Source organism: Amphibalanus amphitrite, unplaced genomic scaffold (assembly GCF_019059575.1).
Source record: "Amphibalanus amphitrite isolate SeventyFive unplaced genomic scaffold, NRLGWU_Aamphi_draft 002160F_arrow, whole genome shotgun sequence".
NCBI lineage: Eukaryota > Metazoa > Arthropoda > Thecostraca > Balanomorpha > Balanidae > Amphibalanus > Amphibalanus amphitrite.
Genome location: NW_024883653.1, coordinates 1 through 59,585, shown reverse-complemented (window position 1 = coordinate 59,585; position 59,585 = coordinate 1). Strand labels below are relative to the sequence as shown.

Genomic DNA, 59,585 nt, shown 5'->3' with positions numbered 1-59,585 from the left:
CAGTCTCTGCAAGTCTTTTCTTATCAGGACGAGCTCGTCGAACGATCTTTGCAGTCACTTTCTATGCGGTGCTCGTACAAAGACTGCACCTGACGTGGTGGATTCAGGTTCTATGGGTTACCATGGATTACTTATATGGATTGGAAACTCCGCCGATTTTCGCGACATCGGGTACTGCGCATGCGCAGATCGACGTACAGGAATCTCGCCAGTGCCACAATGGCGGCGGACGGCAGTTCTTGGTGCGGCGCGATTAATTGCAAAAACTCGAAGAAAAAAAACCCTGATCTGTCTTTTCACCGAATCCCAAGTGATCCTGAAAGGTTACTGTACATATAGGAAGTGTTTTTTTAATGGAAGTTCGATCTAGCATATGAGTAAAAGCCTATGCATCACTGGCGTCGTTGGAGGTTTGGGCCAGTACATATCTATAGTCAGGAGATATAAGCCTTTTTTCCAGTGGACCACTTCAAGAGGTTTATTATTTGTCAATCATTAGCTATTATGCTTAGCCAATATGGCAGGACCTTGGACACTTGTCTGCCAGCATTTTTGTCAACGACAACCCCAGGCCAGCTCAGCTGACCCGCCCTGGAGGAGGTCAATCAATGCATCCCCCATCCATTAGTTTTTCCTTGCTAAGGTCATATTACCACCCTGACTGCTGATTAACCTTGTTTTAATGGGACTACAGTCATTGAATGACTGCTTCCCTACTTCTGCCGTGCAAAGGGAAAAGAGCATAAGTGCGGGCTTCCACACACAGGAAAGAGGATGCAAGTGCATGCATTCACATTTTGTGTCGGTTCATTTTTTCTGTGCCCAGCAGCTTGCGCTTAAGTTTTTTTTTTTTGCTTTGCACGACAGACTTGTTTGTTGTTTTAACATGTGCACAGGCACCATCTCATTGGTATTCAACAATGCGTTAGGATCATTCCATGCATGGAGGTCAAGGTGGAACTAGGTCACTGGGAAATAGTTAAAATGTGTCATTAAGGCTTCTACCATATTGATGCTACACCTCCCCCCCCCCTCCCCGCCAAGGCAATGGGTGGTAAACATGAGAAGAGAAGATATCATGAAGAACTCAACAGACTATCTTCATGTCAACATCGGCCAACTGGGCTCTTTGAGGAGTGAGTATCAGATAGATGAGAAATTGGCGTTCTTTATCGTTGATCTGCCTAACCTAATGTTCTTCTGGTCTTAGATTAGGCGGCATGCGCGCGATCCGACCAATCGATGTCGATACGAGTGTTTGGAATTCAGATGAGTGAGGATTGGATTACTATACCGTGTCCGCGCGATCACAATCGATGTTTATTTGAGTGTTTTGAATCACCTGTGATTTCGAAATGAATATCATGATGCCATGCGTCACATGTGTTTGTGGATTACACGTAAATACAGAATGACATGCAATGAGTGGAACGATGTTTGAACTAACAGAACTATGGGAGCAGAACTATGGGATTGTGAACTATGGGACTCACGGGTTGTGAGTCACAACAGCTCGCCGTCACAACTTGTGACGGCGAGCTGCGACGGCCTCCTGGTGACCGTCCGAGTGTGTGAAAAGCGGCGCCTGGGGACGCCTGCACAACCCCGGTGCACTGTCACCGCGGGGAGACAAGCTACTAAAGACCGGTTGGTAAGTGGTATTGGACGTGCGGTGAGTATATGTTACATATTTCCATCGAAATAGTTACCGGGTCACCGTCGATCAGCGTATTCCTGCGGGCGAGCCAGCCGCCGGCCGAGCACATTCCTGTATGTCGATATCCTCGCCGCTAGATGGCAGGCGCGCACCAATGTCGCGGCTGGTAATGGCGCACGCGGGGAGTTTCCAATCCATATATAGTTATCCATGGGTTTACCTTTGTCTCGCTGTTAATTTCATCTAATACAGTCGTGATTTGGTAGGATCGTCTGGACCTAAGCAGGAGACTGGTTTGTTAAGTCCACCGAAATCCCCATCACAAAAAAAAACTGATCAGGTTTTTCCATACTCTTCCATAATCCGCTCTGTAGTTCGGAAAGTGACCGCTAGAGGCGCCACTGCCGCCCCAAACAAACCTTCCCTCACTTTCTCCCGGTGCACTAAGGTCGATAATGGCGTATATCTGGGCGGCGGATGGTCTCTATGGTAGCCGGATGCTGCTGGCTCGATGCGTACCGACTGAGACGGTGGACCGGGGAACACGTTTGTATGGGGGGATACGTCACCCCCCCCCCCACCCCCTCCGGTGACCCGGATCGGCCGGTGGTCAGTGAGAGTGATGTGGCAATGGGCGCTCGCACGCGGTTCCGGAACTAGAGCTGTCGTCACCCTCCCCTCCCCCTCCCCCTCCCCGCGACCTTATCCCCCACTGACACAGCAGCTGTCTACAGAGGGACGGACACGGGGGATTTGAGCAGGTGGGAAGAGGGTTACTTAGATATGGGGATGGGTGGTAAAGGGGAGAGAGGGAGGGAGAGAGAGAGGATGGTAGAGAAAGAGAGGAAAGGGAGCCACATATCTTTTCTCCCTTCTCTCTCTCTCTCTCTCTCTCTCTCTCTCTCTCTCTCTCTCTCTCTCTCTCTCTCTCTCTCTCTCTCTCTCTCTCTCTCTCTCTCTCTCTCTCTCTCTCTCTCGTCTCTCTCGTTGCGCCATCCGTCGCGACCGCGACACGCTGTGACGTCATCATACCCGCAGTGACGTCACTACCGGATCCGCCGCCGGCCTGGAGCGTGTGCCGAGTACCTTTTGAATGGCATACGGTGGCCGGCGGCTGGGACTGTTGTCACTTTGATCGATTCAGGGACACAGCTGTGTATGAGTCAACTCACATTCAACATGAGTGAGGTTATTAACCCGCGCGGCAGAGGTACCCAGTATCTCTGGTCTGATCCGGCCGGATAAATTCACCAGGAAAGTGCGCATTTACCTGCCGTTTGGAAGTGCTGCTGCAAGAATAATAGCATTCGTGTCACTACACCCTAGCAGTCTATAGCTCTGTATTGCTATGTGATATGCATAAATGAGCAAATGTAAGCTATGAGCGCCATATGCTACCATAATTGTCTTCGTATGAATAAAAACACCCTAAAATACAATAGAATGAAAACTTTGTGCCGCCTTTGAGCGCCCGGTTGTAGCTAAGTCCCGCCACACGATTGCCGCCGTTTTCCTTATGCATTTAAATGCACACAAACAAATCTCAGAATTGAGAAAAGTCGGATTGTACACAAACAACGTATCCCAGAATGTCATATGAAAACTTTGGTCACAGATAACAGTAGTACAGTAGATCTACAGATAACAGTAGTACCTACTACTGTTATCTGTGCTTTGCTATAAAAAGTCGTTCAAAAGATGATTGCTTCAGCCAGCCAGAATTTGTTAGAATCGGAGAATAGACAACATATTGTAATTGCACTGTATTTGTAAATAAAAGCTTCCCTGCCTTCCTATGCTAATATGCAAGGTGACTAAATTACAAAATACTACTCCGCCTGGGATGGCAAAGATATTACATTAAACAACCTAGACATTCTCTCTCTCTCTCTCTCTCTCTCTCTCTCTCTCTCTCTCTCTCTCTCTCTCTCTCTCTCTCTCTCTCTCTCTCTCTCTCTCTCTCTCTCTCTCTCTCTCTCTCTCTCTCTCTCTCTCTCTCTCTCTCTCTCTCTCTCTCTCTCTCTCTGGCTCTCTCTCTCTCTCTCTCTCTCTCTCTCTCTCTCTCCACCCCCTCCCTCCCTCGTTCCCTCACATCCGATCTTACAATCTGTCGTCTCACCGCCGCCGTCAGATGTGAGCTATTTTGGCGGCATGCCAGTGACGTCACCGCCCCCAATGACGTCACGCAGTAGCCGGACGCTCGCTATGAATGGCGTCCTTGACTCGCTACCCAGTCATCTTTCGTCTGCGGATAATGGTGGGAGCTGGGAAGGCCAACCACAGCCGTGGTCAAGATGGAGGATAATATTGGAATTCGCCCCGTGGCGTAGATATCCGTAGATATTGGCCGTAGATTTAGACGTAGGTACCTATTTGTGTAAATGAGAGTCATGGTTTGACTTTATGGGTGATTGATGACTTATTTGGCGTCCTTGGAAACCCTTGATGTGCTTCTGTTTACACATTTAGAAACTTTACACATTTACACATTTAGAAACTTAAAAAGTTTGACAAAGCCGAACGCTTTTGTACGACTTTACTTTTTCATAATGTTTGCCAAAGTCGAGGGGACAAAATCATTCAGTTGACGTGCATCTTAGCTTAAATCAACGATTCCTGCCTTTCTAGGTACAGTGGAGGGATGGTGTAGGTACCTACTCAATGTCGTATATTTCTAGTTTCTACACCAGCACTATGCGTTCAGAGAACGCTACACCGTACCTCAGGCACCACTGCCCCCAGCTAAACTTTATCGCGGTGCAGTGAGATGCGATCTGTGCCTGGCCTCCGGCGGTCACTGACCTCGGCATTCCGTCAATGGCGGGTGCAGAAGGGAGGTTTTGAAGCGCGTAATTCCAGAAGGAAAGAAAACACGTTTTCTCACGAGGAGACAGGCTATTTTTTACGTTTTCAAATATTTTAATTTAGCTTGTCATTTTAGCAACAGGTAGCTATCCTATGCACTTTTAATCTCACAATAGGTATATTAAACAAGCAGCTGTGATGGTCAGTCCTGCCAACATCATCGCCTGGATCCGCCCGTGCCGTATATCCAGAGCTACACCCTCTGCTTATAATTAGTATTAGATTACTGCAGACAGTAGAGATCGTATCTTTAATGCCATGGTAGTGCAAGGTGGTTGGTGTGGATAGGGCTCTGGAGTTCACAGCCATCCTAAAATTCTTAGCCACCATCGCAAGTTCGTTCTCAAGAGCATCAGGAAGACCCATGGCTAGTCTGTTTTGAATATGTCTAAAACTCGCCTCAGTACTTCTTTTGCTATATTTTTTTGCGGCGCATAAAGTATCATTGCTCACATCAAAACAGTTGACAGTGTAAATTGTAGAACCTTCATACTTTAAATTCAATTCCTCTCAGCTCCATATTCTTAGAAACTAGCACCCGCTACAATGAACTAAGGAATGTTTAGCATGGACTGTAGACATGCAGTTGCTAATAATTTTATCACGCGACACTCTTCCTGTCATCCGTTTGATCGTTATCCGACATGATCTTCGCACGGTACTGTACGAAGTTGTCGAGAATTCAACAACAATGTAAACAAGGCACCAGCTGCCAGGCTATTTATATTTTTATCATGGGACAGAAACTACGGAGACAAAATAAATTTAAGATTACCTACAAAATTTTATCTATTTTATATTTATCACGAATTATGTAACAATGACTTCCACGAAAGATTAGTTTCGTGGGCAACTCTGCACGACTATCAGCCATCAACGTCATGGCTGGTAGTCGTGCTTAAAAGATTTTCTGCACAGTTGTTCAGAAAAATTCGTTCGTTGAATTCATGTGTAATGCTATTAGTGGGTCTTGTAAAACTGAGGTTTACGGTAAAATACTGTGGATTGCAGGTGCGAGGCGTGACTACTGACCTTGGAATATTTGTGACGTCAATGACTGAGCAGTTTGTAATCCTGATTTACCTTTGTTAGTGATGCACAAGGAACACACAAAGCGAAACCTAACGAAAGTTTTTCATAATCATAACTACATACGGAGCATAATGTGTTGGGAAGTCAAAGCAGTGCTTATGTGAAAAGTGCCCCGCTGCATTTACCTGAAACTAAGCTGAAACTAGACCTGAAACCTTACCTGAAACTACCTGAAACTAGAAATGTTGAGCAGAAAGGAACCCTTGCCTATCACAGTTAATGCCTCATACCCATAAACATCTGCGCCTTTACCTCAACATCCATTTATTTCATGTCAGGGTCCGATCAGTTACTGCAGATATCATCATTTCCGGGACGGTCGTTTTCATATGGATATTTTACCTACCCATCAAACTACACCCGGCACAATATATTTGGATAGCAACAGTCGCACAAACATGGAGGTTTTCTGTCTACCCCCCGTCATGTTCCGCATTTCAATGCTCTGACGTTTTCAATATTTGTAAACTGCTGTCTGACGAAACTGTATTATTTGAGTCGTGCCGCTCCGCGCTTCGTCGAAACCGAAGTTCCGGTTTCCAATGTATTTACATGTACAATGCGAGTATACCATAGCTGTTCTCAGTATTACAGATCCTGATGGTAATTGTGCACAGTGGCGGATCCAGGATTTTCACTGGGGAGGGGCTGCAGGTCATAATTGGGCGCCACGCCCCGGATGGGCGCCATAGTCGCATCGTATTGGCGCTGAAATATTGGCGCCCAGTGGCCCTGACAAGAGGCGCCCAGGATCAGTATGTACAGTGACACCACACGATTGGAAATATCGGTGCGGAGCGTACTGAAACGACGTTATTCGACTGATTTTTGCATCCTAGTCCTAGTATGCGGCACTCCGATGAGTTGCGAATTGAAAACTGGCGCCACTGCGCCGAAGGCGCAGTGGCGCCAGTTTTCCTTGGGTGGGGGCTGCCAGCCCCCGCAGCCCCCCCCCCCTGGATCCGCCACTGATTGTGCATGGAATCGGAACTGCATTTCGTCATTTAGATCCAGTAGATCCACCCATTTTGAAGGTTTTATGAGCACATGATGTTGCTCGCATACACATTACACATGTGTGGTCATTACACATGTGTGACAGAGGCGGTGGCATAACAAACATGGCTTTTGACAAACCCCTCTTTGTGTACCCTAACTTTTTTACGGATCACGAATTTTTATGCACACATACTTGCACATGACTCGAGATGCTCGAATCAAACAGGTGTGCACGAAGAACGCGCGCATCAGCGTGTGCAAGCAGACACTGTTCTTGTCGTCTTAAACCATTGATGAGCGTACAGAATGCATACCTGAATGATGCCGAGCGTGCAAGAGTGTGTTTTTATCTTTGTTTTGAGGTCACAGTGCTTCCTCTCTCGAGACTTTTCTCATCCCAGTGTTTTTCCCTTTTACTGGATTTTTGCATACTTGTCTTGTCTATGCGTATTGCTTTGGAAAAAATTAATGTTCATCAAGCTCATTGTTGTCTCCTTCCATCATTCATATCCAGTGCGCCTTCACTATCCGCTGTGCTCCTGTTGCCAATTTTTAAAGTCTATGACATGTGACGTCACCTGTTCTGTCTGTGTTCCAGTGTGTACCCAGCGGCCCATACGGGGCAACTCACCGCCGACACATATATTAAAGTCCATGACATGTGACGTCACCTATTTTGTCTGTGTTTCAGTGTGTACCCAGCGGCCCATACGGGGCAACTCACCGCCAACACATATATTAAAGTCCCTGATGTATGACGTCACCTGTTCTGTCTGTGTTCCAGTGTGTACCCAGCGGCCCATACGGGGCAACTCACCGCCAACACATATGTTAAAGTCCCTGACATGTGACGTCACCTGTTCTGTCTGTGTTCCAGTGTGTACCCAGCGGCCCATACGGGGCAACTCACCGCCGACACATATGTTAAAGTCCCTGATGTGTGACGTCACCTGTTCTGTCTGTGTTTCAGTGTGTACCCAGCGGCCCATACGGGGCAACTCACCTCCAACACTATGGATGGAGCGAAACTGGAAGGTGCCAGCCGATGAAAGGGTGAGTACTGAGTAGGACTTCGCTGCTCAGCGGTATTTGTTTTGTTGTATCTTTGTTTCGGAATAGCTCATTGTTTGTTTATTGGGAGTTCAGGGTACGTTTATTGGGAGTTGGGAGTGATGAACACAAAGAGACCAGTCCAGTTCCTCTCTTCTTTGTCTTGCGATGCTTGTCGCTCTGTATCTATAAACTTGTGTATACAATTTGTGCCCCGTGACACATGCGCTCGCATTAGAAAACCAAAACTCCACATGTCGACTGGCACGTAACATGTCAGCAGCGTCCACCGCTCAGTGCAGTTTCTATGTCACAGCGCACCGTTTTTACAGTAAACAGTCCAGTGTGCAGTTTGTAAACAGAGCCTACAGCCGAGCCGCTGTGGGTTCAGATTTCAGACGGCCCCTATCGGCCATGCGCTACGCAGTGGGCGAGTGTTGGCGGCGGTGGTGAACTGAAGTTAGTGGTGGAATTGATCCAGGCAAGTACCTACTGCGGGATCGAGCCTGAAGAGAGAGCGGTCGGCACTGATGGAACTATTGTGATACTGAGGCGTTTGGCAGCAATCAGTCTGAAGCAAAAGCCAAAGCAGCTGGTCTGAGTGCCTAAAGATCATTGTTGTTATCTTGGAGAACCAGTGACGTCATCAGCAGTTGTGATCCACCAGTGACGTCATCACTTAACTTTCACACCGCCTCTCTGAAGACCCTGCCGCTGCGTCTGCAGCTACCCACCGTGCACAATGCAGCCGCATCGTCTGTCGCTACTTCTACCTCTACTGCTGGATGTGGTAGCTGTGCACCCAACTCTGTCCCGCTACGAACCCACGTGGGAGTCCCTGGACTCGCGTCCCCTACCCAGCTGGTATGATGAAGCTAAAGTGGGAATCTTCCTCCATTGGGGAGTGTTCTCTGTTCCCGCATTCGGCGGGGCCTGGTTCTGGAACTTCTGGCGTCAAGACAAGAAGCCAGAGTACGTGGAGTTTATGAGGAAGAACTACCGCAAGGGGTTCACCTATGCGGACTTTGCGCCGCACTTCCGAGCGGAGATGTTTGATCCAGAGCACTGGGCGGAGATCTTCCAAAAGTCCGGAGCCAGGTATGTGGTGCTGACGGCCAAACATCACGAGGGGTTCACTCTCTGGCCGAGCAAGCGGTCGTGGAACTGGAATGCCATGGATGTCGGTCCAAAGCGGGATCTCGTGGGCGATCTGGCGAAGGCCATTAGGAAGAGCACAGACATGCGGTTCGGGGTGTATCACTCCTTGTACGAGTGGTTCAACCCGCTGTATCGGAACGACCGAGCCGCCAATCGGAGTGACTTTGTCACCGGCAAGACGATCCCGGAACTCCACGAGTTAGTGGAGGCGTATCATCCGGACGTGATCTGGTCGGACGGAGACTGGGACGACAAGCCTGAATACTGGACCTCCAAAGAGTTCCTGGCGTGGCTCTACAACGACTCGCCGGTGCGGGAGACAGTGGTCACCAACGACCGCTGGGGGAAGGGGACCACCTGCCGCCACGGTGGCTTCCTCACCTGTAGCGATCGCTTCAACCCGGGGCGACTCGTCTCGCGCAAGTGGGAGAACGCCTTCACCCTGGATCGCAACAAGTGGGCGTATCGTCGTCAGATGCAGCTTAAGGACATCCTAAGCATCGAAGAACTCCTCGCAGAGTTGGTCTCAACGGTCAGCTGTGGAGGTAACGCGCTCATCAACATCGGCCCAACTGCGGACGGACGCATCATTCCAACATTCGAAGAGCGCTTGACTCAGCTGGGCGAGTGGCTGAGCATCAACGGAGAAGCGGTCTATGAGTCACGACCGTGGAAGGCTCAGAACGACTCTCTCCGAGGTGACGTTTGGTACACTCAGCGTCAGGAGGACGTGTTCGCGATCACACTCTCTTGGCCGGAGAATGGGAGTCTCATGCTAGGCTCAGCGCCGAAGGAAGCGACTAGCTGTGAACTGCTTGGGTATGGCGCAGTGAAATGCGCCGAGGGCCGTGTTGAATTTCCTGGTCTGGTACAGGTCCGCGGTCGCTGGGCATGGGTGGTGAGGTTCGCTGGCGTGAAAAAGGCCGGTAAAGGGGTGACGGAGAAGATCGGCGAAGTCCTGCCAAACATCGGTAACGAGTTACTCTGAAATGACAACAAGGAGGGTCTATGAAGGTTATTAACGTTATTTTAGACGCGTAAAGCGAAGGTGATACTACTTGGGGAAAGGTATGGGAGAATATTCTTTAATATGTGGGCACCGAGGGAGAAAGCCGAAGAAGTTCGGTGTGTGTTACGTCATCGAATATGTATTGAATATCATAACTGTGTTACCATTGTTTTCCGCAGCAGCATAATCTATGACGCTGAAACTAGCTGTATGTATGCCTACCGATAAAACATGTGAATAAACACATATTACTGAGTAGGTAATGGTTTGTTTGAAAAAAAATGTATGAACTTACTATGCCCATAGTTCACTATTTTATCATTGTCTATCGAATTCCAGAATGCATGAAGAAATCAAAAGGTGTTGTCCAGCATCTAGCATCACAGTTACCCAAGGCAATCCCAAGGCCATCTGTTATACACATGTCGTATAATATCTAAACAAAAGTACATCCATGTCTTGTTCGCTGCAACAAAACCCATTGCAAATCAACAGTACCTTCAATAAAAAGGAAACATCGCACTGTTTTCACGATCACCACCGGAAGCAGCATTATATATCAATTTGATCTGACCAGCAGCGCCGAATAAAAGATCTCGTTATAATCGTATGAAGACCTGTCATGATTTTAATATGTACTTAGCCACAGATACCCGTGAAACATTGTGAGATCTTGATAAAATCCTGCAACGGTTCTCAGCGCCATCTAGTGACGACCTCTCCAACTCTATGTTTCAGATTAACTCGCTCATTGTCCGAGCCACGGCCAAGGACAAAGACAACGACACAGTTACATTTGGCATACGGGCCTCCGAATACCAGGACGGTTCACACCTGTTCTACATCAACAACCGGACGGGCGTCGTCTACCTGGCAGCCAACCTCAGTGACAAGGTACAGTCCACAGCAGAAGTAATGTGTGGTTTCAGTCATGGGTATGTTCTGCTTCTGAAGCTTAGGAACGATTAGCCAGACTACAATGAAACTTCGAATGTAGCTTATATGTATCGTCACCCTTGCAGCTGCAACTTTAGCTATTGACATCTTCTTTTCGATCACTCCGCATTAAACAATCGCCAGTCAAAGCCAACCGTTGAGATTGGTAAAACCCTACATTACTTTAGCGGTGGGCTGTACGTAGAGATGGAGATCCCGGGTCTTAGTGAGTTTCCACTCCCCGACTTGATATGTCCTCGAGACACCTAACAACCAGCATTTCCACGTTTTGCTAGTCATTTGATCCGTGGGAGTTTATCTACCACCTGAATAGACCCTAGCGCGACTAGATGTAGTTGTAGTAGACAGTGCTGAGAGTCCTAAGTGTCCAGCTGCGTTTCCGACACATCCTCTTGTTAGGTAGACGGTCAGTACCTACTGCCTCTACTTGTCATCGGACGTGCGGCAACAACTTCAACACCGTGACTTCACACTGTAGACTCTAGAGTCTAGAGCCACTTGATTGTGCATATAGCCTGTAGAAGCCTGAGTGTCTGATTTCCAACATCTTCTCCCCTCAGGTGGACAACCAGTACTACCTCTACGTCACAGCGTCCGACAGCCACGGCGCTCAGGTCTCCAACGAGGTCTGGGTGGAGATCCTTCCCCCAGCCGGAGATAGAGACGAGTTCGAGCCTCTACCCACGAGGAACACGCGGCCCCAGCTGCCGCCCAACCTCAACCAGCCGCGGCCCGGGGGTGGCGTCATACCCGTCCTGCCACCAGAGTTCGCCAGGTGAGGGGACTGAATGGGCTGAGGAAATACTGTGGAGCGGGGGGCGGGGTCATACCTGTACTGCCACCAGGTGAGGGGGCTGAATGGGCTGAGGAAATACTGTGGAGCGGGGGGCGGGGTCATACCCGTACTGCCACCAGAGTTCGCCAGGTGAGGGGCTGAATGGGCTGAGGAAATGCTGTGGAGCCGTGGTAGGCGGGTGGATTTAGTCAGCGTAACTGCAATGGATGGAGAAATAGCCACTGAAGAGTGAAGAGGACTAGCCCCAGATAAGCAAAAGCGTGGATTTGGTGTCGATGCATCAACAAGAAAAACACATATACCTATTATTAAAGCAAATAACCAAGGAGTCCGTCTTCACTTATAAATAATATTTTACGCCTTTAGTTAGAATACGTGTAACCATTGACATAGAACCTTGCCTTTGCACACCGTACTTACCTGAATTCTGATTGGTGGATTGTGTGACCTTGAATTCTGTAGCTGAATTCTGATTGGTGGATTTTGTGACCTTGACAGGCCGCCACCGAGGGAGCCGCCAATCAGAACCACGGAGCAGCTGCAGGTCACCACCGGTAAGTAGCAAGTACAACGGGGGTGTCGGCGGTTATTCATTGCTCTAGATATATCTCACTTTATGATAAAACCAATTCACTTTTTCTTAGTCAATAGATTCAAATAAGTCAATAGTTTCAAATTACACCATACCATCGGCTGCCTTCAGCCAAGAGCACATACCTACTGTTCAGTTGATGGACCAGGTGCAATGATGATATTTCAGATTGACTTGTATAGGTTTGGAACCTAAATGGTTCGTGTTCGTTCACTGAGGCACAATGTATTGATTAGCGATTTAGCTGAGAAAGCAATCATTAGATCTGTCTCGCTTTGCCAATTGTTATAGTCTAGTGCAGTGCGGATCTTTCCACTCTGTCATTCTACCATTGTTCGAACTATAATATCAACCTCGCCATTTCACGCCTGCAGAGACCACGGCAGCGCCCACCGCGACTGCAGCGCCTCCAGCGGCGACCGAGGACACCAGCGACTCGGCGTTTGACGTCACGCCGCTGGTGGTGACACTGGTGGTGCTGTTGGTGCTGGTGCCGACCGTGGTGTACGGCTTCCACTTCTTCAGGAAGCGGCGCCAACAGGCCAAGAACAGGAGTCTCAAGGCCGGAAACGTAAGTATGAGGGGTGTTAGCTTGACGTGGAATAAGTATTGACTGACAGTGAGCAGACATTTCACAGTTATGCTTATTCATTTTCGCAAGGCTTTGTAGCATCCCAATTGCCGACCTCCCGTCGCTCGTTCCACTTCCATGTAACGTAACGTCACCACTCAACATTTCATTTCTATGATAACGCCACCTGTCGTCGTTCCAGTACAACTTCGCCTCCGATTGCTGTACATTTATCATAACGCCACCTCCCGACGTTCCCTTTTAATGATATCCCCGTCGTAACTTCTCTATTAGAACGCCACCTCCAATCGTTCCATTATAACGCCACCTCCCATCGTTCCATTATGACGCCACCTCCCATCGTTCCATTATAACGCCACCTCCCGTCGTTCCATTATAACGCCACCCCCCATCGTTCCATTTCCATTATAATGCCACGCCACCCTGTCGTTTTCAGTTCTCGATCGAGTTCCAGCGCCGTTCGGGCCTCTCTCAGACGTCTGATAAGGCACTGGACGAGCCCAGCAGCACCTGGAGACACTTTGACTCCAAAGGAATCGACGCCACTAAATGGGTACGTAATCGTAACTTTGACTCCAAAGGAATCGACGCCACTAAATGGGTACGTACTACGTAAAGGTCACTTTGACTCCGAGGGAATCGACGTCACCAAATGGGTACGTAACGGTAACTTTTACTCAAATTAATCGACGTCACTAAACGGTTACGTAACGGTCACTTTGACTCAAAAATGAATCATTCCCACTAAATGGGCACGTAACGGTCTCTTTGACTCACCTAAGGTAACCTGACGGAAACTTTGACCCATAGATATTGATGTCGCTTAGTGAGTAACATAATGACACTTCAGCACGACTATACCTAAAAAAGACACTTACTCGCTTCTTACAAATTGTCATGCATTTTCTGACTAGTGTTTATAGTGACCTAAAGACATAAAGAAACAATGCTTGCATTTTCAGTCTTTTTGGGATCGCTGCCTCACTGTGTCCGTTCTCGTCTATCTAACGATCACCCCTAACCGCACCTTGGGCCCTCCATTCCCACAGAATCTGGGCCACACGAACCTCTCGTTCGTATCGACCACCTCTGCGTCCGGAGATAGCGGCCCAGACAAGAAGTGGGAATTCCCGCGCCATCACCTGCGCATTCTACACCAGCTGGGCGAGGGTTGCTTCGGCCAGGTGTGGAAGGTCGAGGCCCTGGATATGACTGGTGAGTTTTGTCAGGGTTTTCTGCGGGTTTGGAGGGGCGGGTTGGTGGGGCGATTTTGTAGGGATGAGGTTTGTTGGGATGGTGATTGGAGGGACAGGGTTTGGAGGGATGAGGTTTGGAGGAACAGGGTTTAGAGGGGTGGGGTTTATTTGGATGGGGGTTCGGTTGGATAGGGATCGGAGAAACGGGATTTGGAGGGACGTTGTTTGATGGCATGGGTTTATAAGGACTGCATTGGTGAGATGATTTTGTAGGGGCGGGTTTAAATGGATTTGGTTTGGAGGGACGGGTGAGGGACGTTTTCTAGAGAACCGGGTTTAGTGTTACGTACCTCAGTAGGACGAGGTTAATGTAGTGGTATTCTCCTTCCATGTTCCCAAAAGAACTATAAACATGAGCTCTAGGAGCTCTGGCCTCTTCCCCGTACGTGACCGTCCCTCCATCGCCGTCTACATCACGTCTCGTCTATCGTCACGTGAGTTCTCACTTCTCTTCACCACCATTTCCACCACGTTCAGAAGTGGGGGCTAAGAGATAAACACCAACGCAAGCTCCCTTCAATATCCTGAAAAGAACCGCAAGCAGCGGGTGAAAACCGCTGATCGCTGTCTTTCTGTATGTCAACTCCCTTCACTACTGGCGGACCCAGCCCAGAGTTTTTTTTTTGGGGGGGGGGGAGCAAACCATAGCAATTAATTGGTTCTTTCCATGCACCGCCCTAAGTGTAATGTTGAATTTATGCCGTTTGGGAGGGGCAATTGTCCTATTTCCCTCCTCTGGATCTGCCACTGCCCTTCACCAGGCACCGTCTCCATCACATTCAGGAGTGGAGGGCTAGGGGGTAAAAGACCAACGCATGGTTCCTTCAATATCATGAACAGAACCGCAAACAGTGGGTAAAAACCGCTGATCGTTGACTATGTCAAATCCCTTCACCACCTTCTTCATCACGTTCAGGCGTGGAGGGCGTCAGCACTGTGGCGGTGAAGACGCTGAAGGAGGCGGCTGGTGAGAAGGAGCGCCGGGACCTGCTGCAGGAGATGGAGATGATGAAGCTGCTCGACCCGCACCCCAACGTCGTCACCATGCTCGGCTGCTGCACCGAAAAAGGTACGGGGAAGGTGTTGGCGGAATGTGTCCCGAATAATGTGATTGGGATGTGTGATATTGCACAGAAAAGGCTTCACTAAAGGGTTTGGTGTCATCAAGTGTGCGCCACTTCATCGGAAAAGGTACGGAGATATGCGGATAATGTGATGGCGATGGTATGTCCTGCTGCACCGAAAAAGGTACGGGGACAATGTCACTGGGTACGAGGACGAGCTACGAGGATAATGTGATTGGATAATGTGTGATACTGCACAGAAAACGGTGCAGAGAATGGTGTGGTGTGCGATGCGATAAGAATGTGTGCTGTTGCGCCGAAAAAGATATTCGGTTACTCGATCATGCTATGCTAAGGTTCCTTATTATACCTACTCTTGGTTTCGTCCCTTGACAATTAAACAGGAATAGGTAGGTATCTATGGTTCTGAGCGTGTCAGATACATGCTAACTCAGTCATCTTTGAAACAATGCCTTTTTAATTATTGCATTTAAGCTGTTTTATCGATGGCACTGAACACTTTTTTAAATGATATTGTAATGGCCGTTCCATTTGCAATGATACGCTCTATCGTTCGCCATTACCTACTCGCCCATCCTCCCTTCAAGATGAAACCAAGACGTTGACAACTTTCTCTCTCATTTTTTTTTTCATTCTCTTTCTGCCAGACCCCATTTTCCTGATTATGGAGTACGTCAGCCGCGGCAAGCTACAGACCTACCTGCGCGAGTCACGGACGCCCAATGACTACAACAATCTGCACGGGCCGTCTGCAATGCTGACGTCACGGGATCTGACCACATTCGCTCACCAGGTGGCGCGCGGAATGCACTATCTGACTGAGAAGGGGGTGAGTGAACCGTGGAGAGAGAGAGAGAGAGAGAGAGAGAGAGAGAGAGAGAGAGAGAGAGAGAGAGAGAGAGAGAGAGAGGGGGGGGGAGGGAGAGAGAGGGGGCAGGTAAGGGTCGAACTCACGGTATTTGATAGTCGTCAAGAGGCGGTCAATGTAACGAGGGAGGGCAGGGGGTTAAAAGGGACGTGCTTAATTATAAATAAGTAATGAGTTTCTTTTAAAGGGACTAGGTCACCACCTTTAGGGCACACTAAATCGCTTGCACCACCTATCTCGTGTTTTAATATGGAGAATGTAGATCGTAGCTAGCTAACTCATCTTCCCTCGCTTTCTGACACGCAATGTGAAAACCCATGATAACGAATACTGGTCTTGTTTTGCTCATTCCTAACAAATGACGTCACTGGTTTTATTTCGCCGCCAGATCATCCACCGTGATTTAGCCGCCCGTAACGTACTGGTTTCCGAGGAAAGGGTCTGCAAGGTGGCAGACTTCGGCTTCGCACGGGACATCATCGCCAGTCATGTGTACGAGAGGAAAACAGAGGGCCGCCTACCCATCAGGTGAGCAGAGACATCTATCGGGAGGATCGGTTACTACGCGGTTACACTGGATGTCTACGTGGTTATAATGGTAGCGAAACTACGCGCTTGTGTGGTTACTGGTTGTACTACATAACTGATTTAGGGTGATTACAGCACACGCGCACTGTGGTAGGTAGGTACTGTGCTGTGACGGGATGCATGGATTTACCGACTTATGTTCTATAATAAGTTCTCTGCGATTGGTGTCTGACGTCTGTTGGATTTTATTTGATCACTCATATCGAGAACAGTCAAGGTCTACTTAAGGCTCCAATGTGACCTTTCCCGGTTTTCTGTCCACTTATAAATTCACCGTATCCCTAATGACGTCACTATGCGTCCCACAGGTGGATGGCTCCGGAGAGTCTGTACGACAACATCTTCACGGCCAAGAGTGACGTGTGGAGCTTCGGCATCCTGTTGTGGGAGATCGTCACACTAGGTGAGGATCTGCTTGCTACCCTTATAGTGGTCACGTTATATGCTAGCATAATTGTTCGTAAAGACACACAACCTTCAGTTTTCTTTTGTCAGCAATCATATCGGACTCCTGCTATTAAGGCTAGTCATACGAGGTGAAGATCTGCTGGGGCCTTCGACCATGATTTGACACCGAGAACTTGACACCCAACGTCTTCTTCTATTGTAGCAGATGTATTTATAGCACTTGCTGAGTACCTGCAAGGTCTGTAGCTATAAGACCACCTCTGATAAAACCCGCCATCGTTGGCATCCTACTGTGGTGAAGACTTGCACATCAGGCAAGCACTGTTTAGGTTATCACCCTCGGTGGGGAGTTGACACATTCGACACCCACCCAGTTGTGGGGACTGTTAGCACTAGGTGGGAACCTTTGGCTCAGGCTTAGCAGCACTTTTAGAAAGGGACTGGCACTGTCGGTATCCTTTCATCCTCCTGTAGGACATTGGCATCAAAGTGAGAGCGATGCACCTGCATATAGCCTGATAGAGAGACGAGGCCCAAGACAGCATCAGAACTGGTCAGATTGCTTGACTAGAACTTCGTTCATCCAGAGGTAACATTGCTCCCGGGTTTTACATATGATACGACCTCCCCTAAGCTAAAAATAGGTTCCTTACTTGTCTGTGACAGTGCCCTCCTATAGTCCGTTAATACGACTTTCCTTTTAGGTGACCTCCCCTTCGGCGTACAAGTGGACTCGCCCGTGACCTGACCTCTGGCTCTGCCCCCAGGCTCGACCCCGTACCCGGGCATGTCCGCTCAGGAGGTGATGAAGAAGGTTCGAGAAGGATATCGCCTGGACAAGCCGGAGCACTGCCGGAGGGAGCTCTTCAACCTGATGGTGAGGACTGGAGTCGGGCCTCCATATGGGCTAGGCTAGTGCTAGTAACGTAACCTAAGACGGGGACGAAGGTGATGCTGCAGCCATTTGCGGTAGGACTAAGAATGATGAATGATCCAACAATCGTAGAGGCATGGGATGGGACAGCGTGGCGACAAAGTCGGGCAACCCATTTGTTCCAGCCTTTTGTGTCTGCTGTTTAAGATCGGGTTAACAGGGAAAAGGATTGTCCCTTTTGTCAGAACGTCAAGCATGTTGCTACGAAACTTGCATTGCACTACCAATGACTTTATGGTTGTGTTTCGCCCCGAAAAATAATAACCCGCAAGCCTGTCCCTTATCCTCCTCCTATCCCGTCGGCGTTGGCGTGATGTTGCATTCATCTCTGACTCAGTGCTGAGTCTGGTGTATCATTCTCTGGTAGTTATCTTGATCGACGCGGGACCATTGTTTGTGCCTCAGTGCTAACTAGTGATGTCAATTACAGAAAATCGGAATACCGATACCAAACCAAATACCAACCAAAACCATCAGGAAATACCGAAACCGAACCAACTTTGAAAGATGAGGGAAATACCAACTTTTTACCAATTTCTTAGCCTCCTAGTAAGGGTTCATAATACCAACAAAATACCAAACACATTAGGATTGAAATACCAAATACCAAGTTGCTATCGGTTTGGTATTGGTGTACGGGGACCCGCAGTTGCTACTGTACACGAACCCCAAGTCTAACCGTCTGTCCTGTCCAGTAACAACCGATAACATTGATATCGACTGCTGGTTCCTGTACAAGAGCAGCTGAGGTTTCCTGTGAGTGCCCTCTGACAGCTTATCGTTGTTCCCTGTGAGGGTGCTGGGACAATTTACTCAGGGTCGCTGTACAGTAGCAACTGCGGGTCCCTGTACCAAAAAGTTGGTATCCGATTGACATCTCTAATGCTGACACTTGCTTTATCCGCGCAGTACTACTGCTGGTCCGCATCTCCGGACGCCCGGCCAGGCTTTGGTGAGATCGTGGAGACGCTGGAGAAGCTGCTACTCACGGAGATGGACTACATCGAGCTGGACCGCTTCCCGGAGCACTCCTACTACAACCTCACCGGCAACCTCAGTGGCGAAAAGGTGTAGAAGACGTCAGCTTCGTGGTGACGAAGTCTCTATGATGTCAGCTGTGCCGTAGAGACAGGGACTCGTGTGGTGTGAGCTGGCATAGTGGACTCTCCCAAAGCTGGAGTTGTGAGGTATGATTCCCTTTGGCAGTGAATGGTGTGAGCTACGTCGATGGGACAGTGGACTCGTCCAAAGTTGAAGTTGTGGCCTCTCCTTTACGGGGAATGGATCCGTCCGAAGTTTGTGTGTGACCCGCAGCTCTTCAATGAGAGTGGACTCGTCGTAGATCCGTCCAAAGTTGAGTGTGAGATGTGACCTCCCCCTGACGGGGAATGGACTCGTCCGTACGTGACCGGTCAGTGAGCCGTTCCCGGCTGTGATTGGTCGAGGTCTGCTCTGCAGTGACGGAATAACGTGATTGGTGGAGTGAGGGGTTGAACTAAGCGCTCGGAGTGGATATTTTTGAACACGGGTGCTGGAAGCTGAGTTTAACGTCAGCCCCCGGGAAACTCGAAAGAATCCCCTCACGAGTGAAAAGTCCGCGATTTGCTAACCGCTTGACGAAGCTGGTGTGACGTCTATGGTTGAATGAGATAAAGAATGGCGACTAAGGTGTTGTTCTGATGTTTATTTTGATAATATGCAAGTGCTGTGCAATAGATTGACACTCACAGTCAATGTTATGTCGGATGTTCGTATTTGAGATTTTCTCGTTTTGCACAATGTGCGTATGTAATGTGTGTGAAAGATTTTTGCGAGTCTCTATCCTAGTGTTTATTACGCCTGTTTGTAATTTTATTTTCAGCGTCAATGCGATAGAAGACTGAGTGACAAGGCGTGTTTTGATGTGTAATATAGACATGAGTGTATGCTACAGAACACATCTCATGTGCTCATAAGCAGACCCACAGAGGCCTTAACGCTTGGACTGTCATTCGATGCGGATATTACAAGGTTTGGGCCGCACAGTGGGCTGGCCGCTGATAAAAACTGGTGAACTGATGTTGATGCACTGATGTTTTATGATGATTGCCGAGGTTCGCTTTGTTCAAAATAGCTTCCGATTCATTCAACTAAAGGCGATTTTCTGGTAATAAGTTTCAAATACTGTATTATATAAACCTATCAATGGGATATATAAATTCACAATATTCTCGTCCTTACAGGCTCTTGGTCTAAAAGAATACGTGTTATGTTGAATTAAATGTTTTGTCACAATTTTAGGGGCTTATCATGTTGTGGTATAGTGCTTCTGTTGTGCTGAACGTTTGAATGCATTTGTCCAACGAACAGGAGTTTAATATACGGGGATGACCGTCACCAGTGTTTATTTAAGTCCCAATGGCACACAAATAACAGACATATTTATATGAGCGAAGCTATGTCAGGTATTGAGCAGTTCGGTATCTCAGAGAGAGATCGACGTGGACCACCAGCCACCACGTACAAATTCGTATCGGTCCCTAGAGCGGTTCAATGGCGCCTTTCTCATGCAACACATTAAACTGACCATCACATAAATAAGATTTAACTTCTAAAAACATGAAAGTAACATGTGTGGAGTGTGAATGAAATTGGATGGCAAAAATGGTTAACTTAATTTGATCCAAAGTCATCAGTTAAAAACTGCTTCCGACAAGCTATGGACAACAGGAAACGCAGGCGATTATAAAAATACACCGATGTCGGATTTAAATGCACACTTAACAAAGGCGATTATAAATATAAGCCGACACCTGAGATTATCCCCGAGTCGTGTTTCCATTGACAGCACCTTATTACCAATCCAACATTAAAGCTGCTGGCTGATGACGCATTTATCTTTCAGTTAAAAACGTCACAAATATTATCTTACAATATAAAATACATATCTTATAGAAACTGGACGGATGCATTTGTCACAACCTTTCAAAAAATGTCATAAGACCTCCGTAACGGCAAAAGAGGTAATATACCCACCACTTCACTAAACATTTCCGTCACCTACCTCGGAACATATCACCAACTATGACGATCGCGCAACATTCGATCATCTGCTTTGGCTCGTAAGGCTCGGTTCATCGCTCCTCATTTAATTTTGTCGGGCCAGAAGAATACGTGTTGGTGCATCTTCACTTTGGCCTGTCTGACATCACCACTTTGGTCCGTCTGACCGTCTTCACTTTGGTCCGTCTGACATCACCACTTTGGTCCGTCTAACATCTTCACTTTGGTCCGTCTGACATCTTCACTTTGGTCCGTCTGACGTCTTCACTTTGGTCCGTCTGACATCTTCACCCTGGTTCGTCTGCCATGTTCACTTTAGCCCGTCCGACAAGGCCGTTGAACGTTCACTTTAAGTGAGTACTGAGTAGGAGGATGTCATTGGGCGTACTCATCTGACAATCAATTCAGTGAGTGAGCCATAAGCCTTTGTTGTATTGCGGCGGAACGCATAATGCTCAATTTGAACGACCAGTCTGTGGCTAACACATTGTTTTGGCGACACACCGAGGCATTGATGCCTCGTGTTCACCTAGCTCTGAGTACCGTGGGCGGTAGCAGAGTGCCGTAGCAGAAGTTTCGCTCTGCCAAAGGACATGCCACAGACGTCACATCGGAACCTCTTCTCCTTCCTGCGCGTGCGTTGGTGGTGAGCAATGTCCCGCCTCGTTCTAAACACCCTTCCACAGTCGCCACACTTGAGGGAAACGGGTGTCAGCGACTTGCCCGCACACTGATGATCTTTAATATTGGTAAATACCTCCCCGCATTTCGCGCAGCGAGCTCCCGTTTCACTCTCGTTGCAGTGATGACGAGTCAGCTGAGACTGCCTGGAGAACACTATCCCACATTGTCCACACTTGTATGGGTTGTTCTCACCGTGTACTCGTCGCCGATGGCGTGTCAGATGACCCCTTCTTGAGAACGGAATGCCACAATCGTCACACTTGCAGGGCTTCTCCCCAGTGTGTGTGCGCAGGTGGAACGTAAGCGCGCTCTTGTCTGCAAACGCCTTGCCGCAGGCGTCACACTTGTGCGGCTTTTCGCCTGTATGTAGGCGACAATGAATACGTAGTGCGCTGCGCTTCGTAAACGCTTTATCGCAGACGTCGCACTTGTGCAGGTTTACGCCAGCGTGCAGATAGCGATGTCGACGAAACGCGCTGCTATCTGCAAACGCCTTCCCGCAGACGTCACACACGAACGGACGTTCCCCGGTGTGTGTGCAGAGGTGGCAAGCAAGCCTGTCCTTACGAAGGAACACGATGCCACACACGCCGCACCTGAACGACTTTCTGCCGACGCGAAGTCGGCGGTGCTCGGTGCGCTCAGCCAGAGTCGAAAACGCCACACCGCAGAAGTCACACGGTTCGGGTTTCAGATCACTGTGACTCTGGAGGTGCTTCACGAGGCACGCTGCCCGCGAGAAGTTCTCACCGCAATGATCACACGTGTGCGGCTTCTGCTTGGTGTGAACCAGCTGGTGACGTTTCAGAAAGCATTCCTGCTCAAAGAGCTGGCCACATTCTTCACAAGCGTAGGATTTCTCCCATATGTGGATATGGTAATGGCGTTTTAGATTGGTTTCCAGTGTAAACATCTTGCCACAGACGTCGCATCCATAGCCTGTTTTGCTATCACTATCAAGGAGAGAAGAGTTCTGAACATCCACAGTAGGATTGTCACTGCCGTTCGCAGCCTTTCTTTGGCGAGCTCTGTGGCATTTCAAAGGGCCCGACATGACGTTTTCTTGCTGTGGCCCGCCACTGATTGGTACTGTGCTGTTACCGCCGAGGCCTGTGAACGAGAAGCGCATCAATGTCGGCAAGTGTGATTATCAATCTCGGCAACATTCACAGGTGACTTGTGAATCAGACATTTATGTCGGAGTCGGCGAGGATGTTTGCCGCTAGCCTTAGCAACGTTGAGCCTAAACTTGGGCTTCCATCAGGAAGGGTCCATACCCGCATGGGACGGCTCCACACAGTGTCTCTGAAAACCCATTACGGCGCCTCTGAGGGCCTCACACCGGCGCTTCTGGGGGTTCAGCACCGCCAACCTGAGAGCCTAATACCAATTCTTTTAAGGCCTAGATCGGCGGCGGCTCTGAGGGCCCCAAACTGGCGCCTCTGTGGATCCCTTCCCGCAAGCGCACCTGACGGTCACCTACCTGCAACTCTGAGGGCCCGACACCGGTGACTCTGAGGGCTCCCAGCGGCGCCTGAGAGTACTCTCTTCTCCATCTTTGGGATGCCGGCATACGTGCACTCTGACCGCGGTTCAGCTTTCATATCAGCTGAGCTTCGATGCTTCCTGACAGGACTGGGGATCGCCACGAGTCGCACGACACCGTACCACCCCGAAGGCAACTCACAATGTGAGCGGCTTAACGGCACCATCTGGCGTGCCGGTCAACTCGCTATGGAGAGCAGGAAGTTGAGCAGAGGACAATGGGACGCCGTCCTGCCTGCCCACACGAAAGGATGTTCTCTTTCCAAGGGCGGTCTGCGACGGGGACTTTGCTACCGTCCTGGCTCCTCAATCCCGGGCAGGTTTTCTTGAAGAAATAGTCCGCGGAAAGCTCGACCTGCCAGTCGAGCCAGTCGAACTCCTGGAGGCGAACCCGCACTACGCTTTCGTGCGCTATCCCGGCGGCAAGGTCGACACGGTCTCTGTGCGAGATCTCGCCCCCGGCGGTTGTGCACAGCAACAAGGAAACAAGAAGGGAAAGGAAGCGGACGAGCCGATGTCCCCCGGCATCCGTTCGGAGCCCTCGGGCACGCCGCCTTCGGCCGTGCAGTCCCCGGGATTGCCACTTCGCGTGCCGCGTAACCCGGTGCCCCCAAGTGCGCCGCCATCGCAAGAGTCAGAAGCGGGCCAGGGGCCCTCAAGCGCGCCGCCATTGAGCAAGTCAGAACCGGCGACCGAAGTGCGTCGGTCTAACCGGGCAAGAAAGCCAGTGGTGCGCCTTGACATATGAGAGCATGTAGTATGTACTGAGGCGCTCATTGAAGTCAGAAGTGTGCCTTAGCTTATGAAAACGTGTACAAAGACGCCTGTTGTGTACAACTGTTCGTTGCATAGCTGCTCGATTTCCACCTACTCTGTCTTTTGTTCGTTACATGGCTACTCGATTTCTGCCTGCTCATGTCTTTTCACAGCGGAAGAAAATGTGATGAACCGCCCATTACTGTCGAATGGGGTGCTCTCACTAATATTCGTTGTTTCTGTCTCGTCCTCAGGTACATACTCATATCAGTCCAATTTAGTTGAATAAAACCATTGTATTCATACTATAGCTTTTGGTACAACAACATTCTTCCATTATTTGACATCCTAAATCAAGATATGATACTTACATGTCACCAAAACTACAAAAAGTCACACAATAACTTGATAAAACCCACCCTTCTCACCTCGCGTCACGTAATGTACTCCGAAGAAATTATGCGAATGTGGCGATTGTGAAATAAATAACGTGGTTGCGCCGTTGCCATTTGCAAAAAAGAAAAATGTAAGCATGTTCAATTTGATGAAAAATGACGTCATAATACCAAACAAAAAAGGGGAAAAGTTGGGTGGGGACCGGGGTTTTTGGGTGGGCGGAGCGAAACAATACGACGGAAATAAAAAGTCAGAACCTAACCAAGCCTTACCTAACCTGACCTAGGTACTGATTTTTACCTACCGACCTACTATTGCCTGTAATCTCTCCTAATGCATTGCCTTCGGAACTGCGCTACTTTGCAAAGAGAAATTTCATGACGTCACTTTCCTCACAGTTGAATAGCATTGTTAAAACGTATTCACTCAACCTTGGAGTGCAGTGCGTGGCGGGTGCGTATTTACAAATTGCAACCGAGCTCCGCCGTGGGGTAAGGTGGGCAGGGGTTTTCGCACTACGGCTGCGGTTGAACTACCGTCTGTGGTAGAAACTTCAGGATGATGGCGCGTTTCATACGAAATCTGGCGCAATGTTTGCTTGCTTCTGGACTTGTGTCCATATATGGCCTTGCTTGTGTCATTGCTGTGAATTCTTGAAGTGGGAGTGCTTCAAGAACAATTTGTGGATTATTTGAGTTTCTTTATATAAACATAGAATAATATTATGAAACGTTGTGTGGAAACTGCAAACACTGATATGATCAATTACTTAGTTTGGGAAAATTGATACACATTTTGTAGAGGTTTGTAACAAACCTCAAGCCTATCATGATCTGAAGCTGTTGTAACAAATCAAAATTGCTTTGATGTTACATAGTACATTGTTGAAAAGACTGGAGCATGGTTCAAGATGATGTGTAAAAATTCAAGATTTGTGCGAAAGCTTATGACTGAAGAGTGAAAACAGTTCTATATGATGGCTCAATCAAACGTGGAAACGGACGACAACAGTAGAGTTTCAACATTCCAGCATGTGAGAATAACTTCAGAAATTCATTGTTCTTGTAGTATTGCATTCTTCTTATGTACAGTTATAGGTTTTGTTAGGGTATTTCAAATTCAATGTGTCAGTTGAGATATAGATGAATTGCGGACAAAATTTAGAATCATCATGCTGTCAGATAGGTACTTGTTCGGTAAAAAGGTATGTGATGAATGCCATGAGAAGGTTTTTATGATTTAATATATGGTCATTGTTGTACCTACAAAAATGCAAGCTTACTAGCACCTAGTTTCTGAATCAAATTGAAACTGAAAGTGTTTGCCATGAATGTAAATATGCACCTGCAAACTATGTCAATAAATTTGTGTAATGTTGACCAGAGAGCTTTATCATCTGGACATTTATGTTGCTTCTTACATTAGGCGTTAAGCATAGTAATTACGGATGAACTTTGTGCCAATATCTTCAATGCACAATGTACGTACTTATGTAGCATGTCTACAACCCTCACTGATCCTGCTACAGCTATAGGCATTTGGCACCAGCAAGACCAAGGGCATGAACTTCACAGTTGTACAACCTTTTGTCATGCACCACCAGACCAGTCCACCAGTCACTTTTTTATTTACAAAACAATGCACAGAGGGCCTACACAAAAACAACATGATTAGTGTGCACTATGCACAGCATTGTACCCTGATTATTAGAATATTTTGATCACTCCAGTCAACAACCAGGAGACAATTATTGAATATCACATTTATCATACATCACTTGTCAAACAAGAGCAAAATAACACACATTTTGACAAGCAATCATGGTAGTATTCCAATAAGTTGGACAGTCACCTCCCTGGGCGTCATTTTTCCAGGAAGGTACCTCTGCAGGTGTTGTGGTAGGCTAGGTTGAATTGTAAGGTGGTTAGGACCAGGTCAGACCATAAGGCCTGGTCAGGTTGATTTTAATCTTTCATTCTAATTTGACATAGATACCTATTACCTATGTTTTTGCTCCAGCCTGAATTTCATTAGGTGAAGAGTTAATTTTGCTTTGTTTTTTATCTGTCTTGTTTTGTGTTTTTGTCCCTTATGTTTTGCCCCATAGGCAAGGGTGGAGCTTTTCCAGGGAAGGTGGTGGAGCAAAAGCCGTCAAACGTGCGATGCCCGGTTGCTAAGTTAGGTAATGTGCAACACTGAATCATTTTTTTTTAATTACAGAACTAACATTATGAATTACACAGACATTTCAAAGCTCCTCAATGCGAACAAGATTGGTTTGCTGAGCAATGAAGTTCTACAAATCAGCAAAAGTTGGAGGGGCAGAACGCTAATTTTTTTCTCTGACAGCTTCGTAACATGTTACGAAGGCACCAAAACTACTTCAGTACAGGGTGTAACGAAATTGTCCGGACATCCATTTTTTTCGCCATATCTGTTTGCACAGTTTCCTAATCCTTTCTTAGGTTAGAAGTGGGAATATTGGATGAATACGTGCCTCTGCTATCGGTTTTCAACTCAGCAGTTACCTGACCTTGTCATGTGACTTGCTCTGAGTAGGAGTCGATTCACAGACGGGTTCACATGGTAGTTTTCGTCTAAGGCAGTTGCGAGAAAGGGATAAAATCTCTCCGTTCGTGGTAAAATTGCATGGCGGCATCCACGGCGTCATGAGCCAGAAGCTGGTCTGCCAGCAGCTGGACATCAGCAGCAGCCAATTGCACATCTGCCTGAGGCGTAATAAGCTGGGACTTCGGTGGCAGACTCAGCTCGGTCGCGACCACAAAAGCCGCCCTTTTTCAAGTGGTGAGGAGAGTCATCAAGATAGCGGCAAGGAAATGGCACCAATCAATCTGCATATTGACTCGAATTCTTACCACGTCAGATAATAAGAGGTCCCATATCATGGTTCACCGCTACCCGCCCTTTAACTTGGTTCTAGTGCCCTTCAAACTGGAAAAGACAACGAAACTGACACTGACGGGAAAACAACCAGTTCACCATCTTTCGCCTCACTTCAGAATTCAGATCGCGTCCACCGGTCGAAGAAAGATAACGGTGAGGTGGTCTGGTTGGATGGGTAGCCTAAGCTGTTTGAGCTGTTGGTATTATAGAACCGTCAAATCGGCCATGTATGGGCGGCCAGCCGCTCGAACTTGCTGGCCTTCGCCACCGTCCAACATCCGGGTAATATCCAGATCTGAAGCATGTTCAGGTGCTTAGCAATGCTCCAATAGGACATAGTGTCACAGAATACCGCCATCAACGTCAAGTATTACCGGAGCAACATACTGGCCAATGAATGATTGGAGGCGCTCAACCAGACGGCATAGGAGGGCACGGTTTTTGAACGCGCACTGATGCCTGATTTAAGCCACGCTGTCTTCATGCGGGGCGGCGGCGGGCGCGCTACTTAAAAGTCCCTAAAAGAACGGGAAGTGATGCCGATAGAACCTTCAATCATTCTGGGCTAACGCTTATGACTTGGAAAAAGTCGCGATCCCAATTTAATTGAAAACCTGTGGGCTCTTGTTCAGCAGGAGGTGTATGAAGAGCCACCCGCCATAAGCACCGCTCAACCGCAGGCACAGGTTTAGACGGCGTTGGTCCACATCAAAGCCAGTGTGCTGCAGAATCCATTGGCTGAAATGCTCCAGAACATTCGCCACTGTGTTTTTATGAAAGGTGGCTACTGGCTACGTGCTCAGTTAAAATAAAAAGTACCAGATTGTTTTGCTTTTTAATTACAGCGGGAAGAAAGGTGTCCCGATAATTTCGTTACATCCCCTGTAATGTTCAAATGGTTGCTAAATTCGAAATCAGCTCCAAAAACTAGCCTAGAAACATGTAAAACTCGAAAAAGTGAACCGAGGTCATCAAAGGTCATTGAGCTGACCTGACCTTCAGGTGACCTTGACACCCACCCTAATGCATGGGACCAGCATCATATCACATGTTTCAACGCTTGAAACCACGTGAAGACAGCAACCGCGCGGCTAATGCGAGCCGACATACGCCGAATCGCGATTCGGGCCAAGCATGGTCTCGAGAAATCAGTTGGTGACATACCAGGGAAATAAGCTAAAATTAGAGCGCTCTATTTATTGCTCCTGCCCCATGTTGAAGAGATACCCCTAAAAGCGTGATCTTTTATCGGCCCTTACGCAGCAAGGCAGTACTTCTCAGCCCGGTGGATGGTATCAATAGAAAGAGAATGCGTCAAAGATTAACATGAATTAATTAAAATAACATTAAAATGTTAATTAAGCGTGGAAATTAGTCCCAAACATAAGCTAATTATTGCTCCTACCTCGGCGACGGCGCTCCCCGCAGTCAGCGGAGAAGCTAAAATAAAAGCCACCATCCTCCTCCGTAAGTCAATTTTAGAGCGGCCGAGGAGGCCGAGTGGACCGGTACGGGGCCACCAAACTGAGATAAGACGTGGCTAGCAATTGCAAACCGCCATAGACATCAATATCTTAAGACGTACAGTATGGGATGATTACTCTGAAGCCGGAGTGAAAGCATGAGTAGATTGCAAGAAACGAAATGCATAGATTGGTTGAGTTATGTACAATTGGCACAGCTCAATAGATGAAGCCATTTCTATGATATTGACATTTGACATAACCCTTCCTCTCCTCACCTATGACCTAAGTGCATTGGCAGTTACCGGCATAGTTTTTGAGCACGAGTGTAATTCGCCATCGGACCGCAATGCATGTTGCTAAATGCTAGGCTGCTGCAATGACAACGAACATACGAATACTACCTTCATTTGTAGACGTTTATTTTTTAGGCGTTCTTTGACGTACAAGGGGGCATGCCTGTCGACAACTTGAGTTTCTCCGAATTTCAAAAACTCCCAGAATTTCAATTCCTTATGCACTGTTGTAGGTACAGCTATGTTCACAAGTTTTCGTTTCCTCCTGTTCTAAAAAGGATGATATTTGTCGATTTCGTGCGTCGCTGATAGGAGGGTGCGTTTAATAATTAGGCCCAACGCTTTCTGCATCCGCGAGTACCTTCAAAAGGGAACAGTTTCCATTTATTACACTATGGACATGTGACAAAATGACCACTGGAAAACGCATGAAACGGAGCTCATATTCCTAAAAATGTCTACAATCACTTCTTTTCTGACACTATTAGCAAATACCATCCCAAGTTAGGTGGTTGACAGACAGCCAATGGAGATCTGGGGAGACTGAGTGATGCCAATTCACCACTTAACTGGTCATGAGGGCCGAGGGGAGAGAAACATGCAACATGCACAACTGACAATTTGACAAGTGACAAAACACTACCACTATTGCGCAGTGCACAACAAATTACAGCAGCCAGCCCAAAAAATGCTTTTGGTGGCTAATTGCAAAACAAGTCACTTATAAATGTCTTAGTTGCAGCTGAACACTGCACAATGATCACACTGTTCACGCATTGAGTGAGATGCCACAGGTGGTTTGAATCACACTTTGGTACAACTGCAAATCTGAAATGTTGTCATGAGGTTCATGCCTCCATGATCACAGCACTTTGGTTGTGGTTGGCATAACACTTGTAGTCTGCAGAGTTCCACATGAACTGCAGACACCTCATCTGGTGGTCTTCATGTTGCTCAACTTCTTCAGGAGGCAAATGTCGATCGGACCACCCAGCGGAAGCATGGTCCTGCAGAAAAGAAAGGTAATGCATAAGGTACAAACATTATCTGCTGAAACAGCCCCTTCTGTTGGCTGTTATTAAACTTTTAACATAACATAACAACATGTATTCCATGTATATTACATTTGTTGAAGTAAAATACTGCCGGCTATTTCAAAACCAGAAAATAAAATTATATTGTGGCATAATTCACATGCTCAGCCATCAGTATCAAATAATAAATTAATTTAAAATTTGGCATATTCTATAAAACATATTCATAGAATATTCTACTTCACGTCACAGGGACTCACAATCTTTCTGTTGGGTGTGTGATTGACGCATTAACTAAGTTTGTCTTAGGTTTTATTATTGCAAAAAAATTCATATTGCATTATTGTATCAAAATACTGCCAGCAATAACAAAACAAGAACATGAAATGTCAATGAGCAAGCCACCTTTCCTAAAAATGGGTTACTTTGAAAAGAATTTTAGTTTCTTTTAAGGAAAAGGAGAAATGATTATCAGGTAATTATCAGAAAACCACTCATCCGGCAAGTGGCTGGGTGGTTTCACAGCAAAAATCAAGCCAAAACATATACTTACATTTATCTAACAATTGAGCCATTTGACTACTACAAGGATATGTGAGCAAAATAAGAATCCAATTATCCAATGTTGACTTCCTTGCAAAGTTTATGCCTTATTTTATGAAAATGTGTCACTAGAATATGATACTTATCATCGAATATTATTTAATTTACGATTTATTTCGATCGAAACGCAAATGGAATCCCGCGCCATTTTCGTCGACGATGAATATGATCGTGTTTCATGAAGAGATAAGGGGTTTCAATGGTCTTTCAAAGCAATAATTTGATGCAAAAATTGGTAGGAAATAATATAAAGCTGGTTCAAATGGCCATCAACCATTTAAAACACCGAAAATACTCACTACTCCGTCCCAACGACCACGCAGCACCGCGCACGCCGCACAACTGGCATAATGCCAAAACTGCTGTCACAGCAGAAATGTTTTTTTTTTCTCGATTGCAATTGTGGAATTATTTATTAAACAGAAGATGATCTTTCCGAAAAAGCGACTGATTTCATACACAGATGCATGGAAAATAAAAAAATCCCGGTATGTTTATTTGTATTGTTTTGTCGATTTTGACATGCTCCTAGTTTGCAGCCATATTTCGATATGTTCTACAGGGAGTTCAGAATTATTTCAGGACCAATCTTTTCCTCGTTCATTTTCCCGTCGATCATGAAATTTTTAGAGCGGAACAATTGGTTTCCAGGCGGTCCGAGCGGTTTTCGTGAGAAGGGTGCAAAAATCGGCGTCATTTTTAGAGCCTCGACACCAGAGGGCTGTTCACGACGCCGGTTTATGTGGTTTACATAAACTGCCCTCGGGGCACGTTCCCGGCTGTGACGTCACACGGCGTTTACGTTTACGAAACACAAGTGTTTACTTAAACAGTGACAACTAATAAGCAGTTGAGACGATACTTAAAAGGTGCAAAGAAAAGATAATCTGATGGAAATATGTCCCATATCATGACATATTGCAAGAATAAGGACAGTTTTCATCACAAAATGCCCACGACGCTAGACGCTGGTTAGCAGAGAACGATGCTCAAAATATGTCTTAATTACAATGAAATAATAAAACCTACCATTACAGTCCTCTGCAACTCGTGCAGCGTTATTTTGAAGCTCATTTACCAACCTTGCAGCCCCTGAACTGTCCGAATTCAAATTTCCTAACTCACAACTCGCCTCACGAGTTTGCCGCACATCGCCATCATTGTCACATAAACGCGTTTACGCGCCATGTTGATGCTCTGAGGCATCAACCGCATAAACGGTTTACGGCGGAGGTCTGACGTCATTGACGAGATGTGACGTCAGGATCAGGTCGACGCTGATTGGTCCTTCAAAAAATAAACATGTTTACGGTTTATTAAACGGGATAAACCGACGCCGTGAACAGCCCTCAGCTCAACACAGGACCCTATGGGAGACGGTGAAGTAGCGGAAGCAATAAATAGAGCGCTCTAAATTTAGCTTATTTCCCTGGTGTGTCACCGACTGAAATAGGTCACAGGTCAAAGGTCATTTGGGTCAGGGTCATGAAATTTGCAAGGTAGGTGTAAAATTGATAAAATCGGGGGTATTGGAAGTTTCGTCGCGATCGGACGGTTTTTACGCGAGTTACTCACGAAAAACCGATGGAGGGAAAAGCGCTCCCAAAAAGGCAGAAATACGGACATGCGATATCCTATACTGCGAAAAAAGGTGCATCATTTTTGAACGTCGCCGACAAATTGTAATTACCCTAAGCTCAGGCAGATGCATGGTAGAAAATCCCCCAAGTGAAATACACTACGGCGGAAATAAAATACCCTACGGCGGAGCTCGGTTGCAATTTGTAAATACGCGTGGCGGGTGGCGCGTACACAGTCGGTGGAGTACAGCGGTGACGGTAAATATTGTATTGGTGCATTTTAACTTGTTTGTGCCATGAATAACTATCAGCTATGAAATCAGGAGGTCAAATTATGTTATGTGATGTGCTTTTTACTATCACTTGAGGTTCGCAACGAAAGTAAAGGCTACCGGTCCTAAAGTAAATAAATACCATCGGACCTAAAGTTTGATTCTTATGACCTATTTGATGGACTTTTTCCATTAGTGAATGGCTATGCCAATGAACATTGGCCTTTTCTGTGCTACATTCACTAGGTACCTGCCTGTGCTATGATTTTTTTGAAATATGTGATTTTCAAATAATGTTCATGTGTTATTTTTGTGTATGGCTTGCACCTTTGCTTACACCTAAGGTGAAGGGCCTTGCTTACACCTATTGGTAAGTGATGTTGCTGTGCTGACCCAACTAACCTGACTGAACTGTCTTATCTTCTTCACAGGACTGTTGCTGAGTAGGTAACCTTCAGTAAAGGAAGCCGAAGGGAGGAATCCTAATTTGAGAGCTGGCAATATCACAATATAATTGGTTTTGCTGCCATAATAGGGTGACCATCTGCCCTAGTCAGGTCCTGTTGACCCTCATTGTGTCAACGAGCTGCAGTTGTGTGACTATGGAGGCTGACCACACGCCCAACGAGTTCCCGTTCAGTGCTGCGGGAGGCGCCGAGCTGCTGGCGGTGCCTCTGTCCTATGCCACCTCTTCGGATGGCAGACAGGTGGGTAAACCTAGGAGCGGGATTACGATATGTTCCATAGCAAGCTTTTGGTTAAAGGGACCCTCCCACCTTCAAAAAAGTTAATGAATTGGCACGAAAGTGATGTCGCTCGGTTCAGAAAGAGCGAAAACAAATATCTACCAAATTTCATCGAAAAATATTCACCGGTTTTCAAGATATTAGACTTTTACTTTTGTTTACTTTTTGGGATCTCCGCTGTTCCTAGCGACTTTATTTGAAAGTGAGGCATTTGTTGCGCGCAAAGCAGAATATACCACCGCGTGCTACCAAACGTTTTAGTAAAAGATTTAAAAATCGTTAGATCTCCGCTGACGTCACAAATTCTAAGGGGGCATACCAATGCACTAGCCCCTTAGAATCCGAAAACTGCAAGTTTGAAATTCCATATCTCCGAATTAAAGCATTTGTCGATGTTGTGAGTGCCCAAACCGGTATTTGCAGGCCATGGCCACCAATTTGGCTATCTCAACTCAACTAATGTTAAGGTGGGAGTGTCCCTTTAAGGCTCATTTATCAGTTCTTATGATGGTAGAAAATGACCTTATGCTCATGATACAATGAAATGATATTAAAATAAGTCCAAAAAGTATTATAATATAATACTTTTGGACTTATTATAATACTTATAATACTTATTATAAATATTATAATACTTTTTGGACTTATTTTAATATCATTTCATTGTATCATGAGCATAAGGTCATTTTCTACCATCATAATATTCATAATTATGCTCAAACTAGCCATAGCTCACCTCCAACGAATTTATCAGTTCTATTATAAGGCCCACACTTAATGTCTATAAAGTCTAAACATAAGAGCTGTGTGTGTACAAATCACTTGCAATTTTCAGCAGGGCACTTTGGCTGTAAAGTTGCAATTGAACAGATAAGTAAATACTTTTGCCAAATTGTCAGGGAACTCAGATTTGTTTTTCAATAGAAAAACACAATTCTAAAGAATAGTGTTTTAACTATTGACAACAAACCTTCGGTTATGATTGACAGGGAAAGGGATTTCTGGAGGACTCACATTTCAATTTACTGTTCACCTTGCCCCTTGCTCCTCACAAACCATATTTACCAAGTCCTTCCACACAGGTGAATCATGCTCTTCCAGAGGTGGTGTTATGGGGGTATTTTCTTTCACATTCATATCTACCATGTGTCACCCACAGTGGATATTAACTCTCATCTTCCCCACAAGAAATAATAACTGTCTCTCCCTTCCCCACATGTGGTTTTTACCATGTCATTCCTTCCCCACAGGAGATATTAACCATATTTCACAGGTGGTTTTTACCATCATCCCATCCCATTTACCGTGCTATCCTTTCCTCTCCCCACAGGAGAGAATTACCATATGTTCCCTCCCCGTGGGCAGTTTTTACCATATACCTCCCTACATGAGACATTTACCATGCCTCCCTCTCTACACACCTGATATTTACTCTGCTCCTCACAGGTAGTATTTACCAGGTCTTCCCAGGATCCTCATAGGTGTTATCGACCACACTTCCCTCCCCACAGGTGGTATTTACCAGGTCTTCCCAGGCTCCCCACAGGCGGTACCTATTTGCCCATCTTCCCTCCCCATAGGTGGGTATTTACCAGTTCTTCTCTCCACCTAGCTGGTGTTATTTACCACCACATCTTTCCCTCCCCACATGTGTCATTCACCACAGCATCTTTCCCACCCCACAGGTTGTGTTCACCAGGGTTGTGCTCGACTCAAAAAAATTTGCCGACTCGACTCATCATTCAACTTCAGAAAGCCCTGACTCAACTCTGACTCAAACAAGGAGCTGATTTTTTCCCTTGACTCGACTCATGACTCAAGCGGCTCAATGAAAATATGAGTCGACTCAAACTTGACTCATTTTTTTTTTTGTTGAGTCAAGTAAGTTGACTCAAAATTGACTCAGATAAAAAAGTTGTTGAGCGGGGCGGGGGTGAAAAAAAAAAACTCCGGCAGCAGGGCCAGGGCAAAGTTGTTAAGCGGGGTGTGGGGATAAAAAGCTTGTTTCTAGAAAGTTGAGTCAGCTGACTCATTGTTTGACTCAACTCGATGTCAAAATTATTTTACTGACTCAACTCTGACTCAACTCAACGCCTTAATGTTTTTGTCCAACTCAACTCTGACTCAACTCAACAGCTCAACATTTTATGCGACTCGACTCAAATCTGACTCATTTGAGTCAGAGTTGAGTCAAATTTCTGACTCGACTCATGAGTCAAGCACAACCCTGGTGTTCACCACATCTTTCCCTCCCCACATGTGTCATTCACCACATCTTTCCCTCCCCACAGGTGGTACTTACCAGTTCTTCCCTCCCCACATGTGTCATTCACCACATCTTTCCCACCCCACATGTGTCATTACTCATTCACCACCACATCTTTCCCTCCCCACATGTGTCATTCACCACATCTTTCCCTCCCTGCAGGCAGTACTTACCTCATCTTTCCCTCCCCGTGGGTGTCATTCACCACATCTGTCCCTCGCCGCAGGTTGTGTTCACCATGTCCACCGCTCCGGGCCAGCCCCAGTCAGACGGCTCCGGCTCCGTCCCCACCCCCCACCTGCAGCTGATGGCCGACCCCGGCGGGCTGCTCGAGTCGCTGAAAAACGAGGCGCTGGTGTCTGTTGATGCGTTCGACGGGTTCGCTGCACATTCGGAAACCGTGGCAGGTGGGTGACTGTTAGTGGATGGTCGAGGGTTCGAATCCCGGGCGCCTGTTTGGTTGCCGTTTTTTATCAACATGCTGTATCTGCTTTCCTCTATAAGGAAGTTCATTACTGGTATTTCTTGGCCTCTCATTGGTAAACCGCTCAGACCACGTGAATGCGAATAATGAGATGTCAAGAAAGAACAAGACTGGAAGCTTGCTGACAAAAACAAAGAAAGGGCAGCTGACTAGCGCCCTGGTGATGGCAGGTTTTTGAGTCAGTCATGGCTACTTGTGGAATACAGGCAACACGTGTGGGTTCTTACATCAGATATCCGGTTAGAGGGGATGGTCTCATGTCCAGTGGGTGCTGGTTGTGTTTTGTGTTGTGGTTTGGTTAGGCATGTCACACTGGTTAATGTGGTTATGGCGAGCAGGGGCGAGATCAACCTAGGGTACCCCTAAATCTAGTTTTCTCACCGGCTTTAGGCCACTTATTTTTCATCCCTTGGCCTTTTCAACAAAAAAGAAAACATTTGCAAAAAAAAAGTGCGGTATTCCGTCTCAAAGTTGTGGGGCACCAGGCCCCAGAGTAGGGGTGGGTGAGGGCAGTGGGGGCAAGCTGCCCCCACTGCCCTCCCCTCCCCCCGGTTCCCGCGCCTATGATGGCGAGTGAAGGCGAGGAAGAGAGGCCGGTGGAGTCCAATCGAGGGATTCAAATACGTTTTGCAAATCCTGCGGCATTATTCGTCTTCCCAATAACTCGCAATCGTCTTTCAGACCATATTTTATGTTTTGTTGTTTGTGCTTTGCGGGCACTCAAGCTGTGAAACCTCGAATTACTTTTGTGCAGTGCAGCAATATATCTCAGTTCTCACACTGTCCATTTGACACACTGCTCTACCACCTAGTGGCGGCGCGTGCAACTACTGTCTACCAGCCCGGCCACGAGATGCCGTCGAACGCGGAGCTGGCGCACGCCGTTACCGAGCTGCAGCTACAGCAGTACGAGACCACAGAGGAGCCGCTGGATGTACAGCACGAGCACCAGCATCACGATCAGCAACAGGAGAAGCAGGGGAAGGAGCAGCATCAGCAGCAGGAGCCACAGCAGCCGAAGCCGTGCTTTGCCAGCCACAGTAGTCTAGTCGAGGTTATCAACAGGTGGGTAGTATATTATGCATTTTTGTGGGATATGTATGGCACGAGTACCTCTTATCATATGCATAGTACTGTTGCAATTCATGATGCAATGGTGGTATGATGCAGTAGTCTCAGTATCGGGCATAACAATTGACATGTCTGGGCTGAATGTCTCTTTTTGCCTTCCAAATACCTCGATTTACCCTATTTTATCATATCGCAAATCAAAGAAAGCTCTTTTTCATCCAAGACGTCCTCCTAAATCACCATTTTCTCTAATTTCAGACCAAACGATGCACTCTGCTTCATTTGCGACACATCTACCTCCGCCAACCTCGTGGAACTATTCGGCGAGGCCAACATTCTCGCCGCCTCGAAAACGCCTCTTTGTATGAAACTGGAGAGTCTTCTGGGCTGTACACTGCCGGCCGAGACTGTACACAGTGACGTCATATGTGTGACGTGCCTGGGCGTGCTGGAGACTCTGGATGGTGTGGAGTGTCACATTCAGGTCAGTGACCTGGGTTATACACGGGGCTTCGGATATACTTTTGATGGAAGTAAATTGAAGGTGTTTGCATACACGTAGATTATTAGCTGAGATGCAGTATGTTGAATAGTGTTTTATGGTTATATCATGCAATTTGATTACAATATTATCGTTTTTAGCTATTTGTACTAATTGAATCTGCTGCATTTTAAATATGAGCGACTATGCGAGCTTATATTTTGGCGACTCACTATTTCAAAATAGGTGGCGTACTCCACATTACATATTAGGCATGGTTTCCATGTAGTCATGCTAAGACGGTGCATGCTTTGTTATTCCTAATAAGTGATGCCTTTGATGACTAAACTGGATTTATCGCTACTGAAATGCCCCTAAAATGCCTAACTACGGAAAATTGGCACTCATTCATCCCTTAAGTGCGTTATCTAACCCCCTTTTGTGCAGTGGTGTGTACCCTCGTCTGTCATGTGTAGCTCATGATCTACCTACTTATCTAACCCTCCTCTCCACAGGAGATAGCTACCTACCTCAGTATCTACCCCCCCTCCACATGAGATAGCTACATCAGTATCCCTCCCCCCACAGGAGATGGCTACCTACCTCAGTATCTACCCCCCCCCCCCTCCCCACAGGAGATAGTCAGCTACCTCAGTATATACCCATCTCCCTCCACAGGAGATAGCTACCTCAGTATCTACCCCCTCTCAACATGAGATAGCTAGTAGCTACCTCAGTTTCTACCCCTCCCCCCCCTCCACAGGAGATATCTACCCCAGTATCTACCCCCTCCCTTCCCATAGGAGATATCTACCCTAGTATCTACCCCCCTCCCTTCCCATAGGAGATAGCTACCTCAATATCTACCCGCCCCCCACAGGAGATAGCTACATCAGTATCTCCCCCCCCCCTCTCTCCCACAGGAGATGGAGACCCGCTGCCGGGACCTCTCCCGCCGGGTCCGACGTCGGTTTACCCGTACCGTCCGTACCCACAATCTCACCTACAACGGCTGGCTACCGGAGACAGACCTTCCGGCCGAGCCGGCGTCTGAGCTGAGCGGCGCCAAACCCGGACTGTGTGCGGGGGTGGGGTCGGGAGGTGGGGAGGTACTCGGGGATAGTGGGGGAGGGGGTGGTGGGCAGACAGGGGAGGGGGAGGGGGCTGGAGATGGCGGAGCTCGGAAGGCGGACGGAGCCGAGGGCGAAGAGTGGATGGAGGAGGCCGTGGAAAGGTGAGATATGTTGTGGTGAGACTGGGTCACGTGAGAAAATGGAGGGTGAGATTTCTCTATTATAAATTTAAGCTGTATGATGTTTAATACTAAACTGCAATGTTGACGTCGTTTGTTTTGGGATACAGCTATCCTTGGTTTAATTAGTTATAAAAACCTGAACTCTCTGTCTCTGAGTTGAGTCCCGAATGAGCTGTCGCATCGCTTTCTTTCTCGACACCTTTCTCTGTCTCGTGTTCTCCTCTATCCTTTTTATCTAGGTTTGAGTAAGCCGACGTTTCAAACCCCATACCGGCCAGTGCGCTGAGTTCACTGATGATCCTGTCTGCTTGTTGTATGTCACCCCTCTAAGTCCCGTCTGACCTTGGGTTGCCCTTGACCTCTGTCTGACAGTGTGCCGGGGTCACCGGCGCCACCCGACCTCTCTGACCCTGATGACCCGGACTACACCGAGGAGCCTCCCACCAAGTCGCGCAAGGCCAAGGGAGCGGCGGCGGCAGGAGCGAGCAAACGCAGGCGGAAACAGAGAGGGGTGAGTGGCGACCAGGGCAGCGGAGTCGACGGATTTTAGGGTGACTCCGACTCAGACTCAGACTCCGGCTTCAAAAATCGACTCTAACTCGGAGTCCGAATCCGACTCCGACTCTGTGCGGTTCTATTAAAATATATATTATGATAATGAAGTTTATAGTGGAGATGTTTTTATCTTGCCTGAAACGATCCCTTGTGCGTTCCAAAGCTTTGCGTTGCAAATATGCATTACAAACAACATGCAGAATTAAAAAGCAGGTTCTGGGAAATTCACCGTCTTCTGCTTCGTTCGCTGAAAATGTTCGTCTAACACAGCTATAGTTCGTTTTTTTTTTCAAAAGGACTCTGGCTCCAAGTATGTTTTTCGAAAAAGCACGCGTTTTAGCGAGCAAAACGAGCAAAAACTGAACCTGAGAAACTCGAACGTCGCCTTATTTTAACATGTGAAGTATTCCCGACAATTTCCATACGTGCGTTTTGGAGCTAGATATGAGAACAGTGGTGACGTCATGCTGTCGAACTTGTATTGCAATGTAACGTATAACTATCATGGACGAAATCACTTACTCGAATATAACCTCGGCAACAGTGAAAAACGAAGTTTCCCCCAAATTCGTCAAAACTTTGGCCCATCGTACGGACATTGGGTGCCTGCTGCCATCAGTGACGTCATCATAGTATACTAATTTTTCAAGACACAATTTCCGGGTACTTACCGTGCACAATTTGAAATCGGATATTTTTACGGTAAGAAATTCTTGGCCAGACGCTGAAGCTGCCAAAACTCACGTGAGAGCTTCGATAATGCACTTGGAGCCAGCGTCCTTTTGAAAAAAAAACGAACTATAAATGTTTTTTTTTTCGACAAAATATAATTTCGAGCGCAGTGTCAATCAAACAGGTGCAGTGCATGACGTTGAGCCATGCAGCGTTGACTCCGACTCTGGGCAGAACCTGTCGACTCCGACCGACTCCGACTCTGACTCTAACTCCGCAGCACTGGTAGGGACAACCACAGGACGATGGATGTGTTATTTGTCATGGTTGGAGTGCTGTAACTACAGGTGCCGGGGTTACTATTGCGCTTGCTCGCTCTTCTGGAGAATGTCTTCAAAATTGTTGTGTCTGTCTGTCTTGATTGTCTCTCTCTGTCTGTCTAAGGGTCTGCCTAAGGGTGAGTATTTGGGGCGGTTGTGTTGGTTGAGGGCTTGGCTGCCACATTCAGGTTGATAGTTGTCCAGGAACTTGGCGACAATGCAGATGTTTAAAAAATAAATAAGTAAAACAAACGGACTGCAGAACATAGCACAATGAACAATGCACTTGTGATCGAATTCACCTGTTTATGTGTATACAGCTGGGAATGTCAAGCTGCAATGTTTCAGTGATTCCGTTTGTTTGTGTCAATTGTTGATTTTCGATTCAAAACCCCCCTAACATCAGGGACATGTGATGTCTATCAGACTAACCCAAATGTGGCTATACCCTTTGACCACCCGGCATCACCTGCCTTGACCTCGAGACCTCTCGGCCTTATAATCTTGACCTCATTACCCTAAGACCTCGTACCCCTCGACCTTACTTATAGCCCTGAGCTGGTGAGTTGGTGACCCGTCATCCTCTAACCCTGTCCCCGACACCCCTCAACCTTAAACCTTGACCTTTTGACCCTCGACCTAATAGCACTGACCTTGTGACCCCTCAACCTTTAACCTTGACCTTTTTACCCTCCACCTTATGATCCCCACCTCGACTGATCTCTCGACCTTATAACCCTGACCTCATGACCTCTACCTCCTTGACCTCGGGACCCGTCGTAACCTTACAACGCTGACCCCACGACCCCTCCGTCCCCCCACAGGCCACCAAGGCCCGGTGTAAGGTCGAGGTCGACGACCCCCGCCACCCGGGCAGGACCAAGTTTCGTTATATCTACGACGACGAGTTTCACTGCGAAATATGCGGCAAGGCCTTCGCCTGGAGGGGGCACCTCGTCAAACATATGCAGGTGAAAATGAGGCGGATTAGTGCAGATTGGTGTGTCTTTTGTGCTGCTTTTGTGTGTATTTGGTGAGCGTTTTAGGTTTGCTTGTAGGTTTTTTGTAGATGATAAGCGTTTTAGGTTTTCTTTAAAGCTTTGTGTCGATGTGTATTTATATTTTATTCAAAGCAGAGCGTCGATATATGCATATACGCATTGCAGTTTGCACAACACGCTCTTAAAGGTAGTGTGCCACCTTCCAATCTACTATACTATTTGTGAAATGAAACTCTGTCTGTCTGTGTATCTGTTTGCACCGTGCAGAGGGGTGCTTTGACGCCGTGCACAGGTCAAACGGTGCGGTCGAGAGGGCTGAAATTTTCGCACGGTGTTGATGACGTCACGGGCACGTGCGGTGTCGTGTTTCGAGTCCCGGGGGGTGGATGGTTCGCACGTGGCACGCGCTGGAAAAGTGCGTATTTCTTCACAAATTTGCTCGGTCTTCAAGGCATTTGCAGCCGGGTTCGATAAACTTTGCAACTAAAATGCATGGCAAGCGGCGGCGGGTGCCTCTCATTTGCAGATTGGCAAGTTATTTATTTTGATAAACAGAGGCGAATGAAGGTGTTGATTTTCGGTAAATAAAGACAGTTTTCACTGCGCTTAACCGAATGCACCACGTTTGCCATAGTGCGCAACATTTGTCACGATGCGCCATTTTTGCCGCTAACCGCACAACTTTGTCAAATATGGTCCGAATCCGATAAAGGTGCAATTCGGTGGAAGGATGCATGACAAAATGACAGGTACAAATGCGCCACGTTTGTCGCAACGCGCCACATTCGTCACAAGGCGCTATTTCCATCAAATACGATTAAGAATAATGGAATTACACGAATAGGAGCAGGGTTAGGAACTCTTTTTTTAGTTCATCAGTTTATCTGATAGTCTGTGACCTCACATGACCCAGTGGTAGTGGTGGTAGTGTAGTGGTAGTAGTATTGGTAGGAGTAGCGGTAGGGGTAGTGGTAGTATTAGGGGTAGTATTAGGGGTAGTGGTAGGGGTAGTGGTAGGGGTAGTGTTAGGGGTAGTGTTAGGGGTAGTAGTAGGGGTAGTGGTAGGGGTAGTGGTAGGGGTAGTAGTAGGGGTAGTAGTAGGGGTAGTGGTAGGGGTAGTGGTAGGGGTAGTGGTAGGGGTAGTGGTAGGGGTAGTGGTAGGAGTAGGGGTAGGGGTAGGGGTAGTGGTAGGGGTAGTGGTAGGAGTAGTTGTATGGGTAGAAGTAGTAGAAGTATGGTACAGGCCGATCGAATGTGACGTGGTGACCTATGCGACCTGGCCTGACCGAAGGTGACCTGGCCTGACCCAGTGTGACCAGAGATGGCCAACTTGACCTGACTTGACCCCGCATGACCCAAATTTCATCCAACTAAGCCCTCAGAATAGGTATGTTCAAAATTTTTCTCTTCACGTTTCCGTCCATATCTCTGCTTCGACGACAGATCAATTTAAATCAAACACCATTCGAAAGCAAATTGGCTGGTGCCGCATTTTCTGGCTACGCCGCGAAGCAAGTGGCGCAGCCGCTTGTCTATATTACTATTTGAGGAGGGCGTAGTTTCTGTCTATTACGAAGGTCGCGACATGGTGCTACGTAGCGCGGGTTACAGATCACACCGTTGCACCTACCGCGCTGAAATTTGCGCAAGTTATAGAACAAGGATGGACAACGTGCCTTTGAGCGGTCTCGGCTCGATCGGATCGATAGCGAGCGCGTGGCGCGTGCCCAAAAAGTGCAAATTCGCGTCATAGACTTTACATGTATAAATCGGCTGGCAAAAACGGGCGAAAATGGCTAAATTTGCCCGACACGGGTCCGTTCCCCGTGCAATATCTCGGTAGCCGTGCGCCCGATCGGCACGGGGAAAACAGCATCGTGTAGAGAATCGAACGGGCAATCGAATAGTGTGCGGTGCAGGGGTGGCACGCGCCACGTGCAAGTGTGAGGGCAATTTCATTTCAAAAAGTGCCATTTTAAACGGATTTTGGAATTTATATTAATTTCAGGTGATCGTCAGACGGAATGAGTTGAAACAGCGCCTATTAGCAATAAAAATGTACCGTCTCTCATGGAAAAATTGTGAAAAGCTAATTGATCAAAAACAATGTGGAAAAAATCGCTGAATTAAAATGGTATTTGTCCATAATGTGCCACTAAAAAGATACACGGGATTTGCTGCTTAACCTGATACGCTTGACAATTGAAAATGCTATCATTAGAAAGAGTATTCAATTCTCTCCAAGATCCAATCATCACGTTTGCATGACAAGCAACAGTATTCTTTAAAATATAAATGTTTTAAACCTCTGCAAAACGATTTTTAGCGAAAATTATCTACGCCTTTCATTTGTCTTAAAACTACGCACCTCAATTATAAAGCACATTTGACAGATTCTGAAGTGGAAAGCATGCTTATCAGACACGGGCACCTCGATGCGGTGGATATTTTTTCCACAAACCAAAACGTTTAGCCGTCAAAAAGCAATCGACCGAAATGGATAGATCACCCAACCGACACAAGAACAACCGAACACCCGCCGATCGAAAATATCCCTTTTCGCGTTGCGGAGCACGCGGGTCACCCTAGTGATTTCCCATTTTATTTTTCCTAGGATAAGAAGCTTCTGTTTTTACCTAATATCGCAAAAAACAAAACAAAAATGGGCCTGGAATAGTGCCTTTTTCGCCTAAAAGTTTATCGGTTTTTCGATATGTATAACAACTGTAGTGGGCTGACCTGCAAACAGGCGTCGGCAACAATCACGAATGCGGCGCACATGTGACAATAAGCAAAGGGCATTATAGAGTTACGACGTACGGGAATGAGATATCAGCTGTCTTATCGTAGGCAACACAATGTCGAACTTAAACTGTAAGCCTGTATTGGTATTGTTTCTTTAATTTGGCTGTCGAACATTAATTTATGGTTTGAAATATGATTTTATGTAAAATAATGGATATGAAACAGCCCTCTCTTAAGTAATGACCCCATTTCACCACACGGAAGTGGCAGCAATGACAATGATCAGCTGACGCATTTTTCTCGGCCGAAGTCAGAGCGCGCGGCCCGACGCACCACGCGTATTTGGAAATTCCGACCTCGACGAGCATCAGAAGCCACCTAACAGGCGTGTCCGAAACCGCAGGAGATGATGATGAACGGGTTTATCGAAACTTGATTGGATGAGCCTATCGGTAATAGCGATTTTAGTGTGTGCATTTATTGTTCATAGTGGTGTGAAATGTTGTTGGGGTACGACCGACAACCCGTCGGGGCGAATTTCGCACTGGGGTACTCAAAATTTGAAGAATTTAAGACGTTTCCATGAGTTTTGAAGGTATGGATAAGTTCTAAAAATCCGGTTCTCCTTATCCGGATCATTAACTCCATACGGTGCAGGAAAGCTGGCACACTACCTTTAACTGATATTTAATATTCAGTTTGATATTCTGCACAAAGCGCGTGATATTTTCTAACAACATTTATGCATTAATTTCTTACGATAGATTTCTCGCCGATTGGTAGGACAGATAAAGTACGGGTCAGGTAAATCAAGTCAAGCCTACGGTCAACACCTTATTTAACGTCTTCCTGTGTTGGTTTTTACGTTCTGTACCTCCTATATGTCTCAGTATAATCCATTGCGTGCAAATCATTTGCATCGTAGTGCACCCTGTAGTAAGACACCAACGGTATTCAACCCAGCTACGACTGTTGCCCACATTTAGCAGATTATCAGTTTATACCCTAGCATATCATAGCATCACACCAGTAGCACGCCTATGTACCTCTGTTGTTACAGACACACACGGGTGAGCGGCCTTTGAGCTGTGAGATCTGCGGACAAACTTTCCGATGGACCTCACATCTTACCGACCACCTCAGGCGTAAGTAGTAACGGAAAATGTGAGATGTTACGGGGTGGAAAATGTGAGATAGTCTCAGGGAATGTGAGACAGTTACTTACTAGGGAAAATCGAGTTTTGTGGGTTACGGATGGAAATATGAGACAGCTATGACACCAAGGTAAATGCGAGATGCTGTTACCGGCCGAATTATAAATGTGCGGTAGTCAAACTGTGAGATAATGATGGGCCGGCGGAAATCTCAGATAGTGAGCTATGTGCTACTGACTGGGCTGCTGCTAACGAACGAGCTTAGAAGAGCGAGCGAGCGAGCGAGTTAAAGTGCGGTTTATGTTTTCTACTTTCGATATATTTTACTTTAAAGGTCACTAAGTTGGGGTTTCAACGCTCGCTTGTTATGAGCTTTTTACACTCCGTACTTCTGTATGTATAGTCGACTACAGAATGATGTTCCACTTTTCACAGGCAATTATTTGCCTGGAGTGGTAGGCTGTGCCGCATCACACGGGCTGAGTTCACAAATTACAGCTTTGTCCCAATGCTCACAATCGACACGCTTAATTGCGTGATAAACGGTACAACTTAGCGCTCCGGTCAACTGATAGCTTCTTAGGAGTGGAACATCATTCTGTAGTCGACTATACCCTGTAGTGCCTCCCTACATTACCTCCATAAATAACTGTCAGTGACATGTAATGCGTGCCCTGTTCTTAGGACACAAGAACGAAAAGCCCTTCATCTGCAGTATATGCGGAAAAAGCTTCGTGTCGGGCAACGTGTTCAAGGGACACATGCGCACGCATACCGACGAAAAACCCTACATGTGCGGGGTAAGTGAGAATATGAAACCCTACGGCCTACATATGTGGGGTAAGTGAGAATACAAACCCTACTGTGAGGGGTAAATGAGAATATGAAACCCTACATGTGCGGGGTAAGTGAGAATATGAAACCCTACATAGGCGGGGTGAGAACATAAAACCCTACATATGCGGGGTAAGTGGGAACGAAAAACCCTAGTCGTGTGGGGTAAGTGAGAATAGAAAACCCTACATGTGTGAGGTGAGTAAGAATATAAAATCCTACATATGCGGGGTAGATAGAAACGAAAAACCCTACATATGCGGGGTAAGTGACCTGAACATAAAACCCTACATTTGTGGGTTGAGAATATAAAACCCTACATGTGCGGGGTAGATGGAAACGAAAACCCCTACATGTGCAGGGTAAGTGCGAACGAAAAACCCTACATGTGCGGAGTAAGTGGGAACGGAAAGCCGTACGTTGGTGTGATAAGCGGGAACGTAAAAGCCTATGGGTAAATGGCCGAAGTGTACAATGGTTGCGATTGCCAAATGATATGAACATCCACGTGATTAAATATTGAAGATTGACGACAGCCTTTCTGACGATGTCTGCTGTATTTACTGCATATTACATCAAAATCATGACTATAACGTTTATCTAACTCCCTTCTCTTTTGACAGGTCTGCGGGAAACAGTTCCGCGATAGCAGTAACCTCCGAAAACACGAGTGGGTTCACTCGGACAAACGGCCACATCGCTGTGAGCCCTGTAATCGGGGCTTCCTTACCACCAGCGCATTGAAGGTACACAACCGTACTGCGCACGGGGAGAACGCAGCGAAAGGAAAGAAAAAGGGCAGCGCAGTCAATACTGTGGGATGAGGGCAGACGCGTTGTGAATGGGGTGTGATGATAGAAAGTATTTAAAGTCAGGGAGTATTGTGTATTGTGAGTGACAAAGAATCGGTCTTCGTTTTGCAAAGACCATCTATTTTTATATGTTCACTATGAGTATTTTGTATTGTTTTGGACGCTGCTTTCGTGCTACGTCACTTGTTTTGAAGAGTGCGTTTTGTCGATCTAGAAGACATGACATTTTGTTTGAATTTCTTGTATATTTTTTACATTGACTCATCGCGCCAAAGACTGCTGATGGAAAGTAATGCCGTCATTTTGGCGATCCTGTTCAGTTATTTAATGTCATCAACATTGATGTCGTTATGCCATATCATTATGTCAATGTTTCGATGTGCCAGTCACTGTCAATCAGTTTTTGACTCGCGGTATTTCAAACAGTCTTCGATTAACAACCATCTACTGTTGTCCTGAGCTGCTGCTGTTGTTTCAACCTTTTATACTGTGTACGCCGGTTGTGTTATGCTCGGCTTTGCGAGGCAATGTATTGCCTCACAACATCTCGCGGCTACAATGGGATGTTGCATTTCATGCCAAATTGACATGAGGCCATATGTCGGTACCATGTAATACGAGCCTCGTATACCGTTCGATATTTGCGGGCTTCTGCGTGTCATGTAGTATTCTCGGTAGATATTGCACATCTCGCTAAAAGTACAAATAAACGTGTGTAGTTATTATTAATGTTATTGGTGCTCGTTTTTTATGTCTATGATGGAATTCGCCACATCGTGTTCGCGTGTTCCTGAGTTTTCTTGGTTTATGTACAAATCAAATTCAGGGTTTTGATCTTTTGGTAAGCAGTTTCTTGTCGATTAATGATGACTTCCTTAGTTCAATTCGAATTTCTCTTAAAGGTAGTGTGCCAGCTTTCTTGGACCATATGGAGTTAATGACCCGGATAAGGAGAACCGGATTTTTATAACTTATCCATACGTTCAAAACTTATGGAAACGTCTTAAATTCTTCAAATTTTGAGTACCCCAGTGCGAAATTCGCCCCGACGGGTTGTCGGTCGTACCCCAACCACATTTCACACCACTATGAACAATAAATGCACACACTGAAATCGCTATTACCGATATGCTCATCCAATCAAGTTTCGATAAACCCGTTCATCATCATCTCCTGCGGTTTCGAACACGCCTGTTAGTCCAAATACGCGTGGTGCGTCGGGCCGCGCGCTCTGACTTCGGCCAAGAAAAATGCGTCAGCTGATCATTGTCATTTCTGCCACTTGCGTGTGGTGTAATGGGGTCATAACTTAAGAGACGGCTGTTTCATATCAATTATTTTACATAAAATCATATTTCAAACCACAAATTAATGTTCGACAGCCAAATTTAAGAAACAATACCAATACAGGCTTACAGTTTAAGGCTCGACATTGTGTTGTCTACGATTAGACAGCTGATAACTCATTCCCGTACGTCGTATGGTCGTAACACTATAATGACCTTTGCTTATTGTCACAAGTGCGCCGCATTCGCGATTGTTGCCCGACGCCTGTTTGCAGGTGAGCCCACTACAGTTGTTATGCATATCTAAAAACCGATAAACTTTTAGGCGAAAAAGGCACTATTCCAGGCCCATTTTTGATTTTTTTTACGATATTAGGTAAAAACAGAAGCTTCTTATCCTAGGAAAAATAAAACGGGAAATCTTTCAAAGGTGGCACACTACCTTTAAGTGTAAGGGCATGATTGTCTTTTTGAACGATGCATCAATAGAAATAAAAAGGTTTAGCACTATGTTGCATCAGTCCGATCTAACCCAAAGACCTCCATAAAGGCCCATATTAGTTAGGGTCCTCTGCCTCCTTGATAACGACGCAGCTGGAGCTCGGGTTATATACTTATTGGTAGCTTTAGACCCCTTGGACAACGTCCAAAAATAATCTTCATCAGCCCCCAAGTGTGTAAATTGGTGGGTGGTAGTTAACAAGGGTAAAGGTAGTTAACAAGGGTAAGGGTAGTTACAACGGTGATAGTTGACACTGCAGTGCAGTGCAACTGTTTTCCACCGAATCACTGCGTAGCTCGGAAACCCCTCCCCGATACACCCAAAACACCGACTCGCGGCGGCGCAATATATTATTCCGTATTCTCCTAGCCATCTTGGGACACGTCTCGTCTTTAAAACGCCTCGCGCACGCGGCAACCGCCGAGATAGGTCTCTCAATTATTACTTCGACGGCCTGCGGGTACAAAATCCGAGTACAAAATTTGTACGTACACGACGGGACGACACGAGCACAAGAGCCGAGTCCGATCGCGATTCGGGGGATGGCACTTGTCAGACTCACGCAATCCACACGCATACTAACGCGCACACGCACACATAGGCGACTCGGATCGCGGATTGGCACTGGTTTCGTCGTATAGAACAACGTCGCACGACGGGGTACGAATTCAACATTCACCGTAGCGCAACAACGCAGGTAGCGGCATCGGCGAGAGGGTTATTTACCGTACGGCGGCCACGGCCGCTGGCTGTGGCGTCACAGATCAATGTTAACCGTACACACACGCTGCAGGGCGGAATCTGACAACTACGGACCGGGAACTAAGTATATGCAGCGGCATAAGGCCGGTATAAAACGCCCTACGGTGTCTAAGGTAGCACGTAAATGTAAATGAAGGTACACGCTGTCGCTAAAGCTAAAACTCAATCAAGCAGCTCTGTTCGAGGCTCTTCGATTAGCCATGGCTAACCAATCAGGAACGAGCATCAGCAAAATTAGAAGTAGCCACAACTGCCGCTTACGCGTCTCGCGAACAGTTTCTTCACTGAACTGACAAGTCGGCAAACAATCGAGTTTCGAAGAAAGACAAAGCTATCAATACTAAACGATGTACAAACAGGATTTGCTGCGCTAAACTCGGGTTGCAGCTGCTGCGGCACATGCTCTGTCTACATTGGCAATATACAGCAAAACAGCGCAATATCCACCGCATCAGTCGACTCTTCACTCTTCAGCACTGAATGGCGCACGATGCAAAGGCGGTACCCTCCACGGACGCGGGTTCAAATCCCACGAGGTGCCGACTTTTCCGTGACACTCACCTCTCAGACAGCTGAGGTGAAGTATGACGTCACGACCGACCCATTTTGACGTCCTATGTGATGAATTCTGACGCCATGAACAATGACGCCATTAGTCTTCAGGGAGACTGGAAGCATTATCTCTGGCGCAATGAGTGAGAACCAGCGTCCAGATTTGATTTTCTCACATGCATCCACTTAGTAGGAGTCACATGCCCTTCAATATGGCCACTAACACGCAAACACACGCTCGCCGATGTAAGCAAGTACGCTCATACGCGCACATGTGCGCTTGAACGCACGGGTGAACTCGCCCCTAGTCGAGCCATTCGTCAAAACTTATGACCACTTTCATCTCACGGATCCACTACTCATGCCTCCTTTCGCACTTGTCACACTCTTCCGCCGCTCCAGCGCGATAAAACTTTTGTCGCTGTCGGGATTCGAACCCACACTCGCGCGATGTTTTTTTGTCGTCTCCTGGATTCGAACTCACGCTACAGGTGGACTCCTGCTGTGGTGACGGCGTGTAGCTCGTTCTTCAGCGCGGTGATCAGGTGCTTTTTGACGGTCAGAGCGCGTAGGCGGGCGCCGGGTTTCTGGCGCCAACAGTCGCGCATGATTCGCGCCAATTTCGTCAGCGCCTGCAGAGGGAACGGGTGTCAAATCGACGACGATTTTCACTTTTATTACGTGATTTTGGTGAAAACAAAGGAACATGTCCTGAGGAAATACAAACATAATCGAAGGCTCTTAGTTCATTAATATCAGAAATTCACTGTTTTCTTTTTTTCTTGCACTGAGCATTTATCCTAACTGCTACTAAACGTCTAACTAAATAAATAACACGACGGATCACGTGAAACAAATTACTGGCAAAATCGGAAAGAACGAATTTCCTGAGGCCCCTAAAGTCTCAACCACCGCCAACAAAACTCATGTGCTTCAGCAACCGGCGAGAGAATATCCTCCTCCTCAGTCCTCGATCCCTTGCTAGGTGGGAATGTCTGACAACCTCGCTGCCCGCCGTCCCTCCCTCCCTATTTTCCTAGCGGATCCAGAAAGGCTTGGACGCTACAGGGGGGGGGGGCAAAACAGTTCAAAATTCCAAAAAATCATAACTTCGATTCCTTACGCACTGCTTTGCAGTTTCAATGTAACTTTTTCTCATAAAATCTATTTAGTTTTTTATTCTGGAAAAAACGAAACCTTTCGTCCATTTCGGACTTCCCCACCCCCAAGTGGGGGACATTTGCCCCCAAATGCCCCCCTGGACTCGCCAGCGCCTCCTCTCTTTCTCTTTCCTTCCCTCTCTCTCACCTGCGACTTGCTCCATCTCTCTGCAATGGGAGGCCGCACTTGTTTCTCACAGACCAGCTGATGCATATCGTCAAAGCTCGGGTCGGCTGGCACCATCCCGGCGTAGGGCACCGCATACGGCTCGTAGTCGCGCATCTTGTCTCCCGTGGCACTCCTAGAGAAAGATAGGGGAAGGGGGGGTCAGGGGTTAGAGACCTGTGATTTTTACTCTGCACCTGAAAAGGGGAATAGTTTTACTCTGAAAAGAGGAGAAGGAATAGTCACGAACTTTGTCCCCGGTAGCTGCACTTCTAATGGGAAGCCTTCTTAATCTCTCCACACAGAGCAGAAATCAGAACGGAGATCAGAGTATGCGAGCGCTCGGCTCTGATCTCTCTCTCCCCTCCCCCTCCCTCCCTCCCTCCCTCCCATCCCCTCCCCTCTCACCGTCTGGTTATCTCCCACATGACCAGGGCCAGGGAGTACATGTCCGCCTGTTTGAACACCTCTCCCCTCCCCTCTCACCGTCTGGTTATCTCCCACATGACCAGGGCCAGGGAGTACATGTCCGCCTGTTTGAACGCCTCTCCCCTCCCCTCTCACCGTCTGGTTATCTCCCACATGACCAGGGCCAGGGAGTACATGTCCGCCTGTTTGAACGCCTCTCCCCTCCCTCTCACCGTCTGGTTATCTCCCACATGACCAGGGCCAGGGAGTACATGTCCGCCTGTTTGAACACCTCTCCTCCCCCTCTCACCGTCTGGTTATCTCCCACATGACCAGGGCCAGGGAGTACATGTCCGCCTGTTTGAACACCTCTCTCCCTCCCCTCTCACCGTCTGGTTATCTCCCACATGACCAGGGCCAGGGAGTACATGTCCGCCTGTTTGAACACCTCTCCCCTCCCCTCTCACCGTCTGGTTATCTCCCACATGACCAGGGCCAGGGAGTACATGTCCGCCTGTTTGAACACCTCTCCCCCCCTCTCACCGTCTGGTTATCTCCCACATGACCAGGGCCAGGGAGTACATGTCCGCCTGTTTGAACACCTCTCCCCTCCCCTCTCACCGTCTGGTTATCTCCCACATGACCAGGGCCAGGGAGTACATGTCCGCCTGTTTGAACGCCTCTCCCCTCCCCTCTCACCGTCTGGTTATCTCCCACATGACCAGGGCCAGGGAGTACATGTCCGCCTGTTTGAACGCCTCTCCCCTCCCCTCTCACCGTCTGGTTATCTCCCACATGACCAGGGCCAGGGAGTACATGTCCGCCTGTTTGAACACCTCTCTCCCTCCCCTCTCACCGTCTGATTATCTCCCACATGACCAGGGCCAGGGAGTACATGTCCGCCTGTTTGAACACCTCTCCCCTCCCCTCTCACCGTCTGGTTATCTCCCACATGACCAGGGCCAGGGAGTACATGTCCGCCTGTTTGAACGCCTCTCCCCTCCCCTCTCACCGTCTGGTTATCTCCCACATGACCAGGGCCAGGGAGTACATGTCCGCCTGTTTGAACACCTCCCCCTCCCCTCTCACCGTCTGGTTATCTCCCACATGACCAGGGCCAGGGAGTACATGTCCGCCTGTTTGAACACCTCTCCTCCCCCTCTCACCGTCTGGTTATCTCCCACATGACCAGGGCCAGGGAGTACATGTCCGCCTGTTTGAACACCTCTCCCCTCCCCTCTCACCGTCTGGTTATCTCCCACATGACCAGGGCCAGGGAGTACATGTCCGCCTGTTTGAACACCTCTCCCCTCTCACCGTCTGGTTATCTCCCACATGACCAGGGCCAGGGAGTACATGTCCGCCTGTTTGAACACCTCTCCCCTCCCCTCTCACCGTCTGGTTATCTCCCACATGACCAGGGCCAGGGAGTACATGTCCGCCTGTTTGAACGCCTCTCCCCCTCTCACCGTCTGGTTATCTCCCACATGACCAGGGCCAGGGAGTACATGTCCGCCTGTTTGAACACCTCTCCCCTCCCCTCTCACCGTCTGGTTATCTCCCACATGACCAGGGCCAGGGAGTACATGTCCGCCTGTTTGAACGCCTCTCCCCTCCCCTCTCACCGTCTGGTTATCTCCCACATGACCAGGGCCAGGGAGTACATGTCCGCCTGTTTGAACGCCTCTCCCCTCTCACCGTCTGGTTATCTCCCACATGACCAGGGCCAGGGAGTACATGTCCGCCTGTTTGAACACCTCTCCCCTCCCCTCTCACCGTCTGGTTATCTCCCACATGACCAGGGCCAGGGAGTACATGTCCGCCTGTTTGAACGCCTCTCTCCCCCCTCTCACCGTCTGGTTATCTCCCACATGACCAGCGCCAGGGAGTACATGTCCGCCTGTTTGAACGCCTCTCTCCCCCCTCTCACCGTCTGGTTATCTCCCACATGACCAGGGCCAGGGAGTACATGTCCGCCTGTTTGAACACCTCTCCCCTCCCCTCTCACCGTCTGGTTATCTCCCACATGACCAGCGCCAGGGAGTACATGTCCGCCTGTTTGAACACCTCTCCCCTCCCCTCTCACCGTCTGGTTATCTCCCACATGACCAGGGCCAGGGAGTACATGTCCGCCTGTTTGAACACCTCTCTATCCCTCTCACCGTCTGGTTATCTCCCACATGACCAGTGCCAGGGAGTACATGTCCGCCTGTTTGAACGCCTCTCTCCCCCCTCTCACCGTCTGGTTATCTCCCACATGACCAGGGCCAGGGAGTACATGTCCGCCTGTTTGAACACCTCTCCCTCCCCTCTCACCGTCTGGTTATCTCCCACATGACTAGGCCAGGGAGTACATGTCCGCCTGTTTGAACGCCTCTCCCCTCCCCTCTCACCGTCTGGTTATCTCCCACATGACCAGTGCCAGGGAGTACATGTCCGCCTGTTTGAACACCTCTCCCCCCTCTCACCGTCTGGTTATCTCCCACATGACCAGGGCCAGTGAGTACATGTCCGCCTGTTTGAACGCCTCTCTCCCCCCTCTCCCCTCTCACCGTCTGGTTATCTCCCACATGACCAGTGCCAGGGAGTACATGTCCGCCTGTTTGAACGCCTCTCCCTCCCCCTCTCACCGTCTGGTTATCTCCCACATGACCAGGGCCAGGGAGTACATGTCCGCCTGTTTGAACACCTCTCCCCTCCCCTCTCACCGTCTGGTTATCTCCCACATGACCAGGGCCAGGGAGTACATGTCCGCCTGTTTGAACACCTCTTCCGTCCCCTCTCACCGTCTGGTTATCTCCCACATGACCAGGGCCAGGAGTACATGTCCGCCTGTTTGAACACCTCCTCCCCTCCCTCTCTCACCGTCTGGTTATCTCCCACATGACCAGGGCCAGGGAGTACATGTCCGCCTGTTTGAACACCTCTCCCCTCCCCTCTCACCGTCTGGTTATCTCCCACATGACCAGGGCCAGGGAGTACATGTCCGCCTGTTTGAACGCCTCTCCCCTCCCCTCTCACCGTCTGGTTATCTCCCACATGACCAGCGCCAGGGAGTACATGTCCGCCTGTTTGAACGCCTCTCCCCTCCCCTCTCACCGTCTGGTTATCTCCCACATGACCAGCGCCAGGGAGTACATGTCCGCCTGTTTGAACACCTCCTCCCCCCTCTCTCACCGTCTGGTTATCTCCCACATGACCAGGGCCAGGGAGTACATGTCCGCCTGTTTGAACACCTCTCCCCTCCCCTCTCACCGTCTGGTTATCTCCCACATGACCATAGGCCAGGGAGTACATGTCCGCCTGTTTGAACACCTCTCCCCTCCCCTCTCACCGTCTGGTTATCTCCCACATGACCAGGCCAGGGAGTACATGTCCGCCTGTTTGAACGCCTCTCCCCTCCCCTCTCACCGTCTGGTTATCTCCCACATGACCAGGGCCAGGGAGTACATGTCCGCCTGTTTGAACACCTCTCCCTCCCCCTCTCACCGTCTGGTTATCTCCCACATGACCAGGGCCAGGGAGTACATGTCCGCCTGTTTGAACACCTCTCCCCTCCCCTCTCACCGTCTGGTTATCTCCCACATGACCAGGGCCAGGGAGTACATGTCCGCCTGTTTGAACACCTCTCCCCTCCCCTCTCACCGTCTGGTTATCTCCCACATGACCAGGGCCAGGGAGTACATGTCCGCCTGTTTGAACACCTCTCCCCTCCCCTCTCACCGTCTGGTTATCTCCCACATGACCAGGGCCAGGGAGTACATGTCCGCCTGTTTGAACACCTCTCCCCTCCCCTCTCACCGTCTGGTTATCTCCCACATGACCAGGGCCAGGGAGTACATGTCCGCCTGTTTGAACACCTCTCCCCTCCCCTCTCACCGTCTGGTTATCTCCCACATGACCAGGCCAGGGAGTACATGTCCGCCTGTTTGAACACCTCTCCCCTCCCCTCTCACCGTCTGGTTATCTCCCACATGACCAGGGCCAGGGAGTACATGTCCGCCTGTTTGAACACCTCTCCCTCCCCTCTCACCGTCTGGTTATCTCCCACATGACCAGGGCCAGGGAGTACATGTCCGCCTGTTTGAACACCTCTCCCTCCCCTCTCACCGTCTGGTTATCTCCCACATGACCAGGGCCAGGGAGTACATGTCCGCCTGTTTGAACACCTCTCCCCTCCCCTCTCACCGTCTGGTTATCTCCCACATGACCAGGGCCAGGGAGTACATGTCCGCCTGTTTGAACACCTCTCCCTCCCCTCTCACCGTCTGGTTATCTCCCACATGACCAGGGCCAGGGAGTACATGTCCGCCTGTTTGAACACCTCTCCCTCCCCTCTCACCGTCTGGTTATCTCCCACATGACCAGGGCCAGGGAGTACATGTCCGCCTGTTTGAACACCTCTCCCCTCCCCTCTCACCGTCTGGTTATCTCCCACATGACCAGGGCCAGGGAGTACATGTCCGCCTGTTTGAACACCTCTCCCCTCCCCTCTCACGTCTGGTTATCTCCCACATGACCAGAGCCAGGGAGTACATGTCCGCCTGTTTGAACACCTCTCCCCCCCTCTCACCGTCTGGTTATCTCCCACATGACCAGGGCCAGGGAGTACATGTCCGCCTGTTTGAACACCTCTCCTCCCCTCTCACCGTCTGGTTATCTCCCACATGACCAGGGCCAAGGAGTACATGTCCGCCTGTTTGAACACCTCCTCCCTCCCTCTCACCGTCTGGTTATCTCCCACATGACCAGGGCCAGGGAGTACATGTCCGCCTGTTTGAACACCTCTCCCCTCCCCTCTCACCGTCTGGTTATCTCCCACATGACCAGAGCCAGGGAGTACATGTCCGCCTGTTTGAACACCTCTCCCCTCCCCTCTCACCGTCTGGTTATCTCCCACATGACCAGCGCCAGGGAGTACATGTCCGCCTGTTTGAACACCTCTCCCTCCCCTCTCACCGTCTGGTTATCTCCCACATGACCAGGGCCAGGGAGTACATGTCCGCCTGTTTGAACACCTCCTCCCCCCTCTCTCACCGTCTGGTTATCTCCCACATGACCAGGGCCAGGGAGTACATGTCCGCCTGTTTGAACACCTCTCCCCTCCCCTCTCACCGTCTGGTTATCTCCCACCTGACCATAGCCAGGGAGTACATGTCCGCCTGTTTGAACACCTCTCCCCTCCCCTCTCACCGTCTGGTTATCTCCCACATGACCAGAGCCAGGGAGTACATGTCCGCCTGTTTGAACACCTCTCCCCTCATCACCGTCTGGTTATCTCCCACATGACCAGGGCCAGGGAGTACATGTCCGCCTGTTTGAACACCTCTCCCCTCCCCTCTCACCGTCTGGTTATCTCCCACATGACCAGAGCCAGGGAGTACATGTCCGCCTGTTTGAACGCCTCTCCCCTCCCCTCTCACCGTCTGGTTATCTCCCACATGACCAGGCCAGGGAGTACATGTCCGCCTGTTTGAACGCCTCTCCCTCCCCTCTCACCGTCTGGTTATCTCCCACATGACCAGGGCCAGGGAGTACATGTCCGCCTGTTTGAACGCCTCTCCCCTCCCCTCTCACCGTCTGGTTATCTCCCACATGACCAGAGCCAGGGAGTACATGTCCGCCTGTTTGAACACGCCTCTCCCCTCCCCTCTCACCGTCTGGTTATCTCCCACATGACCAGGCCAGGGAGTACATGTCCGCCTGTTTGAACAGCCTCTCCCTCCCCTCTCACCGTCTGGTTATCTCCCACATGACCAGGGCCAGGGAGTACATGTCCGCCTGTTTGAACGCCTCTCCCCTCCCCTCTCACCGTCTGGTTATCTCCCACATGACCAGAGCCAGGGAGTACATGTCCGCCTGTTTGAACACCTCTCCCCTCCCATCTCACCGTCTGGTTATCTCCCACATGACCAGAGCCAGGGAGTACATGTCCGCCTGTTTGAACACCTCATCTCCCCTCCCCTCTCACCGTCTGGTTATCTCCCACATGACCAGGGCCAGGGAGTACATGTCCGCCTGTTTGAACGCCTCTCCCCTCCCCTCTCACCGTCTGGTTATCTCCCACATGACCAGGCCAGGGAGTACATGTCCGCCTGTTTGAACACCTCTCCCCTCCCCTCTCACCGTCTGGTTATCTCCCACATGACCAGAGCCAGGGAGTACATGTCCGCCTGTTGAACACTTCTCCCCTCCCCTCTCACCGTCTGGTTATCTCCCACATGACCAGCGGAGTACATGTCCGCCTGTTTGAAAACCACCTCCCCCCCCTCTCACCGTCTGGTTATCTCCCACATGACCAGGGCCAGGGAGTACATGTCCGCCTGTTTAAACCCATCTCTCTCCCTCCCCTCCCACCGTCTGGTTATCTCCCAATGACCAGAGCCAGGGAGTACAGTCCGCCTGTTTGAACGCCTCTCTCCCCTCCCCTCTCACCGTCTGGTTATCTCCCACATGACCAGGGCCAGGGAGTACATGTCCGCCTGTTTGAACGCCTCTCCCCTCCCCTCTCACCGTCTGGTTATCTCCCACATGACCAGAGCCAGGGAGTACATGTCCGCCTGTTTGAACAGCCTCTCCCCTCCCCTCTCACCGTCTGGTTATCTCCCACATGACCAAGAGGCCAGGGAGTACATGTCCGCCTGTTTGACACCTCTCCCCTCCCTCCACCGTCTGGTTATCTCCCACATGACCAGAGCCAGGGAGTACATGTCCGCCTGTTTGAACGCCTCTCCCCTCCCCCTCTCACCGTCTGGTTATCTCCCACATGACCAGAGCCAGGGAGTACATGTCCCGCCTGTTTGAAACAGCCTCTCCCCTCCCCTCTCACCGTCTGGTTATCTCCCACATGACCAGGCCAGGGAAGTACCTGTCCGCCTGTTTGAACACCTCTCCCCTCCCTCTCACCGTCTGGTTATCTCCCACATGACCAGGGCCAGGGAGTACATGTCCGCCTGTTTGAACACCTCTCCCCCCCCTCACCGTCTGGTTATCTCCCACATGACCAGGGCCAGGGAGTACATGTCCGCCTGTTTGAACACCTCTCCCCTCCCCTCTCACCGTCTGGTTATCTCCCACATGACCAGGGCCAGGGAGTACATGTCCGCCTGTTTGAACGCCTCTCCCCTCCCCTCCCCTCACCGTCTGGTTATCTCCCACATGACCAGGGCCAGGGAGTACATGTCCGCCTGTTTGAACACCTCTCCCTCCCTCTCACCGTCTGGTTATCTCCCCACATGACCAGGGCCAGGGAGTACATGTCCGCCTGTTTGAACGCCTCTCCCCCTCACCGTCTGGTTATCTCCCCATGACCAGGCCAGGGTACATGTCCGCCTGTTTGAACACGCCTCTCCCCTCCCCTCTCACCGTCTGGTTATCTCCCACATGACCAGGCCAGGGAGTACATGTCCGCCTGTTTGAACGCCCTCTCCCCTCCCCTCTCACCGTCTGGTTATCTCCCACATGACCAGGCCAGGGATACATGTCCGCCTGTTTGAACACCTCTCCCCTCCCCTCTCACCGTCTGGTTATCTCCCACATGACCAGGGCCAGGGAGTACATGTCCGCCTGTTTGAACACCTCTCCCTCCCCTCTCACCGTCTGGTTATCTCCCAGACCAGGCCAGGGAGTACATGTCCGCCTGTTTGACACCTCTCTCCCCCTCCCCTCCACCGTCTGGTTATCTCCCACATGACCAGGGCCAGGGAGTACATGTCCGCCTGTTTGAACACCTCTCCCCTCCCCTCTCTCACCGTCTGGTTATCTCCCACATGACCGGCCAGGAGTACATGTCCGCCTGTTTGAACACCTCTCCCCTCCCCTCTCACCGTCTGGTTATCTCCCACATGACCAGGCCAGGGAGTACATGTCCGC

General features: G+C 48.6%; 5 protein-coding genes across 9 annotated transcripts; 3 read left to right on the top strand and 2 right to left on the bottom strand.

Annotated features, from left to right (window-relative positions):
• Positions 1 to 7,583: 7,583 nt before the first annotated feature.
• LOC122376477 (tyrosine kinase receptor Cad96Ca-like) lies at positions 7,584 to 20,282 on the top strand. Its single transcript, XM_043356357.1, has 13 exons — positions 7,584 to 7,666; positions 10,569 to 10,724; positions 11,348 to 11,562; positions 12,082 to 12,137; positions 12,550 to 12,746; positions 13,204 to 13,320; positions 13,817 to 13,982; positions 14,940 to 15,092; positions 15,756 to 15,937; positions 16,365 to 16,504; positions 16,873 to 16,967; positions 17,740 to 17,849; positions 18,816 to 20,282. The coding sequence occupies exons 1-13, from the start codon at positions 7,631 to 7,633 to the stop codon at positions 18,978 to 18,980; spliced, it is 1,788 nt and encodes a 595-aa protein (XP_043212292.1). The 5' UTR covers positions 7,584 to 7,630; the 3' UTR covers positions 18,981 to 20,282.
• On the top strand, positions 8,030 to 10,088 carry LOC122376478 (alpha-L-fucosidase-like). The gene has a single exon (XM_043356358.1). The coding sequence runs from the start codon at positions 8,406 to 8,408 to the stop codon at positions 9,807 to 9,809; it is 1,404 nt and encodes a 467-aa protein (XP_043212293.1). The 5' UTR covers positions 8,030 to 8,405; the 3' UTR covers positions 9,810 to 10,088.
• On the bottom strand, positions 20,274 to 24,360 carry LOC122376479 (zinc finger protein 616-like). Its single transcript, XM_043356360.1, has 2 exons — positions 24,305 to 24,360; positions 20,274 to 22,742 (listed from the first exon to the last, which is right to left on the bottom strand). The coding sequence occupies exon 2, from the start codon at positions 22,684 to 22,686 to the stop codon at positions 21,478 to 21,480; it is 1,209 nt and encodes a 402-aa protein (XP_043212295.1). The 5' UTR covers positions 22,687 to 22,742; positions 24,305 to 24,360; the 3' UTR covers positions 20,274 to 21,477.
• Positions 24,361 to 32,413: 8,053 nt separating this feature from the next.
• Positions 32,414 to 47,610, top strand: LOC122376476. Its single transcript, XM_043356356.1, has 11 exons — positions 32,414 to 32,467; positions 32,913 to 33,188; positions 35,720 to 35,900; positions 36,790 to 37,042; positions 37,307 to 37,532; positions 38,453 to 38,763; positions 39,157 to 39,295; positions 41,156 to 41,302; positions 45,138 to 45,222; positions 45,916 to 46,031; positions 46,689 to 47,610. Exons 2-11 carry the CDS (start codon positions 33,084 to 33,086, stop codon positions 46,887 to 46,889), a joined length of 1,764 nt encoding a protein of 587 aa, XP_043212291.1. The 5' UTR covers positions 32,414 to 32,467; positions 32,913 to 33,083; the 3' UTR covers positions 46,890 to 47,610.
• Positions 47,611 to 48,997: 1,387 nt separating this feature from the next.
• LOC122376480 (bone morphogenetic protein receptor type-1B-like) lies at positions 48,998 to 58,499 on the bottom strand. 5 transcript variants are annotated; one of them, XM_043356364.1, is made up of 3 exons: positions 58,462 to 58,499; positions 51,288 to 51,441; positions 48,998 to 50,611 (listed from the first exon to the last, which is right to left on the bottom strand). In XM_043356364.1, exons 1-3 carry the CDS (start codon positions 58,479 to 58,481, stop codon positions 50,465 to 50,467), a joined length of 321 nt encoding a protein of 106 aa, XP_043212299.1. In that variant the 5' UTR covers positions 58,482 to 58,499; the 3' UTR covers positions 48,998 to 50,464. The 5 variants fall into 5 exon arrangements, with proteins under 5 accessions (XP_043212299.1, XP_043212298.1, XP_043212300.1 ...); XM_043356363.1 differs by lacking the exon at positions 58,462 to 58,499 and adding an exon at positions 58,383 to 58,436; XM_043356365.1 differs by lacking the exon at positions 58,462 to 58,499 and adding an exon at positions 55,437 to 55,457.
• Between the last annotated feature and the right edge of the window lie 1,086 nt (positions 58,500 to 59,585).

What these genes read in the sequence shown, in the direction of transcription:
- LOC122376478 (XM_043356358.1), top strand. Translation starts at nt 8,406, where the DNA reads ATGCAGCCGCATCGTCTGTCGCTACTTCTACCTCTACTGCTGGATGTG.
- LOC122376477 (XM_043356357.1), top strand. Translation starts at nt 7,631, where the DNA reads ATGGAGCGAAACTGGAAGGTGCCAGCCGATGAAAGG. An exon ending in AGGTGCCAGCCGATGAAAGG is followed by an intron (nt 7,667 to 10,568) that starts GTGAGTACTGAG and finishes TCTATGTTTCAG; the next exon opens with ATTAACTCGCTCATTGTCCG. An exon ending in GTGGGAGATCGTCACACTAG is followed by an intron (nt 16,968 to 17,739) that starts GTGAGGATCTGC and finishes CTCTGCCCCCAG; the next exon opens with GCTCGACCCCGTACCCGGGC.
- LOC122376476 (XM_043356356.1), top strand. Translation starts at nt 33,084, where the DNA reads ATGGAGGCTGACCACACGCCCAACGAGTTCCCGTTCAGTGCTGCGGGA. An exon ending in CCTCTTCGGATGGCAGACAG is followed by an intron (nt 33,189 to 35,719) that starts GTGGGTAAACCT and finishes CCCTCGCCGCAG; the next exon opens with GTTGTGTTCACCATGTCCAC. An exon ending in CTAGTCGAGGTTATCAACAG is followed by an intron (nt 37,043 to 37,306) that starts GTGGGTAGTATA and finishes CTCTAATTTCAG; the next exon opens with ACCAAACGATGCACTCTGCT.
- LOC122376480 (XM_043356363.1), bottom strand. Translation starts at nt 58,423, where the DNA reads ATGTACTCCCTGGCTCTGGTCATGTGGGAGATAACCAGACG. An exon ending in ATGTGGGAGATAACCAGACG is followed by an intron (nt 51,442 to 58,382) that starts GTGGAGGGAGGG and finishes ATCTTTCTCTAG; the next exon opens with GAGTGCCACGGGAGACAAGA. An exon ending in AGAGATGGAGCAAGTCGCAG is followed by an intron (nt 50,612 to 51,287) that starts GTGAGAGAGAGG and finishes TTCCCTCTGCAG; the next exon opens with GCGCTGACGAAATTGGCGCG.
- LOC122376479 (XM_043356360.1), bottom strand. Translation starts at nt 22,686, where the DNA reads ATGTCGGGCCCTTTGAAATGCCACAGAGCTCGCCAAAGAAAGGCTGCG.